The 60,948-nt window shown below is 43.0% G+C and overlaps 3 pseudogenes; 1 reads left to right on the plus strand and 2 right to left on the minus strand.

Moving 5' to 3' along the window:
- Positions 1-2,423: 2,423 nt before the first annotated feature.
- LOC123485444 lies at positions 2,424-5,995 on the minus strand (annotated as a pseudogene).
- A 27,759-nt stretch (positions 5,996-33,754) lies between these two features.
- On the minus strand, positions 33,755-36,070 carry LOC123485448 (annotated as a pseudogene).
- A 17,714-nt stretch (positions 36,071-53,784) lies between these two features.
- Positions 53,785-55,206, plus strand: LOC123485449 (annotated as a pseudogene).
- Positions 55,207-60,948: the final 5,742 nt, after the last annotated feature.

Consider the following 60,948-nt stretch of genomic DNA (forward strand, 5'->3'; position numbering starts at 1 on the left):
ATCCTGACACCACACGGCCAGGTCTCTGACCTCCTCCCTATAGGCTGTCTCATCGTTGTCTGTGATCAGGCCCACCACTGTTGTGTCGTCGGCAAACTTAATGATGGTGTTGGAGTCGTGCCTCGCCATGCAGTCATGGGTGAACAGGGAGTCCAGGAGGGGACTGAGCACGCACCCGAGGGGCCCCAGTGTTGAGGATCAGCGTGGCAGATGTATTGTTGCCTACCCTTACCACCTGGGGGGCAGCCCGTCAGGAAGTCCAGGATCCAGTTGCAGAGGGAGGTGTTTAGTCCCAGGGTCCTTAACTTAGTGATGAGCTTTGAGGGCACTATGGTGTTGAACGCTGAGCTGTAGTCAATAAATAGCATTCTCACGTAGGGTGTTCCTCTTCTGTGACAAGAGACAGCTCTAGGAAGAATATTGGTGGTTCCAAACTTCTTCCATTTAAGAATAATGGAGGCCACTGGGTTCTTGAGAACCTTCAATGCTGCAAAAATGTTTTGGTACTCTTCCACAGATCTGTGCCTCGACACAATCCTGTCTCAGAGCTCTACGGACAATTCCTTCGACCTCGTGGCTTGGTTTTTGCTCTAACATGCACTGTGGGACCTATATAGACAGGTGTGTGCCTTTCCAAATCATTACCACAGGTGGACTCCAATCAATGTGTAGTAACATCTGAAGGATGATCAATGGAAACAGGATGCACCCGAGCTAAACTTTGAGTCTCATTGCAAAGGGTCTGAATATTTATGTAAATAAGGTCTTTCTGCTTCCTATTTTTAGTACATTTGCAAAAATATCAAAAAACCTGTTTTCGCTTTGTCATTATGGGGTATTATGTGTAGATTGATAAGAAAACAAATATATATTATCCATTTTATAATAAGGCTGTAACGTAACATAATGTGTAAAAAGTGAAGGGGTCTGAACAAACCGAAGACACTAAGTGCTACAAAGCTTTTGGGAAATCCACAGTGATATTTTGTAGTATGTATTTGTGAATAAAACAGATGAAACTGTGGATAGAACATGAGCTATAATCAAAGGATGACAAGAGTTTATAGTTTTGATGGGAATATATATTTAATTTTTTGAAGGACTTTCTTTTTATGTATGAAAGAAGAATCATCATTAGACTGAAAACAATGTATTCACAAAAAATCTAATATTTTCTGATACATTTTCAGTGTAAATGTAATGTAAAATGTTGTCTTTATACTATATACCAGGGATCTCAACCCAGTTCCTGGAGCGCTACCGTCCTGTAGGTTCACACTCCAACCCTGTTCCTGGAGCGCTACCGTCCTGTAGGGTTCACACTCCAACCCTGTTCCTGGAGCGCTACCGTCCTGTAGTTTTCACTCCAACCCTAAACTAGCACACCTCATTCTAATAATTAGCTGGTTGATAAGCTGAACCAGGTTAGTTACAACTGGGGTTGGAGTGAAAACCTACAGGAGGGTAGCTCTCCAGGAACAGGGTTGGAGTGAAAACCTACAGGAGGGTAGCTCTCCAGGAACAGGGTTGGAGTGAAAACCTACAGGAGGGTAGCTCTCCAGGAACAGGGTTGGAGTTAAAACCTCAAGGAGGGTGGCTCTCCAGGAACAGGGTTGGAGTTAAAACCTACAGGAGGGTAGCTCTCCAGGAACAGGGTTGGAGTGAAAACCTACAGGAGGGTAGCTCTCCAGGAACAGGGTTGGAGTGAAAACCTACAGGAGGGTAGCTCTCCAGGAACAGGGTTGGAGTTAAAACCTACAGGAGGGTAGCTCTCCAGGAACAGGGTTGGAGTGAAAACCTACAGGAGGGTAGCTCTCCAGGAACAGGGTTGGAGTGAAAACCTACAGGAGGGTAGCTGTCCAGGAACAGGGTTGGAGTTAAAACCTACAGGAGGGTAGCTCTCCAGGAACAGGGTTGGAGTTAAAACCTACAGGAGGGTAGCTCTCCAGGAACAGGGTTGGAGTTAAAACCTACAGGAGGGTAGCTCTCCAGGAACAGGGTTGGAGTTAAAACCTACAGGAGGGTAGCTCTCCAGGAACAGGGTTGGAGTTAAAACCTACAGGAGGGTTGCTGTCCAGGAACAGGGTTGGAGTTAAAACCTACAGGAGGGTAGCTCTCCAGGAACAGGGTTGGAGTTAAAACCTACAGGAGGGTAGCTGTCCAGGAACAGGGTTGGAGACCCCTGTTATATACTATAGCTTTAATCATGGTATAGCTTATGTAAAAACATAAATAATACTAATGTATGCAGACAAGATTTTCATAAAGCGGTAGGCCTATTTCTGTATTAGGCTCTAAGTTGAATTGGAGTGTAGGTCGTTTAGACATTTTCAGAATGATTGGGGAAGTAATAGCTACTAACATTGTATTTCACAGTAAATTACTGTTGGGGATTGTTGACTGGCTACTTTCCTGCCAGATGTTTACCACATCCCATCAACTACCCCACCAACTGCCCCAGCAATTACCTCACCAACTGCCCCACCAACTGCCCCACCAACTGCCCCACCAACTACCCCACCAACAATTAAACCTGCTACAATACCACTTATAATAATTGTCTTCCTCTTGCTCCTCTCCTTCTCGATCCTCTCCTTCTCCCTTGTCTCCTTCTCGACCCTCTCCATCTCGACCCTGTCCCTCTCCCTCCTCTCCCTCTCGACCCTCAACTTCTCGACCCTCTCCCTCCACTCCATATTGACCCTCTCCCTTGTCTCCTTCTGGATCCTCTCCCTCTCCCTCTGGAGCCACTCCTTCTCCTTCTGGATCCTCTTCTCCTCCTCCCTCTGGAGCCACTCCTTCTCCTTCTGGATCCTCTCCTCCTCCTCCCTCTGTTTCCACTCCTCCACCTCTTTCTTAGCCCTGGCTACCTCCTCAAACATCTCATTGGTGTAGCAGGTTCCTCCATTCTCCTCCACCATTCTGTCTATCTTCTCCATCAGTTCTGTGACTTGAGATCTGTTCCCTCTGGCTTTATTGTTGAGGACATGGTACCTCCCCCCACACTGCTCTACCACTCTACTGAGGTCCTTGTTCCCACTAATCAGCTTCTCTACACCACGACCCTCTAACGCATCTCCATGGGTGAAGAGGATGATGGCGTGCTTTGCCAGTCCTGATCCAAACACACTCTCTAGAATGTCAATAGCTTGTTTCTCCTGCTCTGTGAACCTGTCATTCACTCTTAAAGCTATGAGGAAGGCATGAGGCCCTGGGCTACACTCATAGATGCTACTACCAATCTCCATTGCCACTTCTTCCACAGTAAGCTGTGTGTCAAACAGTCCTGGAGTGTCAACCACACTGACATCCCCTCCCATCTACTGCTGCCTGCTTCATTTCTGTTTTACGTGTTACTGAGGACAATTTCTGTTCAGAATGGAAACTTTTCCCACCAAGGATTGTGTTTCCTGTTGCACTCTTCCCAACACCGCTTTTTCCAAGCAGAACAATCCTTCTCTCTGGGAGATTCCTGATGGAGGAGCTCCTTGAAACTGTTGAATCTGTGTATAGAAAAACACATCACATTTGATTAACAGATACAGTAAAATGAATACCATCTCATCCCATATACAGGCAGTTATTGTATACACAGAATAATAATGATTTATGTCTGATGTTTAAATCTTTACGGTGATTGTGGAGTTCAGGTGTGATTTGTACCAACCGGGGAGCTCTCGTACGCCAAGCCAATTTACTAAAGCTTCAATCTGGGATTTGGAAAGCTGTTCAAAAGTCATTTCAATTCTTGATCTGCATTGATTCTTGAATAATATCACTTATAAGTGCATCATAAGCTCATTATTACACAAAATGTCAGATTTCATGACTCCAATTTTAGCAAAATACAAGAATGTAAACAAACAAGTCTATAACTTCAACATATAAAACTATCTCTTGGATGTCATGGACTGTCAGTCATTGCATCTAAAGCACTGAGGTTAAATGTATCCAGCCCCATCCCAGCTGAATACCACATTAAGTGGTGGGGGGAACATTGTTGTTATCCCAGACTGTATAGCTTTAACCATAAGACCAGAGGGGTATGCTACCTAGCGGGAGAGAGGAGTTAGCAAGCTAACTTTGGTCAATTCTGAGTTCAACTTGGTATAACTGTTAAACTTAACGAGCACCCCTTTTTCCACGCCTATTGAACATTATTTTATTAAGTCACACTAAGGTTTCACTGCGTGTTATGTTTCAAATGCATCCTGTCATTACTAAATGTGTAGTGTCATGCATTTAAATATTACTACTTTTAACACAAAACATCTGATTAATACATATTTTAATACATCTTCCTCAAGTATTGTCTCAGTCATTGTCATGCAAAACAAAATAACTGGTCTTACAATTCTCAGACAAGGCTACCTATAATCAACTCTGCTACAGGAGGGAAATGAAAAGATTGTGTTTTTGTTATCAATGACATGACCTACTTAGCTCTCATCTAGAATATCTAGTTTACTATCATCAGTATTATACACTTCAAAACACTGTATTTCAATCATGGAAACATTTACAATTAGCCTACATTACATTTCCTGCTAATCCTTTATATAAACAGTTAGTTATACTTACTGAGACAGGTAGATGTCTTTTCCAGTAGTGATTTGACCTGCTCAGGATCACCACTCTTGTTGTTGAACACATGGTATCTTCCACCGTATTTTCTCAGCACTTCTGTGAGGTCATCTGAGTCAGCAATGAATTCTTCTATAGTCTGGTCTTCTAACTCATCTCCTCTGGTGAACAGGATCCAGGTTTGCTTCAAAAGACTCTCTCCTAGAAGATCTTCTACTTTACTGATGACCCTCTTCTCTTCTTCTGTTAATCTGTCTGTCTTCACCACCAGGAGAAACACACGGGGACCAGATGAGGTTAACTTGAGGACATTCTGGAATTTCTCCTGAATTTGCTCTTCGGATCGATCGGGGTCACAGAATCCTGGAGTGTCATACACGACAACATCTATTCCTTCAATGGTGACATTTTGTTTCTCAATATCAGCAGTCACTGATTTGGAACTCTTCTTTGAGAGAAAATCTTTGCGCCCCCAGGATGGTGTTTCCTGTGGCACTCTTCCCTGCTCCTGTTTTACCAAGTAACACCACCTGCAATGGTTGCACAGGTTTGGATGGGTGCACCATCTTTAAAGAAGTATCTTGTTATGGCCGAGCAGTGTGAAGCAGGAATCTAAATTCAAATACAAATGAAATAAATACTTACATTATTTTCTAAGATGCAAAATGCAGAAAAACAAGTAACAAACCAATGATACGAATACCATCACCTGGTTATGTACAAACTGGAATTAATCATTTACGCACAAAACATTTGATAAAAGGTAGTCTAGCAAAACGATAAACTGCCTGGAACATGCAGTGGTAGTTTTTTTTGTCTAACTGTTTGCAGATGGTAGGCAACAACCACCCCAATGGGCACAAACTTCAGTTCAACGTCTAGTTTTGATATATATTTGATGTCAAACATCGTCAATTCAATGTGAAATCAACAAAACTCTGAGCCATGTCATTGCATTTTGGTTAGAAGTTGATTTAAACAGACATCTCTCCTCCTCAAGTTTTATCATAAAACTATCAACCTACATGTAAAATGATTTAATTGAAATTACTACTGTTAATGATTGATACAAATATTTAGGCTACATATTCGTATTAAATCAGACAACACAATCTTAGCATAACACAATCACATGAACAATAGGCCTGTCTATTGACAATACGTCTTCCATGACGCAGTTATCATTTTAGAAATTCAGACCACTTAGGAAGCTAACACATTGTTCTTCATTTCGGCCATTATTCTCCGGAAGACAGTCCTAGGCTACTAATAATGTAGTAATCTAATAGATTGTCATAAATCAGTCGAATAAATAACAACTTACCTACTTTCGTATTACAAGTGTTCGCAAATGCTGTGGAGTTGAAATTGTTCAGCAACAACAGTTTCACTTTCAGTCTCGAGTGTTATTTTATCAGACACTTAAACCACTCCCCTAAATTCTCTAGACAGACCCTATGTAACAAACCCTATATAATCATATTCTTTTTTTCCTGCTGATAAACTCCCAACAAAACTCAGTTTATCAATAACATTTAAAGATTCATCATATAGGCCTTGCCAAAATCATTCATAAACGTAGCCTATGTGTTGAGGCCAGTAAACAATCAAAGGTGCATTGTCGACAAGCGCACTGTCGTCCATAGGCCACTGTCCGCACAGCAAAACCTGCAGATATCGGCTCAAGCATAAATTACCTTTAAAATGCATGCGCTCTTGTCGACGATGATCTCTCCCGGCCAGCATTCTCTTAGGGACAGTTCAAAATGTACACTACCATCAGAGCAGATAAATAATAATATTTTCAACATTTTGATGCCATATTTATAATTTTCCAACAACAGGTTTATGTGCCAATACACCACACAACCAATAAATAAAGCATACCGTCTTCAGGCGCTTCAATATAATGGTTTGCGTTTTCAACACCACAATAAATCTACTATTTGAATATCGACAAACAGAAAATAAATCTCTCCCTACCTTATTGAAGGCTTGACAATCTCCAAATGTCATTAAACTTTTTGGTGTTTTGTAACAGATGTCTCTTTCCATTCATCAAATGGATTGATTGATTGATTTGATTTGTTAGTAAAAAAAAAAGACATACACTGAGTGGACAAAACATTATGGACATCTTCTCTTTCCATGGTATAGACTGACCAGCTGAAAGCTATGATCCCTTATTGATGTCACCTGTTAAATCCACTTCAATCAGTGTAGATGAAGGGGGGGAGACAGGTTAAATAAGGATTGTTCAGCCTTGAGACATGGACTGTGTATATGTGACATTCAGAGGGTCAACGGGCAAGACAAAATATTTTAGTGCCTTTGAAGGGGGTATGGTAGTAAGTGCCAGACACACTGGTTTGTGTTGTCAAGAACTGCAACACTGCTGGGTTTTTCACCCTCAACAGTTTCCCTTGTGTTTCAAGAATGGCCCACCATCCAAAGGACATCCAACTTGACACAACTGTAGGAACCATTGGAGTCAACATGGGCCAGCATCCCTGTTGAACACTTTTGACACCTTGTAGAGTCCATGCCCTGAGGAAGGAAACTACTTGTTCTCACTTTATGATAGAACATTCAGATTTCTCTGCCTGACTGTTGTCACGTTCATTTACAGACGGGTCAGACCAAGGCACAGCGTGATATGCGTACATGTTTATTAAATATTAAACACAACAACAAACGAAATGAAACGTGAATTCCAAGGCAGCACAACACAACATACCTTAACTGGAACAAGATCCCACAACCCACTAGTGCCAATAGGCTGCCTAAGTATGGTCCCCAATCAGAGACAACGAGCGACAGCTGCCTCTGATTGGGAACCACACCGGCCAACATAAAAATAGACATACCAGATTCTACAACATAGAACTAACACAACAAGGAATACACACACCCTGACTCAACATATAAGCGTCCCCTGAGTCAGGACGTGACAACTGTGGCGCTCTTCACCTGAATTGTTAGGATTTTCTTGTGATCACAACAAAACTACTTATTTTATTAATATATAAATAATTAAATTGTGTCTTCTTTGAAAAGATGGGCCTGGCTGGGAATAGGACATTCAGTTTTCTGCCTGTGTGTTGCTGTTTACCGCTATTTTCAGGATTATTTTGTGACCAGAACAAAACTACTTATTTTATTCAACTAAAGATTGAAATAAATGGTGTCTCTTTAAAAAGATGGTCCTGACTGACATGGACTGTTTCCTCACCTTATTATCCTTGTGGTTATCCATGATTGTTGGTTATTTACCAGGTAACAACAAGTGAAAACGAAACAAGGACTGAAGCAATACACTCCTTATTTTACTGAACTAGAAATGTAATGGTGTCTCTTTGAAAAGATGTGCCTGGCTGACATGAAAAATACATGAAGGGGAAAAGATCCACAGACACAGAGGCTGATCATCTCTTTATTTACAATACTGGTTGCCATGGTTAACACAAATGCAGGACATTGAATGCTTCCTGAATTGACTCAGAAAAGTAAAGTACAGTACCCTACAGTATCACAGTGAGGTCAAACAGGTGTGTTTTAGTCAGATTATCCAGTGTCCACAGCAACACTATTGATTATTCTCTACTCCCAGTGTATGTGGTGTCCTATGGTCTCACCAGTCTCTACTCCCAGTGTATGTGGTGTCCTATGGTCTTAGTCTCACTAGTCTCTACTCCCAGTGTATGTGGTGTCCTATGGTCTTAGTCTCACTAGTCTCTACTCCCAGTGTATGTGGTGTCCTATAGTCTCACTAGTCTCTACTCCCAGTGTATGTGGTGTCCTATGGTCTTAGTCTCACTAGTCTCTACTCCCAGTGTATGTGGTGTCCTATTGTCTCACTAGTCTCTACTCCCAGTGTATGTGGTGTCCTATGGTCTTAGTCTCACTAGTCTCTACTCCCAGTGTATGTGGTGTCCTATGGTCTTAGTCTCACTAGTCTCTAATCCCAGTGTATGTGGTGTCCTATAGTCTCACTAATCTCTACTCCCAGTGTATGTGGTGTCCTATGGTCTTAGTCTCACTAGTCTCTACTCCCAGTGTATGTGGTGTCCTATAGTCTCACTAGTCTCTACTCCCAGTGTATGTGGTGTCCTATGGTCTTAGTCTCACTAGTCTCTCTACTCCCAGTGTATGTGGTGTCCTATGGTCTTAGTCTCACTAGTCTCTACTCCCAGTGTATGTGGTGTCCTATGGTCTCACTAGTCTCTACTCCCAGTGTATGTGGTGTCCTATGGTCTCACTAGTCTCTACTCCCAGTGTATGTAGTGTCCTATGGTCTTAGTCTCACTAGTCTCTACTCCCAGTGTATGTGGTGTCCTATGGTCTCACTAGTCTCTACTCCCAGTGTATGTGGTGTCCTATGGTCTTAGTCTCACTAGTCTCTACTCCCAGTGTATGTGGTGTCCTATGGTCTTAGTCTCACTAGTCTCTACTCCCAGTGTATGTGGTGTCCTATAGTCTCACTAGTCTCTACTCCCAGTGTATGTGGTGTCCTATGGTCTTAGTCTCACTAGTTTCTACTCCCAGTGTATGTGGTGTCCTATGGTCTTAGTCTCACTAGTCTCTACTCCCAGTGTATGTGGTGTCCTATGGTCTCACTAGTCTCTACTCCCAGTGTATGTGGTGTCCTATGGTCTCACTAGTCTCTACTCCCAGTGTATGTAGTGTCCTATGGTCTTAGTCTCACTAGTCTCTACTCCCAGTGTATGTGGTGTCCTATGGTCTCACTAGTCTCTACTCCCAGTGTATGTGGTGTCCTATGGTCTTAGTCTCACTAGTCTCTACTCCCAGTGTATGTGGTGTCCTATGGTCTTAGTCTCACTAGTCTCTACTCCCAGTGTATGTGGTGTCCTATAGTCTCACTAGTCTCTACTCCCAGTGTATGTGGTGTCCTATGGTCTTAGTCTCACTAGTCTCTACTCCCAGTGTATGTGGTGTCCTATGGTCTCACTAGTCTCTACTCCCAGTGTATGTGGTGTCCTATGGTCTTAGTCTCACTAGTCTCTACTCCCAGTGTATGTGGTGTCCTATGGTCTTAGTCTCACTAGTCTCTACTCCCAGTGTATGTGGTGTCCTATAGTCTCACTAGTCTCTTCTCCCAGTGTATGTGGTGTCCTATGGTCTCACTAGTCTCTACTCCCAGTGTATGTGGTGTCCTATGGTCTCACTAGTCTCTACTCCCAGTGTATGTGGTGTCCTATGGTCTTAGTCTCACTAGTCTCTACTCCCAGTGTATGTGGTGTCCTATGGTCTCACTAGTCTCTACTCCCAGTGTATGTGGTGTCCTATGGTCTTAGTCTCACTAGTCTCTACTCCCAGTGTATGTGTTGTCCTATGGTCTTAGTCTCACTAGTCTCTACTCCCAGTGTATGTGATGTCCTATGGTCTTAGTCTCACTAGTCTCTACTCCCAGTGTATGTGGTGTCCTATGGTCTTAGTCTCACTAGTCTCTACTCCCAGTGTATGTGGTGTCCTATGGTCATAGTCTCACTAGTCTCTACTCCCAGTGTATGTGGTGTCCTATGGTCTTAGTCTCACTAGTCTCTACTCCCAGTGTATGTGGTGTCCTATGGTCTCACTAGTCTCTACTCCCAGTGTATGTGGTGTCCTATGGTCTTAGTCTCACTAGTCTCTACTCCCAGTGTATGTGGTGTCCTATGGTCTCACTAGTCTCTACTCCCAGTGTATGTGGTGTCCTATGGTCTTAGTCTCACTAGTCTCTACTCCCAGTGTATGTGGTGTCCTATGGTCTTAGTCTCACTAGTCTCTATTCCCAGTGTATGTGGTGTCGTATGGTCTTAGTCTCACTTGTCTCTACTCCCAGTGTATGTGGTGTCCTATGGTCTTAGTCTCACTAGTCTCTACTCCCAGTGTATGTGATGTCCTATGGTCTTAGTCTCACTAGTCTCTACTCCCAGTGTATGTGGTGTCCTATGGTCTTAGTCTCACTAGTCTCTACTCCCAGTGTATGTGGTGTCCTATGGTCTTAGTCTCACTAGTCTCTACTCCCAGTGTATGTGGTGTCCTATGGTCTTAGTCTCACTAGTCTCTACTCCCAGTGTATGTGGTGTCCTATGGTCTCACTAGTCTCTACTCCCAGTGTATGTGGTGTCCTATGGTCTTAGTCTCACTAGTCTCTACTCCCAGTGTATGTGGTGTCCTATGGTCTTAGTCTCACTAGTCTCTACTCCCAGTGTATGTGGTGTCCTATAGTCTCACTAGTCTCTTCTCCCAGTGTATGTCGTGTCCTATGGTCTCACTAGTCTCTACTCCCAGTGTATGTGGTGTCCTATGGTCTTAGTCTCACTAGTCTCTACTCCCAGTGTATGTGGTGTCCTATGGTCTCACTAGTCTCTACTCCCAGTGTATGTGGTGTCCTATGGTCTTAGTCTCACTAGTCTCTACTCCCAGTGTATGTGGTGTCCTATAGTCTCACTAGTCTCTACTCCCAGTGTATGTGGTGTCCTATGGTCTTAGTCTCACTAGTCTCTACTCCCAGTGTATGTGGTGTCCTATGGTCTTAGTCTCACTAGTCTCTACTCCCAGTGTATGTGGTGTCCTATGGTCTTAGTCTCACTAGTCTCTAATCCCAGTGTATGTGGTGTCCTATAGTCTCACTAATCTCTACTCCCAGTGTATGTGGTGTCCTATGGTCTTAGTCTCACTAGTCTCTACTCCCAGTGTATGTGGTGTCCTATAGTCTCACTAGTCTCTACTCCCAGTGTATGTGGTGTCCTATGGTCTTAGTCTCACTAGTCTCTACTCCCAGTGTATGTGGTGTCCTATGGTCTTAGTCTCACTAGTCTCTACTCCCAGTGTATGTGGTGTCCTATGGTCTCACTAGTCTCTACTCCCAGTGTATGTGGTGTCCTATGGTCTCACTAGTCTCTACTCCCAGTGTATGTAGTGTCCTATGGTCTTAGTCTCACTAGTCTCTACTCCCAGTGTATGTGGTGTCCTATGGTCTCACTAGTCTCTACTCCCAGTGTATGTGGTGTCCTATGGTCTTAGTCTCACTAGTCTCTACTCCCAGTGTATGTGGTGTCCTATGGTCTTAGTCTCACTAGTCTCTACTCCCAGTGTATGTGGTGTCCTATAGTCTCACTAGTCTCTACTCCCAGTGTATGTGGTGTCCTATGGTCTTAGTCTCACTAGTCTCTACTCCCAGTGTATGTGGTGTCCTATTGTCTCACTAGTCTCTACTCCCAGTGTATGTGGTGTCCTATGGTCTTAGTCTCACTAGTCTCTACTCCCAGTGTATGTGGTGTCCTATGGTCTTAGTCTCACTAGTCTCTACTCCCAGTGTATGTGGTGTCCTATAGTCTCACTAGTCTCTACTCCCAGTGTATGTGGTGTCCTATGGTCTTAGTCTCACTAGTCTCTACTCCCAGTGTATGTGGTGTCCTATACTCTCACTAGTCTCTACTCCCAGTGTATGTGGTGTCCTATGGTCTTAGTCTCACTAGTCTCTACTCCAAGTGTATGTGGTGTCCTATGGTCTTAGTCTCACTAGTCTCTACTCCCAGTGTATGTGGTGTCCTATGGTCTTAGTCTCACTAGTCTCTACTCCCAGTGTATGTGGTGTCCTATGGTCTTAGTCTCACTAGTCTCTACTCCCCAGTGTATGTGGTGTCCTATGGTCTTAGTCTCACTAGTCTCTACTCCCAGTGTATGTGGTGTCCTATGGTCTCACTAGTCTCTACTCCCAGTGTATGTGGTGTCCTATGGTCTTAGTCTCACTAGTCTCTACTCCCAGTGTATGTGGTGTCCTATGGTCTTAGTCTCACTAGTCTCTACTCCCAGTGTATGTAGTGTCCTATGGTCTTAGTCTCACTAGTCTCTACTCCCCAGTGTATGTGGTGTCCTATGGTCTCACTAGTCTCTACTCCCAGTGTATGTGGTGTCCTATGGTCTTAGTCTCACTAGTCTCTACTCCCAGTGTATGTGGTGTCCTATGGTCTCACTAGTCTCTACTCCCAGTGTATGTGGTGTCCTATGGTCTTAGTCTCACTAGTCTCTACTCCCAGTGTATGTGGTGTCCTATGGTCTTAGTCTCACTAGTCTCTACTCCCAGTGTATGTGGTGTCCTATGGTCTTAGTCTCACTAGTCTCTACTCCCAGTGTATGTGGTATCCTATGGTCTCACTAGTCTCTACTCCCAGTGTATGTGGTGTCCTATGGTCTTAGTCTCACTAGTCTCTACTCCCAGTGTATGTAGTGTCCTATGGTCTTAGTCTCACTAGTCTCTACTCCCCAGTGTATGTGGTGTCCTATGGTCTTAGTCTCACTAGTCTCTACTCCCAGTGTATGTGGTGTCCTATGGTCTTAGTCTCACTAGTCTCTACTCCCAGTGTATGTGGTGTCCTATGGTCTTAGTCTCACTAGTCTCTACTCCCAGTGTATGTGGTGTCCTATGGTCTCACTAGTCTCTACTCCCAGTGTATGTGGTGTCCTATGGTCTTAGTCTCACTAGTCTCTACTCCCAGTGTATGTGGTGTTCTATGGTCTCACTAGTCTCTACTCCCAGTGTATGTGGTGTCCTATGGTCTTAGTCTCACTAGTCTCTACTCCCAGTGTACAGTGAGGGAAAAAAGTATTTGATCCCCTGCTGATTTTGTACGTTTGCCCACTGACAAAGAAATGATCAGTCTATAATTTTAATGGTAGGTTTATTTGAACAGTGAGAGACAGAATAACAACAAAAAAATCCAGATAAACGCATGTAAAAAATGTTATAAATTGATTTGCATTTTAATGAGGGAAATAAGTATTTGACCCCTCTGCAAAACATGACTTAGCACTTGGTGGAAAAACCCTTGTTGGCAATCACAGATGTCAGACGTTTCTTGTAGTTGGCTACCAGGTTTGCACACATCTCAGGAGGGATTTTGTCCCACTCCTCTTTGTAGATCTTCTCCAAGTCATTAAGGTTTCGAGGCTGACGTTTGGCAACTCGAACCTTCAGCTCCCCTCCACAGATTTTTCTATGGCATTAAGGTCTGGAGACTGTCTAGGCCACTCCAGGACCTTAATGTGCTTCTTCTTGAGCCACTCCTTTGTTGCCTTGGCCGTGTGCTTTGGGTCATTGTCATGCTGGAATACCCATCCAAGACCCATTTTCAATGCCCTGGCTGAGAGAAGGAGGTTCTCAACCAAGATTTGACGGTACATGGCCCCGTCCATCGTCCCTTTGATGTGGTAAAGTTGTCCTGTCCCCTTAGCAGAAAAACACCCCCAAAGCATAATGTTTCCACCTCCATGTTTGACGGTGGGGATGGTGTTCTTGGGGCCATAGACAGCATTCCTCCTCCTCCAAACACGGCAAGTTGAGTTTTTGCCAAACAGCTCCATTTTGGTCTCATCTGACCACAACACTTTCACCCAGTTCTCCTCTGAATCATTCAGATGTTCATTGGCAAACTTCAGACGGGCATGTATATGTGCTTTCTTGAGCAGGGAGACCTTGCGGCGCTGCAGGATTTCAGTCCTTAACGGCGTAGTGTGTTACCAATTGTTTTCTTGGTGACTATGGTCCCAGCTGCCTTGAAATCATTGACAAGATCCTCCCGTGTAGTTCTGGGCTGATTCCTCACCGTTCTCATGATCATTGCAACTCCACGAGGTGAGAACTTGCATGGAGCCCCAGGCAGAGGGAGATTGACAGTTATTTTGTGTTTCTTCCATTTGCGAATAATCGCACCAACTGTTGTCACCTCCTCACCAAGCTGCTTGGCGATGGTCTTGTAGCACATTCCAGCCTTGTGTAGGTCTACAATCTTGTCCCTGACATCATTGGAGAGCTCATTGGTCTTGGCCATGGTGGAGAGTTTGGAATCTGATTGATTGATTGCTTCTGTGGACAGGTGTCTTTTATACAGGTAACAAGCTGAGATTAGGAGCACTCCCTTTAAGAGTGTGCTCCTAATCTCAGCTCGATACCTGTATAAAAGACACCTGGGAGCCAGAAATCTTTCTGATTGAGAGGGGGTCAAATACTTATTTCCCTCATTAAAATACAAAACAATTTATAACATTTTGACATGCATTTTTCTGGATTGTGTTGTTGTTATTCTGTCTCTCACTGTTCAAATAAACCTACCATTAAAATTATAGACTGATAATTTCTTTGTCAGTGAGCAAACGTACAAAAATCAGCATGGGGTCAAATACTTTTTTCCCTCACTGTATGTGGTGTACTATGGTCTCACTAGTCTCTACTCCCAGTGTATGTGGTGTCCTATGGTCTTAGTCTCACTAGTCTCTACTCCCAGTGTATGTGGTGTCCTATGGTCTTAGTCTCACTAGTCTCTACTCCCAGTGTATGTGGTGTCCTATGATCTTGGTCTCACTAGTCTCTACTCCCAGTGTATGATGAGTTTCTGGTATTGAGAAGTTCAAGATGCAAGAATTTACTTAGACATTCTGTGGAGATTTTATACCAAGTATTTATTGGATCACGAGCTCGTGGGTTCATCTAACAAATGGACATAGCTCTGCCCTTTGTCACTTGAACTGCCCACACACACAAATCTCACAGCTTTTATACTCTTGGTTATCCTTCCTTTCACGTACATCTGGCCATCGTCAATGAGCACTCCCATTATTTTATGTTATTACTCTTTACCCCAAGTCATTATATCCTGTCCATCCATCATGCTATCCTAAACATCAGTAATCTCCTTTGACATAAGGAATGTAGACTCCATGGCTCAAAAACAATTATCAAGTAACTCTACCTCAATTATCAAGTAACTCTAAATTCTCAGTCATCTATCTTATGCGATATCAAACCTCTCAAACCTCTATAAACTCAGTCTGAGTAAAAGATAGACACATAATTAACTACTATATATTCATGCTAATAATCTATGTAGTCAAAACCTTATTTATATATAAGGAAAAATCCCACATAGACATCCCCCATCTTAAAATGACCCCTTTTTCCTGAGCCATGCAACCAAGAAAACATACATTAAAATAAATTGTGACCATCATGACATCTTCCCCACAAATACAAAGATCCATGACACTTTGTAAGTTACATGGATATTATAATCTGAACACATGAATATAAAAATAACAAACACGTCCGTCTTCATCATCCATGCGCCGTCAGAGGACCCCCAAGCTTATCACTGGTCACCTGGGGAGCTATCTGATCTACTGAGCTAGTCATCTGTCCACATGTCGAACCTGTAAGGCTTAAATTCCATTTTATACATTTCCAACTTAACATTCCCATTCCTCAATCAACATTATCAATGTACTCTAAACTGGAATAACATATAGATGAATAATTTATCCTTTCTCTCCTTGCATTTATATTGACTGATACATCTCTATTCATACTCCTAATACCTTCCTATATGTCTCTAATATCCCCATATAATCACATACGTTCCCTCTTTATCTACTATAATAGCATCCAATGCCATGTGATTATCACTTGCATAGTCTGATGAGTAACATCTCATACCCAATTGCTTAACAACCCATGATTGTTAAAATATACAATGTTCAACTCCTACTTTGTCCTCCTAATATACCTTAAATATGACATACACATTATAACACTCTATTATCGCTCCCTGTTAAATCAACACGTCCCTAAACTATTCCTGCTTTAATAATTCAACCAAATTCAGATCATATGAAAATATCATAACCCCATGATAATAACCAATTAAGTACTTGCCTAGCAACATAGATATGTACCACTCTAAACATCCATATCAATATCACCCAATACTTCAAATGTATATAATGACCAATATGCTAATACATTAACCCAATTAATCAACTTATTCATGACTTCATTCACACTCCTCACCTTAACTTCCATGTTTGAAACAGTATGATTCAACAATGTCCACTCAAAATAAATCATATAAGTGTATCCTAAGACATTACCATAATGTATCACTGCTTTAACCCATAATATCCATATAAAACATTTCTCAATTGAACAATCAATATCCTTCATTTTGAAAATAATTATACTAATACATACTAATGATTTACTTAAATCACTCATTAATCTTATAACTTATAACCAACCAAATTACTTAACTCAACCAAATTTAAAATGACAATTCTTATTGATTCACTTTATCCATATCAATGAAAATGAAAACCCTCAACTTAATCACCCATTACAACTGTCCGAATGTATACTTATATTATCATACATTATAAACATCCATAATTCAATTATGACTTTCCTCATCCTGATAATAAATACAGATCATTATCTCAATGCATTCTTAATACTATTAATTTAGCAGTGTATGTACCTACTACCCAAATTATCAAATGTGGATAAACCCAATTTTATTATCAGCACAGCTAAGCAACCCCTTTTTCTCCCCGGCATTTAAATCTTCTTGCGTCTCCTCCTTACGTTCTTCAGAGATCTTCACATTTCCAAAATGACTTTCCCATGACAATGTCACAACCACAATGTCTCATTCGAGTCACCACCAACTCCACAACCTCAATGTCTTCTCCATTTACCAACCATTATGCCCACATCATTAAAATGTTGCATTTAAACATATCTTTCTCCATTCTCACTCAATGGTGGACTCATTTCCCACTCCTTCGAGATAATAACATGAGAAAATTCCTTGATATATTTGATGGGTTGTTGTACACCAGTTGGATGTAGAAGTGGTATTTTACAAAAACGTCTTCAACGCCTCTGATATTCATCTTCAGCCGGTTCATAGTTTGTTACATTTATTTATTTAGGTTCACACCATGCTAGGCCAAATTATTCCTACTATGCATCAAGACAGCATCTGTACTTATCTCACTAGAAGACAAACATAACAGTTTAATTGATTTAATTTCTAAACCAATAAATCCATATAAACATTCACCTTATGACAAATTATTATGTTTTAACAATTATTCTTAATACCAATTTCTAATATACTTCCCAATTTCTATTATACAAACCCTTTAAATACATATAACCGAATGGAGTGACAACCAGTTGATTCCTGAAAATCTGGAAATCTGGAAATTATTGGAGGTCTATAGCTCTGTCCCTCCACTGAGGTAATCAGCCATAACCCATAGCTCATCAGTATGCTTATCAGTAACTGGAGTGAGATATAAAATAGTATACAAGGAGTTTTACTATGATTTAGGCAGTGCACTGCCGGACAAATTAAGTCTCGGCCCTGGGAAGGAACATTTTGCAGGCCCACGTTGCCCAGGGTTAAGAACATACATTGGAGATTAATAATATTACATTGTATTGTATTACACCCTCTAAACTTATTCCACTGATCACTTGGCCAAAATTAGTTTAATCTGTTGTTGTTAGTAACATTCATAAAAAAATTAAAGGTAAAAATAAAAACGTTGATTTTATTTGACATATTTTGATATCTTACCGCGGACCCCCTGCAGTACCTCCGTACACCCCACTTAGAGAACCCCTGATCTAAAGGACTGCCTCTCTGATATGCCTGGTTGGGCCCTCAAGATTGATAGATTTTCTCGGACGCCAGGCTTTATAATATACCCAGGTGAATCACATGAAAAGTGGTGAAGCAGTTTTTTACTTTTACACCCCCAAATTCTGGAGTGCCAGCCCTACCACGCAATATCAGGTAGGGAAAAACTGTTAACTCTTTTTAACACCAGATAATGACTCACCTTTTTAGTTTTTAATTATCTGGCTGCTTTTGTCTTCTTTTAATATCCTATTTCTATTATTGTGTTTGTACTCATTGGTATCATTCTGTGAGTTACTGTTTACCATGTTTCCTTTTAATCAGTTTGTATTATTTTATTATGAACAGCACCTTGAGTTGCGGTCTCTGTATGACATGTGCTGTCACGACTTCCTCCGAAGCTGCCTCCTCTCCTTGTTCCGGCAGGCTTCAGCGTTCGTTGTCACTGGCCTTCTAGCCACTGCCACTCCTCTTTTCATCATTCCATTTGTCTTGTCTTGTCAATTACACACACCTGGTTCATATTCCCCTCATTAGTATGTGTATAAGTGTTCCCTCTGCCCCCTTGTCCTTGTGGGTGATTGTTGCATGTGAGATGAGTGTAGCTCGGTGGAGCTACCTGTACTTTGTATTGCCGGGGTATATGTTCCCTGTGTGCCTGTATTTGTTCCAGTGCGCCTGTTTTGCCACTGGACTGTTGACGCTATCCAGCGTAACCGTGAACTAGGGAATAAACTCTGTGTTCTGTGATTTACCCTCCTGCGCCTGACTCTTCCAAATCACACTCTCACATGTGCTATATAATTAAAGTGTTCGTTATTATAATAAAATAAAACACTGAAATAAAATAAACAAATACATGAAAATACATTCATTATTTAATTAACTCATTCTACAATAAATTAGTTTAAAACATGAATATACCATTTCCTCCTGAGACTGGTATAAAAGTAAGCTATATGATCTCTGTTCATCTTAGGGAGGAGGGATACGAATGTTTAGTAAACTTGCTTTATACAGTGGGGAAAAAAGTATTTAGTCAGCCACCAATTGTGCAAGTTCTCCCACTTAAAAAGATGAGAGAGGCCTGTAATTTTCATCATAGGTACACGTCAACTATGACAGACAAATAGAGAATTTTTTTTCCAGAAAATCACATTGTAGGATTTTTAATGAATTTATTTGCAAATTATGGTGGAAAATAAGTATTTGGTCACCTACAAACAAGCAAGATTTCTGGCCCTCACAGACCTGTAACTTCTTCTTTAAGAGGCTCCTCTGTCCTCCACTCGTTACCTGTATTAATGGCACCTGTTTTAACTTGTTATCAGTATGAAAGACACCTGTCCACAACCTCAAACAGTCACACTCCAAACTCCACTATGGCCAAGACCAAAGAGCTGTCAAAGGACACCAGAAACAAAATTGTAGACCTGCACCAGGCTGGGAAGACTGAATCCGCAATAGGTAAGCAGCTTGGTTTGAAGAAATCAACTGTGGGAGCAATTATTAGGAAATGGAAGACATACAAGACCACTGATAATCTCCCCTCGATCTGGGGCTCCACGCAAGATCTCACCCCGTGGGGTCAAAATTATCACAAGAACGGTGAGCAAAAATCCCAGAACCACACGGGGGGACCTAGTGAATGACCTGCAGAGAGCTGGGACCAAAGTAACAAAGCCTACCATCAGTAACACACTACGCCGCCAGTGACTCAAATCCAGCAGTGCCAGATGTGTCCCCCTGCTTAAGCCAGTACATGTCCAGGCCCGTCTGAAGTTTGCTAGAGTGCATTTGGATGATCCAGAAGAGGATTGGGAGAATGTCATATGGTCAGATGAAACCAAAATATTACTTTTTGGTAAAAACTCAACTCATCGTGTTTGGCGGACAAAGAATGCTGAGTTGCATCCAAAGAACACCATACCTACTGTGAAGCATGGGGGTGGAAACATCATGCTTTGGGGCTGTTTTTCTGCAAAGGGACCAGGACGACTGATCCGTGTAAAGGAAAGAATGAATGGGGCCATGTATCGTGAGATTTTGAGTGAAAACCTCCTTCCATCAGCAAGGGCATTGAAGAGGAAACGTGGCTGGGTCTTTCAGCATGACAATGATCCCAAACACACCGCCCGGGCAACGAAGGAGTGGCTTCGTAAGAATCATTTCAAGGTCCTGGAGTGGCCTAGCCAGTCTCCAGATCTCAACCCCATAGAAAATCTTTGGAGGGAGTTGAAAGTCCGTGTTGCCCAGCGACAGCCCCAAAACATCACTGCTCTAGAGGAGATCTGCATGGAGGAATGGGCCAAAATACCAGCAACAGTGTGTGAAAACCTTGAGAAGACTTACAGAAAACATTTGACCTGTGTCATTGCCAACAAAGGGTATATAACAAAGTATTGAGAAACTTTTGTTATTGACCAAATACTTATTTTCCACCATAATTTGCAAATAAATTCATAAAAAATCCTACAATGTGATTTTCTGGAATTTTTTTTCCTCATTTTGTCTGTCATAGTTGACGTGTACCTATGATGAAAATTACAGGCCTCTCTCATCTTTTTAAGTGGGAGAACTTGCACAATTGGTGGCTGACTAAATACTTTTTTTCCCCACTGTATATACAGCTGCTGCAAGGCCTCGAAAGTGGGGTTGGAATGATTTCATCAATTCAGTAGCCTAAATTCAAAGAAGGAGGTGAACTGAAAAATCCTCTTTGAAAATAGATGACACTTGTCAATTATTTAATTGTAATTAGGGGTCCTTCTATTACGGTAATTTAACGTATATAGCGCAGGCCTATAATTGGCTACAACATGCGTCTTATAAAGCCTAACATAGGTCTAGTCCTATTGTAAATGACAGTCGACCTATGACTGCTATAAAATGCCTGCTAGACGAGTGCAACAGGAAGCCAACTGAGCATGAGACCCCACCTTATTATGTGCTGTGTGAAAGTGAAACTAAATAATAGGCTCCGACATTTTGTACAGGATAGAGACATTTTACTTTGACTGCAGCTCATATCCTCCATTGATGTCTGTAAATACAGAATCATCCAGGATCCTATTTGCATGTCCCAATTAACATGAATGTCTTATGGCACCAGGTTATAGGAAAACAGGCTAGTTTACTCTTTGTCCGGTGCCATATTTGACGTTAGAGCCGTCTTTGGATCAGCAGCGTGACAAGTATTCAGAACATGTTGCAGTAAATAATTATTTACTGAAATTACCGAACAAGTTGACAATCTTATGACCGGACAGTTTCATTATTTGGCAACTTGGTTGTGACAAAGAAATCGGAGTAACAGTCGTGACCACTTGTATTGGATTTAACGTCAGACAATGCAGTAAAATACATCAGAGCTGCCATCTTGTGTAAATAATAGAACACAACACAGAGTTAGAATTGGGTCAATCAGGAACAGCAGCTCAGATATTGGTATTCAAGGTGAATGTCCCCAGGTGTCTGCTCTACCTTCACAAACATAGAATATAATAGATCTGGAACTTCATTGTCCATCTAACAATTAAAATGGAAATGTTTATTTTTCAATTCCTAACCCTCCTTATCTGACACATGAGAGGCTGGTAGCAGTACAGTGTCAGCTGTAGACCAGCACCCCTGAAGCAGTTACAGTATGTGCCTTGCTCAAGGGCACAACAGCAATTGGCAGTACTTGGACTGGCAGCACTTGGCATTGGGATTCCTGGCAGCACTTGGCTTTGATGCACCTGTACTGACCTCGCCTTCTGGATGATAGCGGGGTGAACAGGCCGTGGCATGGGTGGTTGATGTCCTTGATTATCTTTTTGGCCTTCTTGTGACATCGGGTGCTGTAGGTGTCCTCGAGGGCTGTCACGGTTTCGGCCGAGGCGGCCCCTCCTCCTTGTTCGGGCAGGTTTCGGTGGTCGTCGTCTCCGGAGTACTAGCTGCCACCGTTCTATGTTTCATGTTTGATTGGTTTTGTCTGTTTGTCACACCTGTTTTGTGTTATGTCTCATTAAGCACCCTATTTAGTTCCTTGTTGTGAGTTTAGGTGTTGTGTGTAATTGTTCCCGTTGTCGTGTTGTTGCGCTACCCGTTTCGGTGCGCTATTTGTAGCTTTCCTCCTTGTTTATTTTAGGAGAGGATTTTCGTACATGTTTTGTGCGCTCGTTTGTTTACGCCTGTGTGCGCTTTTTCGCCTCCCGGGCTGTTTGGATTGTATTTTTGTGTGCTCTACTAAAAGTCTTTGTTGGACTTAACTTCTGCGTCCTGCGCCTGATTCCACACCACACCAATCTACAGCAACACTTGACAGAATTACACACCATCGCATGGAATCAGCAGGAGCACCCACCGACATCATGGAGGAGCGTCTCCGTGGTCAAGACGATCGGATTAACCAGATCGGGCACGCCCTGGACCGGGTGATGAACATTCTCCATCGATGGGAGACCAGCGAGGTACCCACACCTCCACCTACCGCACCATCACCATCGGTCAGCCCGCCCGTCCAACAACCGGAACCCAGTGGGATTCGGCTCTCGCTCCCGAGGGCGTACGACGGCACCGCTGCCGGGTGTCAGGGGTTCCTGTTACAGGTGGAACTCTACCTTGCCACCGTACACCCGGCGCCCTCGGGACACGAGAGCGTTTCCACCCTCATCTCCTGTCTCACCGGCAAGGCGTTGGAGTGGGCCAACGCCGAATGGGAGGAGAATAGACGCCGCCACTGTCACCTATGCGGAGTTCTCCCGCCGCTTCCGTGCGGTCTTCGACCATCCACCAGAAGGGAAGGCGGCGGGGAGCGTCTATTCTACCTCCGGCAGGGGATGAGGAGCGCTCAAGAGTTTGCGCTGGAGTTCGGACTCTAGCGGCAGATGCAGGGTGGAATGAGCGGGCCCTCATAGACCACTTTAGATCCAGCCTTCGGGAGGACGTCCGCAGAGAGTTAGCGTGCAGGGATACTACACTATCATTTGACCAGTTGGTGGACATGGCCATTCGGCTGGACACCCTGCTCGCGACCCGCGGGACGTCCCAGGTGGGGGTCGCCCATTCCACCCTCCAGCGCCTCCGAGCCGAGCCCGATGGAGCTCGGAGGTGCTGGCGCTAGAGGGGGGAAAGAAGGAGCCCGAGGGGGCGGTCTCCTGCACCAACTGTGGCCGCGGAGGGCACACCGCGGCTAGGTGCTGGGAGGGTCCCCTGGTGAGGGAACGGCAGGTCACACATTGGGGAGTCCTCCCAGGTGAGTAGGCGCCTACTTACCCAGAGCTTTCTGTCGTACACATAACTATACCTGTTTGTTTTCCACAGGTTGCACCTCGTTCCCAGCATAAGGCGCTAGTCGATTCAGGCGCAGCTGGGAATTTTGTAGATCGTAAATTCTGTGTTGAGTTAGGGATTCCCCTCCTTCCGGTTGATAAGCCTTTCCCTGTACATGCCCTAGATAGTCGTCCGTTGGGATCTGGGTTGATTAGGGAGGTCACGGCGCCACTTAGGATGAAGACGCAGGGGGGTCATGACGAGACGATTCAACTCTATCTGATCGACTCTCCCTGCGTATCCGGTGGTACTGGGGCTTCCCTGGTTGATTACCCATGATCCTACGATTTCGTGGCGAGAGAAGGCTCTTAAAGGGTGGTCTGCTCAGTGTGAGGGGCTATGTCTGGGTGTTTCCGTAGGGGCGACTTCGGTGGAGAGTCCGAACCAGATGCCAGCACTGCACATTCCGCCTGAGTATGAGGATTTGGCACTCGTGTTTAGTAAGACTAGAGCGGCACGGTTGCCGCCTCATAGACAGGGGGATTGTGCGATAGACCTCCAGGCAGGAGCTGCGCTCCCGCGGAGCCATGTGTATCCTTTGTCACAGGAGGAGAAAGGGGCAATGGAGACATACATTGCCGAGTCTCTGAGACAAGGATACATACGGTCCCTCCACTTCTCCCGCGTCCTCGAGCTTCTTTTTGTGAAGAAAAAAGGATGGAGGTTTGCGTCCGTGTATTGATTACCGCGGTCTCAATCAGGTGACTGTGAAATATAGTTATCCACTCCCGCTGATTGCGACCATGACGGAGTCCTTACACGGGGCACGGTTCTTCACAAAATTGGACCTCAGGAGCGCATATAACTTGGTGCGCATTAGGGAGGGCGATGAGTGGAAGACAGCATTTAGTACTACCTCCGGCCATTACGAGTATCTCGTCATGCCATATGGTTTAATGAATGCTCCATCAGTCTTCCAATCTTTTGTAGATGAGATTTTCCGGGACATGCAGGCGCAGGGAGTAGTGGTGTACATAGATGATATTCTAGTATACAGTTCTACTCGGGCCGAGCATGTAGCCCTGGTGCGCAGGGTATTGAGGAGATTGTTGGAGCATGACCTGTATGTCAAAGCCGGAAATGTCTGTTCTTTCAGGAGTCAGTCTCCTTTTTGGGTTATCAGTTGTCTGCGTCAGGGGTGAGAATGGAGGTTGACCGTGTGTCTACCGTGCGTAATTGGCAAACCCCAACTACGGTTAAAGAGGTGCAGCGGTTCTTGGGTTTTGCAAATTACTACCGGAGGTTTATCCGGGGTTTTGGACAGGTGGCAGCTCCCATAACGTCTCTTCTGAAGGGGGGTCCTGTGCGCTTGCGGTGGTCGGCTGAGGCGGACAGGGCTTTTGGGAGACTGAAGGACCTGTTTACCTCGGCTCCAGTGCTGGCGCACCCGGATCCCACTTTACCCTTCCAAGTAGAGGTAGACGCGTCTGAGGCCGGTATCGGGGCAGTTCTTTCACAACGGTCCGGCACACCACCTAAACTCCGCCCCTGTGCTTTTTATTCTAAGAAGCTCAGTCCGGCGGAGCGGAATTATGACGTAGGGGACAGGGAGCTGTTAGCCGTAGTACAGGCCCTAAAGGTGTGGAGGCATTGGCTTGAGGGGGCTCAACACCCTTTCCTCATTCTGACTGACCACCGTAACCTGGAATACATTCGGGCAGCTAGGAGACTGAATCCTCGCCAGGCTCAATGGACTATGTTTCTCGCACGGTTTGTGTTCAAGATCACTTACATCCCTGGGTCCCAGAACGGGAAGGCAGATGCCCTGTCTCGGCGGTATGACACGGAGGAGAGGTGCGTGGAACCCACTCCCATACTACCGGAGTCTTGTCTGGTTGCACCGGTGGTATGGGAGGTCGATGCGGAGATCGAGCGGGCATTACGCACCGACCCTAGCCCTCCACAGTGTCCGGTGGGTCGGACGTACGTCCCGCTCGAGGTCCGGGATCGGCTGATTTATTGGGCTCACACGTCACCCTCCTCTGGACATCCAGGTATTGGCCGGACAGTGCACTGCCTTAGTACAAAGTACTGGTGGCCAACGTTAGCCAGGGATGTGAGGATTTATGTCTCCTCCTGCTCAGTGTGTGCCCAGTGTAAGGCGCCCAGACACTTGCCCAGGGGTAAATTACAACCCCTGCCCGTTCCACAACGACCCTGGTCTCACCTCTCGGTGGATTTTGTTACCGACCTTCCCTCCTCACAAGGGAATACCACCATCCTGGTCGTTGTGGATCGGTTCTCGAAGGCCTGTCGTCTCCTTCCCATGCCGGGTCTTCCTACTGCCCTACAGACCGCTGAGGGCTCTATTTACTCACGTCTTCCGGCATTACGGGGTACCCGAGGATATAGTGTCTGATCGAGGCCCCCAGTTTACCTCCAGAGTCTGGAGAGCCTTTATGGAACGGTTGGGGGGTTTCGGTGAGCCTTACCTCGGGTTACCACCCGGAGAGTAATGGGCAGGTCGAACGAGTCAACCAGGATGTGGGTAGGTTTCTGAGGTCATATTGTCAGGGCCGGCCGGAGGAGTGGGCGAGATATGTGCCCTGGGCCGAGATGGCACAGAACTCTCTCCGCCACTCCTCCACTAAACTAACCCCTTTCCAGTGTGTGTTAGGGTACCAGCCGGTTCTGGCACCTTGGCATGAGAGCCAGATCGAGGCCCCTGCTGTGGATGAGTGGGTGCGGCGCTCGGAGGAGACGTGGAACGCTGCACACGTCCATCTGCAGCGAGCCATCCGTCGACAGAAGACGAGCGCCGACCTCCACCGCAGTGAGGGGCCAGTGTACGCACCTGGAGATCGAGTCTGGCTCTCAACCAGAAACCTGCCCCTCCGCCTGCCCTGCCGGAAGCTGGGTCGGCGGTTTGTGGGGCCTTTTAAAGTCCTGAGGAGATTGAACGAGGTGTGTTACGGTTACAACTGCCCATTGATTACAAGAATATTAACCCCTCGTTCCATGTGTCTCTCCTCAGGCCGGTGGTAGCTGGTCCACTCCAGGACTTTGAGATAGAAGAGACTCCTCCGCCCCCGTTGGACATCGAGGGGGCTCCGGCGTACACTGTTCGGACCATCCTGGATTCGAGACGCCGGATGGGGGGTCTCCAATATCTCGTGGAGTGGGAGGGTACGGCCCGGAGGAGCGGTGCTGGGTGCCGAGGAGGGACATTCTGGACCCGTCCCTTCTGACCGAATTCCATCGTGGTCATCCTACGCGCCCTGCTCCGCGTCCTCCTGGTCGTCCCCGAGGCCGGGGGCGGCGCACGGCTGGAGCCGCGCGTCAAGGGGGGTACTGTCACGGTTTCGGCCGAGCGGGCCCTCCTCCTTGTTCGGGTAGGTTTCGGCGGTCGTCGTCTCCGGAGTACTAGCTGCCACCGTTCTATGTTTCATGTTTACTTACTTACTTACTTTATTGTCCCCATGGGGAAATTTTGTTGCAGTGTCATATACACATTTAAAGTGGCGTTAAATACAAAACAAGATTGACAATACAACTTTCAATAACAGTCACGCACCAATAAAAGTAGGAAATAAGAAATAAAACATTTAAAACATTTAAAACAAAGACTAGCCTGCTGGCCTTACGGGGTCAATGGGAACATTTGCCCGAGCTATTTAAGAGGGATATCACACCTGGCACAAATGATTGTCTCGTTCTATTTTTCCTGCTGAGGGGTGCCCTATACCTACGCCCAGAGGGGAGTAATTCAAAGTCCAGGTACAGGGGGTGACTTGGGTCTAAAATGATTTTGTGAGCCTTACGGAGGGCCCTGACCTTAAAGATCTCATCCAGGCCTGTCTGTTTGACTCCAAGTACCTTACTTGCTGTGGTAATAATCCTTCTCAGCATGTTTCTCTGACTGACAGTGTTTGATTGGTTTTGTCTGTTTGTCACACCTGTTTTGTGTTATGTCTCATTAAGCACCCTATTTAGTTCCTTGTTGTGAGTTTAGGTGTTGTGTGTAATTGTTCCCGTTGTCGTGTTGTTGCGCTACCCGTTTCGGTGCGCTATTTGTAGCTTTCCTCCTTGTTTATTTTAGGAGAGGATTTTCGCACATGTTTTGTGCGCTCGTTTGTTTACGCCTGTGTGCGCTTTTCTCGCCTCCGGGCTGTTTGGATTGTATTTTTGTGTGCTCTACTAAAAGTCTTTGTTGGACTTAACTTCTGCGTCCTGCGCCTGATTCCACACCACACCAATCTACAGCAACACTTGACAAGGGCAGGTAGTTTGCCCCCGGTGATGTGTTGGGCAGACCGCACCACCCTCTGGAGAGCCCTGCGGTTGCGGGCGGTGCAGTTGCCATTCCAGGCGGTGATACAGCCCGACAGGATGCTCTCAATGGTGCATCTGTAAAAGTTTGTGAGGGTCTTAGGGGCCAAGACTAATTTATTCAGCCTCCTGTGGTTGAAGAGGCGCTGTTGCGCCTTCTTCACCACGCTGTCTGTGTGGGTGGACCATTTCAGATTGTCAGTGATATCTACGCCTTCTCCACTGCGGTCCCTTCGATGTGGAAAGGGGCGTGCGCCCTCTGCTGTTTCCTGAAGTCCACGATCAGCTCCTTCATTTTGTTGACATTGAGGGAGAGGTTATTTTCCTGGCACAACTACGCCAGGGCCCTCACCTCCTCCCTGTTGGCTGTCTCGTCATCGTTGGTAATCAGGCCTACTACTGTTGTGTCGTCTGCAAACTTGATGATTGAGTTGGAGAGGTGCGCAGTGCTTGACTTTGTTTGTTCCGGCACCTATTTGCTCAGATCTGGTACCTCTCGCGGCATTATTTATTAATCGTACTGTAGACATTATAATTAAAGCGATCAGCGTTAAATCAAGTTGCCTCCTCATTATTTCACCCGCCCCCCAGAAAGACCCTCATGTAAAAGCGCGGTGATCCTTCTTTGTAATCATCCTATCCTGCCACACTGATTCCAGACCTGCTCTCTTATTTGTACATAGTGGTTATGGGGAGGGCCGGTGGGGTAAGTAAATGATCTTGACACAGGTCTTGGTAGCAGTGGTCAGCTAGTGAAGAGGTCCCTACGTAATCACGTCACGTAGCCTAGGCTATTTGTCTCCCTGCTGAATTTGAATCGTGGGAAAGCTAAATAAAAAATGGATAAGGAAAGGCAATCGAGTTTGATTACATTTTTTAAGTAAAAATATCCAGAGAAAGATGGTGAATCGAACCCAGAACGAGACAGAGACCTGTCAGTGCCGGAAGAGAGGAGTGAGGGGCAAACTTCCATATTGCGATTCCTTAGTTAGTGGCGCTGCTAATCCCGCCAGTTCAGCATCACCACCGGCACCTCCACTAGCTAGTAGGCCTACTAGCAAGTCAGACTCAGCAGGAGAGGGAGACGGGAAGCTCGGGGAGCAAGGAGCAGGTGCAATTTGAGGTTCAAGAACAAGCAAACGTATAACCACTGGCTTCTCATGCAAAATTCAAAGTTGGGCTGTACAACATGCAAAAAGGTAGGGAGTTTGGGTCTAGAAACGACTGGAGGGATTAAACTAGAAAAGAGTGGGTGGAATGTACAGTAAATTAACATCCTACACATCAGATGTAAAAAAAACTTTTTTTTAAAAACTAAGAGTGAGGCAGAGCAAACACAAGTGAATGAATACATTTCTACAGAGGTTAATATCAAGTTAAAAGATCTACATGTCTAAGGTTGCTGAAGACAGTGACCTTCCTGAGGCATTTATCATGAATTCAGTCTCTGTGAGGCTCTGGGAAATGTCCCTTAAAAGATGCATTGTCAGTAGTACAGTGCACAGCTCTGCACCGCGTCTTTGAATGAATCCCGGCCAGTCTCTCATACAACATTGTGTCTTATACCAGAGGCTGGACCTCACTAACCACAAGAAGGTTACAGCACTGGTATCTGTTTATATATAAGAGCATTCTTCAACCCCCCTCTTTTTAGCAGGTCTCAGAAACGTTTAGGACAAAACATAAGATAAAAAACAAAAGAATGACACAAACTGAACTAAAAAGCACCCTGAGGAAAATTGTGATTCGAAATTGAGTTCAGAATCTAAAATAACACCTAGGTTTTTTACCTGGTGTTTTGTCTTTATTGCCCATGAATTAAAATGTGCAGCTAGATTCTCTATCTAGCTCCAACAATAAGTACCTCGGTCTTGTCTTGATTTAGCTGGAGGAAGTTGTGAGCCATCCAAGTATTTAAATCACTAATACAGTCTAATAATTTATCTGTGGAGCTAAAATCCTCTGGTAAAATAGAAATGTAAAGTTGTGAATCGTCTGCGTAGCAGTGAAAGTCAATGCTGTGCTTTCTGAAAACGCTGCCAAGAGGTAACATATATAAACTGAACAGTAACGGAACCAAAATCAAACCTGTGATAAGTATTTTCTCTGTTATGTTCCCCAAGGGTGACAAAAAACTCTCAACCGGTTAAATAGGTCCTAAGCCAATTTAGAACTGTCGAATGCAGCACTTAAATCTAAGAGTACAAGGACAGAGAGCTGCTTGGCTCTAAGATCATTTACCACTTTAACTATGGCTGGAATTGTTAAAAAATAGAGTTGGCACTTAAAAAATCATTTAGCTGTTTGAAAACCAATTTTTCCAGAATTTTGCTTAAGAATGGAAGGTTGGAGATTAGCCGAAAATTGCTAAGAGCTGAAGAATCTAGATTACTTTTCTTCAGAAGGGGTTTCACCATAGCAGTTTTCAGTGCAGTGGGGAAAGTGCCTGTGAACAGGGAGTGATTAAAAATAGCTTGTACTTCTTCAGATATGCAATAAAAAACTGTTTTGAAGATGGTTGTGGGGATAGGATCGAGAAGGCAGGTAGAAGGCTTAAGATGTTATATCACTTCACTCAAGAACCAGGAAAAATTAATCCATGGTGCCTTTGCATGGTAGGCTAGGGCACATATCATCAAACTTCTCATCAGGTCTTGCTTGATTGATACCCAGCCTAATGTTGGTTTTCTTATCTCTGAAATATGCTGCAAACTCATCACATTTAGATGTGGAGGAAATTGTTTGCAGGGGGTAGGATTTATCAGGCCATCAATGGTCAAGAAGAGCACTCTCGTTTTATTCTGATTAATAGAGATTATCAGAATAATATAATTATTAATATATAATTATTATTAATCTGATTGGCATTTCTAATTGCCTTGTTATATATGCCAAGTTGCCCCTGGGACATCTGCCTCGAGGTAGCCAATGGAATAACAACCAAATGATTAACGTTACAACCATGTTTTCTTACAGTCTCCAATCTATCAGAATGGTCGGAGTTAAAGGAACATAAATTAGGTAACTCACAATAACCATAGTGCCATTTCTGCCATTTCATTTTCTACAGGAGTTGATATGCTTTCCAAGTCCTCTGTTGCTTATTCTGACAGGGAGAACTGGAGCACTACCAGACCCTGTCCGCCAGTCTCTAAAACAGTTAGCAATGTTGCTGGAAATACTCCTGGAACCCCTGTGGTTAGGGTGAATCTGTTTCTTTTTAAAAGTCCTGGATGCTCCCACAGCATAACAACGTTTTCAGAAAAATTGATATTGCTGTTGTTGCAAAGTATCTTCAGGTACTCGTTCAGGGCAAAGAGTCGGCTGAAACATTCCAAACCCCGTTGGTAGCATATTAATATAATATTAATAACATTAATTGTACATATTCTTAACAAAGTAGTAACTATACCAACATTGGGATTTGCATAGGCTTTTAAGGAACTCTTAAACTTGTGTAAGCCTCATTAAAGCTTCAAAACTGTCAGTGTTCAACCTTAACATGTGATAACAACACAACAGAACAGATGAACTGGAATGATATTTATTCTCACGGGTGGCCAACAATAACTATCTGAAAGGCACACCCCTACCAAGCCACACCACCAATCCACCAATAACATAAATGGTAACCATGTCATTGGATTTAGGTTTCAAGTTGGGTGAAAAAAAGACAAACATCCCTGAAATACGTTTTCCATTTTGATTCAATGTCATCACATAGATTTTTTGTTGTTTAAATAACGTGGAAACAATGTTGATTCAACCAGTTTTTGCCCAGTTGGAACATTCTAAATGTTTGTGGCGGATGCAATCTCGGGGAACATCAGGGAAATAGAAATAGCAGTGAAACCCACTTTAGGTCCATTTTTTTCTTTACCCTGAATTTTAATTATGCTGCTCTATCGATCACTACATACATTCAGTTTGAAACTGTCATCCTAGAAGTTGTTTGTGTGACATCAAAATGAGGGGCGTTGTACAAAACAAATTAATCAGTGATTGTATCGTTAATGGGACCAATCAGAACGATCAGAATGTGTTGGCATTCTAGAAATTGTCTGGGAGAGAGTCAAATCCAGACTCATCGTAAAGAAGAAACATCAGTTGGACGGAGCGATGTAGATGGGAAGCCAGGCAAATGTTTAACTATGAGGTTGCACCAATTCAAAGTTGGCACATGCACCAGCACAACAGATAGTGACAGCAAAGTAAATCCAGAGTGCCAGAGACAGCCAAAGTTGTATTTTATGTATGCAAATGCATGCTGTGTGATGTTTTTTATTCTGGCTATTTTGTTACTATGTGCGACCGCGCCACACCAACACAACGGGGTAGGGGCCGGGTGGGCATTCCACCTCGGAGGCGGATCCGGCTCCGGGCGTGACCACCACTCTCTCTCTACCCCCCCGTAGCGCCCCTGGTCTGGTCCCGCTGGCCGGAGCTGGACTGGACACCGGTGGAGCGGATTGCTCTGGCTCCGGTGTGGAGCAGCTGACCGGTGCGGACCAGGCACCGGTGGAACAGGCACGGACCGTGCCAGACTGACGGCAGCGCACCACTGGCTTGGTGCGGGGAGCAGGAACGGGCCGGACCGGGCTGGCGACGCGCACCATAGGCTTGGTGCGGGGAGCAGGAACAGGCCGGACCGGGCTGGCGGCGCGCACCACTGGCTTGGTGCGAGGGGGCAGGAACAGGCCGGACCGGGCTGGCGGCGCGCACCACAGGCTTGGTGCGGGGAGCAGGAACAGGCCGGACCCGGGCTGGCGGCGCGCACCACAGGCTTGGTGCGAGGGGCAGGAACAGGCCGGACCGGGCTGGCGACGCGCACACAGGCTTGGTGCGAGGGACAGGAACAGGCCGGACCGGGCTGGCGACGCGCACCACAGGCTTGGTGCGGGGAGCAGGAACAGGCCGGACCGGGGTGGCGATGCGCACAACAGGCTTGGTGCGGGGAGCAGGAATAGGCCGGACCGGGCTGACGACGCGCACCACAGGCTTGGTGCGAGGGACAGGAACAGGCCGGGCTGGACTGTGGAGATGACTGGAGGTCTGGAGCGGAGAGCTGACACAACCCGTCCTGGCTGAATGCCTATTTCCACACAATCTGTGTGAGGCATCAGCACAGGATTTACAGGGCTGTGCACTCGTACTGGCACTACAGCACGTGGCACTGGCGCAGGATATCCGGGACCGAGGAGGGGTACTGGAGGCCACGAGCGTTGAGCCGGCACACTCCATCCTGGCTGCATGCCCACCTTAGCACGACACGTGCGTGGTGCTAGCACAGGACGTACAGGACTGTGCCGGAACACTCGCGGCACAGTACGTGGCTCCGCATAACACGGAACCTGCCCAGTCTCACGCTGCCTAGCCTGAGTACGGGGAGTTGGCTCTGCTCTACCTCTAGGCTCCGCCAACCACCCTTCCAGCCCCCCAAATCCGCCGATTCGTCCTGTAGCTCCCTCCAGCAGCCCTGTCGTCCACGGCGTGTGCCCCCCCAAAACATTTATTGGGGTTGCCTCTCGTGTGTCCGTCGTCGGCACGGTTGGCGCCGTTTCTCCTCTCCTGCCTGGGCATTTACTTTTGCCCATGGCCCTCTGCCCGCGAATATGTCCTCCCAAGACCACCATTCGCCCACCTGGGACATCGCCAACTTCTCCTCCTGGGCACGCTGCTTGGTCCTCTGGTGGTGGGATCTTCTGTCACGAACGTTGACAGATGAAGCGGACCAAGGCGCAGCGTGATAAGCGTACATTCTTTATTAAGTACACACACGAACCAAAACAACAAACGAAACGATACGTGAAGTCCTAGGTTATACACAAAACCTTACGGAACAAGATCCCACAAAATACTAGTGCCAAACAGGCTGCCTAAGTATGATCCCCAATCAGAGACAACGAGCTACAGCTGTCTCTGATTGGGAACCACCCTGGCCAACATAGATATAAACGATCTAGAACAAAAGCATAGAAAATGTAACAGAAACTCCACACCCTGGCTCAACATATCAGAGTCCCCCGAGCCAGGGCGTGACAGAGAGACAGAATAACAACAAAAAAATCCAGAAAAACGCATGTCAAAAATGTTATAAATTGATTTGCATTTTAATGAGGGATATAAGTATTTGACCCCTTCTCAATCAGAAAGATTTCTGGCTCCCAGGTGTCTTTTATACAGGTAATGAGCTGAGATTCTGTTTTATCGCCTAAGTAGTGGCAATTACAATAATTTAACCCATTCTAACCATACAATGGAGACTTCATTGTTGCGTTTTTGTTAAGTAGTCATGATTGTTTCAGTTTCCCTTTAAATGTGAAATTTGTTAGAGCTGTGACATCACCAGCAGCATAGCCTCTGAGTAATCCATTTCATAGCCAGAAAATGACAAAAAGATGATGTCAAGGATGACAGGGATAGATGGTTCAAAATGTTACTCAAAAATGAATATATCATATACATATAATTACATTGTATTGGTTGTTGTTCCCAGCTTGGGTTGTCAATACCAGCATAGTTCCTGATGGATTCAGCAAGTGGTTCAGTAGGGAGCACAAATTAAAGTGGGGAGAAATAAACACAACCATCACAATCACCAGCTGTTTCAGAGATGGAGATCCTGTAACGTTTTATAGACCTCTGTGGACATTCCTTTGTTATCTTGGGTTAACTCTGCTTCCTCCCTCACAGCCCTCAACTTCCTCTCATAATAACGCTTGTGTTCCGTGATTCGCCTGATTTTGTTTTGATGCAGGAGTTGTAGTTCTTCAAGTTTCTTTTCTTCCTCCTCCGTTGACTGCTTCAGTGCCTTAATTTTACTCTGTAGCTTCTTCATTTCCTCCTGGTATCTGGGAGGCAGTTGCTTCTCTTCTTCTTCTAGCTTCCGCAGTTCTTCTTCATACTGCTTCCTCAACTCTTCTTCTCTGGTACTTAGCTTTCTCTCCACGTCTTGGTATTTGTCGTTGGTGTAGTGGTCTTGACCGTTTACTGCCGCCATGTGGTCAATTTTCTCAAAGAAATCCAGAACTTGTCCCCTGTTTTCCATCTTGGTGTTGTCAAAAACATGGTACCTTCCACCACACTGCTCCATAAGTCTCTTGAGGTCCTTATGTCCTTCATTCAAATACTGCTTAATGCCACCTTCACCCAACTCATCCCCATGGGTGAAGAGGATCATGGTATACTTGTTAGCTTCTTCTCCAAATAACGCCCTGATTTTCTTTACTACGTTCTGTTTCTCCTTTGTGAAAGGCCCTACGTTCATGACCAATACGATTGCGTGTGGACCAGGTGACGTCATTTACTGATCTCTGTCTCTAAGTAACTGTCAGAGAGGCTTGTGTCAAATAATCCTGACCTGTCTCCCTGCCACCTCTTCTGTCTCCTTACAACACTCCTTAATTACAGAAGAGCTCGATCTATCATCTCTAAAAGCTCTCCTCCCCAGGATTGTGTTTCCTGAAGAGCTTTTTCCAGAGCCCGTCTTCCCCACCAGCACAATCCTGATCATGGACACTACAGGAGAGAGGTAAAGGAGAAAACATGAGTAATGTTACATCATGGTTGGCCCAGTAGTGGGTCTCCCGTAAGAAATGTAAATTGAGATTAATAATCGTTCCTCTTCCCGACTGGCTGCCAAATTGAAATGTGGATAGTCAACACAAAACAAATATGACTATTTAATTAAACTATTGGTAAATGTTCAAAAACAATTGTAATACTATTTTTCTACTTACTGTCCGGACCTTTTGGAGTTTCTTCTTCTACCCAGAGTCTGTCTGTCTGTGTCTTCATCCTTCCCCACTACAGAATGACACATTGAATACATCATATAAAAGACATACTGCAATATTAACAGATTATTAAATCCTCTTGTCAATCATACACTCATGTTCATGTGAATTTAGTTTGAAGAAAGTTTGAAGAATTTAGTTTTGAAAACATCACACTGAAAATTAGTTTAGCATATGCTACTTTCATAAAGTTACACACTTGAATTGATACTCCCTGGGTTTTGTAACAAATAACTTTAATCTGCAATGATGTGGTTATTCATTCCCACTGAGCTGTCTAACTAATAGAAAAACTGTACCCAAGATAGGGATGGAATATATTCATACTCCCAAGATGAAAAAACACTCATTGTTGTACTACTTCATGTTATTACGTTTTCAGAGCACCTCAAATGAAAGTGAAAGTAGAATGGCATGTGAGGACGCGATGTTATATAAGTAAACTGAGGTGCTCAAAAACACATTTAAATGTTCACAACAATAGTTAGTAACCAGGTATGTCTACTGTCTGCATCATTATATAAAGTCAACTTACAGGGTTTTGTTGTGCTTGATGAAGCCATTTGTCAGTGTTTCTTTTCGCTGTACCGTCTCATACGTTCACGATTACCTCCCCTCCAGTGGCGGCTGGCCGATAGAGGGCGCTAGGGCGCCGCCCCCTTAAATAAAATTATTTAAAAAAATAAAATAAAAAATAAATAAAAATAATAATAATAATAATAAAAACATCAGTATGTCAATATTTGTGTGTTTGAAATATGGAATGCACACAGTAATATGTGTAAGATATGATAGAAAATCATATTCGCAACCTTTCCTCTGCCTGTCAAACGCCTCGTCAGCTCTGGGCGATACAGAAAGTGCCCCGAGGAGGCGGGTCTACGTAGCAGTTAAGCCAATTGCTAATTTAAGATATGAATGTATGACATAAAATGTAGCCAATCAGCGATCTTAAATCGAATCCAAGGAGGGCGATTATTTTATCGCCCCAAGCTCGCCCTGATAAAATAAGGACCGGGCTCCAGTGGCGCCATTTTTACTAGACGACAATGGCGAGCGCAAAGCGTTACTCCTCCAAGACCCAACCCTAACTCGGTGAAATCTCTCCTCCAAGATCCGTTTGAGAGGAGAACTTTGTCAGAGAAAGTTCGGGTGAAAGAGCTGGGCCCAGATCAACCTGACCTCTCAATCAGACAGCAGGCTAGCGAGAAAGGGAAGCAGTATATGCGCGGCTTCTCCCGTAGCTGGTACACCAGGAAGGCTTGGCTAGCTGGGTGCACTGATGCTAATGCTTTATTTTGCTTTCCGTGCTTGCTTTTTAAAACGACGGGGTCAGATTCAGCATGGACAGGTACCGGAGTGAGGGATATGAAGCACCTGTCAGAGAAGGTAAAGAAACATGAGAACACCAGGGCACACATGGACAACTCTGTAAAGCTAGCTGTATTAGGAAGGGTGAACATTGCTACGCAGCTGGATGACGGCCACAGGATTGCGGTGAGGAAACACAATGAGGAGGTGGATAAAAACAGGCACATTCTATCCAAAATTATCGATTGTGTGAAGTTCTGTGGGGCTTTTGAGTTGGCCTTGCGTGGGCACGAGGAGACTGACTCCTCGGACAACCCTGGCATTTTCCGGGGCTTAGTGGATTTTGTTGCCTCCCTCGACAGTGTGCTGGAGGAGCACCTGAAGACAGCTACCGTTTTTAAGGGCACCTCAAAGACGATACAGAACGAGCTGTTGGACTGTATGCTGTCAGTGCTTAAGGATTACATCCTGGAGGAAGTAAAGAGTGCTGATTTTATCGCCATTCAAGCTGACGAGACGACTGACGTTTCCACCCACTGCCAGTTGGTGCTTGTGATACGCTACATCGATGCTAAAAGTAACATCCAAGAGCGTTTTTTCGAGTTCATTTTGATCGAGAACGCAACCGCCGACACCATCGCTACAGCGCTGCTGGAGAGGCTCAGCACCATACTCTCACATGGACAAAAGGCCAAACTTATTGCCCAGGCTTACGACGAGCAAGTGTGATGAGGGGAGCCACCGGCGGAGTGCAGCGTAAAGTAGTGGATGTGTACGAAAATGCGCACTACGTCCACTGCTATGCACATCAGCTGAACCTCATCATGCAGCAGGCTACTTCACGCATCCCCAGGATCGGCACTTTCTTTTCCGACCTTGCAGGATTTTCTGCTTTCTTCTCCAGGTCTCCCAAGCGAACCACCGTGCTTGACGAAGTGGTTGCGCATAGACTCCCAGAGCCTCTACAACACGGTGGAACTTCCACAGTCGCGCTGTAAACACTGTGTACGAGTACAGGGATGACCTCCTAACGTGTTTCCAGACCATCAGAGACGCTGGGAACTTTGATGCCCCGACTGTCAGAGAGGCGGGGGGCTTTGTGAGGATGCTCGAAGACGAGGCTTTCTGTTTTTTCCTGGCACTGTTCCACAAGATCATGCCAAATGTGGACATGCTTTTCAGCCAGCTGCAGAAGAGGAACATCGACCCTGTCTTCATTAAAGCACTTGTCCAGAGGTTCACAGACAGCATGCTAACAATCAGGTAAATAACTATATTTACTATTGGCTGATAAAGATGTTGTTAGAAAGATGAATAGTTCACTTACAACAGTTTAAAAGCCTAAATGTGTCTGGTCATCAAAGTGAGTGATTATCATAGAGCCGTCACAATTATATTTGTTTTAGTATTTTAAAAGGAAAGAGAAGACACAATCAGACGTTGATAATAATGCAGGAAAGTACTACACAGTTTGTAATAATTATTCAGGTGTCCACCAGGTCAATTTCTAGAAGAGGCCTAGTTGTTATTGAAGATTAACTTTATTGCTAAGTGCACAGCAGAACAAAATGATGTTGCATCCCTCTCACAAATGTAATAGAAAAAGGCTTTAAAACGTAATAACATCAGTTAATTATGTACATCACAGGTTAAAAGCAGTTACTAGACATAGTTTGTGTGTATATACACACTATCTGTCTGTCTGTCTGTCTGTCTGTCTGTCTATATATATATATATATATATACAGTGGGGAAAAAAAGTATTTAGTCAGCCACCAATTGTGCAAGTTCTCCCACTGATAAAGATGAGAGAGGCCTGTAATTTTCATCATAGGTACACGTCAACTATGACAGACAAATTGAGAAAAAAGAATCCAGAAAATCACATTGTAGGATTTTTAATGAATTTATTTGCAAATTATGGTGGAAAATAAGTATTTGGTCACCTACAAACAAGCAAGATTTCTGGCTCTCACAGACCTGTAACTTCTTCTTTAAGAGGCTCCTCTGTCCTCCACTCGTTACCTGTATTAATGGCACCTGTTTTAACTTGTTATCAGTATAAAAGACACCTGTCCACAACCTCAAACAGTCACACTCCAAACTCCACTATGGCCAAGACCAAAGAGCTGTCAAAGGACACCAGAAAATAAAATTGTAGACCTGCACCAGGCTGGGAAGACTGAATCTGCTATATGTAAGCAGCTTGATTTGAAGAAATCAACTGTAGGAGCAATTATTAGGAAATGGAAGACATACAAGACCACTGATAATCTCCCTCGATCTGGGGCTCCACGCAAGATCTCACCCCGTGGGGTCAAAATTATCACAAGAACGGTGAGCAAAAATCCCAGAACCACACGGGGGGACCTAGTGAATGACCTGCAGAGAGCTGGGACCAAAGTAACAAAGCCTACCATCAGTAACACACTACGCCGCCAGGGACTCAAATCCTGCAGTGCAAGACGTGTCCCCCTGCTTAAGCCAGTACATGTCCAGGCCCGTCTAAAGTTTGTTAGAGTGCATTTGGATGATCCAGAAGAGGATTGGGAGAATGTCATATGGTCAGATGAAACCAAAATATAACTTTTTGGTAAAAACTCAACTCGTCGTGTTTGGAGGACAAAGAATGCTGAGTTGCATCCAAAGAACACCATACCTACTGTGAAGCATGGAGGTGGAAACATCATGCTTTGGGGCTGTTTTTCTGCAAAGGGACCAGGACGACTGATCCGTGTAAAGGAAAGAATGAATGGGGCCATGTATCGTGAGATTTTGAGTGAAAACCTCCTTCCATCAGCAAGGGCATTGAAGATGAAATGTGGCTGGGTCTTTCAGCATGACAATGATCCCAAACACACCGCCCGGGCAACGAAGGAGTGGCTTCATAAGAAGCATTTCAAGGTCCTGGAGTGGCCTAGCCAGTCTCCAGATCTCAACCCCATAGAAAATCTTTGGAGGGAGTTGAATGTCCGTGTTGCCCAACGACTGCCCCAAAACATCACTGCTCTAGAGGAGATGGAGGAGATGGAGGAATGGGCCAAAATACCAGCAACAGTGTGTGAAAACCTTGTGAAGATTTACAGAAAACGTTTGACCTGTGTCATTGCCAACAAAGGGTATATAACAAAGTATTGAGAAACTTTTGTTATTGACCAAATACTTATTTTCCACCATAATTTGCAAATAAATTCATAAAAATCCTACAATGTGATTTTCTGGAATTTTTTTCTCATTTTGTCTTTCATAGTTGACGTGTACCTATGATGAAAATTACAGGCCTCTCTCATCTTTTTTAAGTGGGAGAACTTGCACAATTGGTGGCTGACTAAATACTTTTTTCCCCCACTGTAATATATATATATATATATATATATATATATATATATATATATATATATATATATATATATATATATATATATATAAAAGTCACTGGTTGTGTGTTGAGGGGGGAATTACAGTGAGTTAAGAAGTCTGATTGCAAGTTATCAAATTAAACTTTATTTTTTGGACCCAGGGCCTCAATTCCCCTCTTTGTGTGGGGACAGCGCATCTGACGAGCAGCAACAGCCCATCAAGCGACGGAGGATGCTGGGACCAGGAGAACAACAGAGGTTGGCTATAGAGGTAAGTTGTGATGTAATTGTCAGTGTTTCCCCCCTAGAACTTTTTTTCAGGCCTGGTAGTATGTAGCCAAAACCCTGAACAATCAGCACCTTGGTAATCATATACTTGAGTTGGACATAGGCATGTGTCAGTCAGGATCACTTGCATCAAAATAGCTTAATTGCAAATTAAAGCTGATGATGTATCTTTTACAGGTATGTGATACCATCCTGAGTCATGCCAAAGAGAGGTTCTCCTTCACCCAGCACCTCATCAGCGCAACACTATTGCACGGAGAGTTGTTCCCACAACACAGTGTGAAGTTCCCCGATACAGCGCTTGAAACAACCGTGGAGGCGTACCCCATGTTGAACAAGGCCAAGCTCAAAACCGAACTGTCCCTCATCTATGAGAACAGTGAGTTCAAGGCTTGTAGTGGTGCAGTGCCCCTGTACCAGTTCTTCATGGAGAACAACCTTCAGAGCACTTTCACAGAGACTGCCAGCCTCCTCAAGATCCTCATCACCACACCCATGACAACTGCTGAGTCAGAAAGGTGCTTCTCTACACTGAAAAGGATCAAGACCTTCCTGAGAAACAGCATGACACAGGATCGCCTGAACGCTCTGGCCATGCTCTCCATGGAGAAGAAACTTGTCAGGGACATTCCTGACTTTAATCAAAGGGGTCATTGAGAGGTTTGCCACTCAGAAGGACAGACGGGCAAAATTCCTGTACAAATAAGATGACAGACACACACACACAGAGCAGCTCTGGCCGCATGTTTCTTTGTATATAGTTGACCTTAGCATAAAAAATCCAGTTATATATGGTACTCTAGAAAGTCTTAATAGTGTCTTTGCTAATATTACTGTATATATGTTGTTTTGTATCAATTAATTGTTGCAGTTCTGGAGCACATTAACAATTAGTCACATTTAGTATGATCATAAAATACTGTATGCTATTCTTCCAGTCAAAGGTTTGAGTTCATCCACTTGATATCCATTTCTATATTATACATCCTTTTATACAGTGTAAGATTTCCTATAAACTTTATAATAATTTCATGTTATTGTCCACTTTCCACTCTGTTCTGACAGCATGCCTGTTGCGTTGCCTGTTTACTACCAATGGTGAAAAGTTCACTTTAAATGCAAATGAAAGGCTTGGGTTTGTGTAATATGTTTTTGTGTAAGAATGCCTCAACTTTTTAATATTGGCATTAAATAATTACTGAATGTTTCACTGAGCACTGCTGTCCTGCAGTTTGTGTTAAAATATATCGCGATGGTTACAGGAAAAAAAAAGTATGGCACAGCCCCACTGAGAATATTTTTCACCAGCCGCCACTGCTCCCCTCTGCTGTTCAGTCTAAGCCACTCCCATTTGGAGGGAGGAAGTAGAACTAGAGATGAAGGGGTTAGCATGAAATAGTCACCCTTCAATACATCCTAAACCAGGCCATAGTTATGCTGCCAAACCTTGTTGAAGATTGCAGCTATGAAGGTAGCCTTGATATAAAAAGTAGCTAACAACAGTAAAGTAAATGATTGACAGGGAACATACTTTATTAGTTTGTTCTTTACACAGTCTACTTAAATGGAAGGTACAAGGGAGTCTATATGGTACAGTATGACTCAATGTACACATAGGTTAATACAATGGTATATAAGCATTTCATCTGTGTAACATCTACATCAGATCATTAACATCAATCATTATGGTACCACATTAAACAAGTCGGATTTTTAAATAAAGCTAGTTATTTAGACATAAATACAATTCAGACTGAAATGCATGACACCAGTGCTGCAGGTTCAGTTTTAATTAATAATGGGGGGATTATATACAACTCTATCAACACATAGACAAACAACATTAACTAATAATGTATACATATGTTTTACAGTGTCAACACCTGCTAAATGGCTGCTGGTGTATAATGTGGTCCACATGGGTCTACATGGGAGAGAGAGAGGAAGAGGAGGGGTGGAGGGAGACAGAGGGAGGAAACGTTTTGTACAGCGATTACAGTCTGAATATCCACTGCTGTTTCACTGACAGAACAAAGGTTGTTATGAAGATCTCTACTGACATCTACTGGTTGAGAAACAGAAGGACAGAAGACTGCATAATATGTAATATGATGTTTTATTATTATTATTTTAAAGTGTGTGCTTAGGTGTGTATCTGTCAGCTGGTCGGCATCTCTAGGGTCAGTTAGCTGTATGTTATATATGCAATAAGAAGATTTCTCAGAAACAATTTACATATTTTGGAGGAATATTTAAGACTAGGATTGCATTTTGTACACAGTCCAGAATACAAGGTTCAAAATTGCTATTCAAGAAGAAGGGATTCATGGAAAAATACTAAATCACATTACAGCTGTGAGTATGAGATGAGATGTTCGTTTCCATACCTATCCATGTACTGCTGGTATGTTGAAGTCATATCACTGACACAAATCACCTTACATCCCAATTAGCGATTCTGCACCTCGCCTTCATTTGCAGAAGGTTGTTGGTTTGAATCCCGGTGCTGATGGGGAAAATACGAAAGTGATCTGGCAACTTGAGAGATGTTAGTGTCAGAATATTAGGTGCTGCCTATTGCTGTTGTGCCCTTGAGCAAGGCACATACTGTAACTGCTTCAGGGGTGCTGGTCTGCAGCTGACATTGTGCTGCTACCAGCCTCTCCTGTGTCATATAAGGAGGGTTAGGAATTGAAGAATATACATTACCATTTTTATTGTTAGATGGACAATAAAGTTCCAAATATATTGTATTCTATGTTTGTGAAGGTAGAGCAGACACCTGGAGACATTCACCTTGAATACCAATATCTGAGCTGGTGTTCCTGATTGACCCAATTCTAACTCTGTGTTGTGTTCTATTCTTTCCACAAGATAGCGGCAAGTAGCTTAGTGGTTAAGAGCGTTGTGCCAGTAACCGAAAGGTCGCTGGTTCTAATCCCTGAGGTGAAAAATCTGTCTGTGCCCTTGAGCAAGGCACTTAACCCTAATTGTTCATGTAAGGTGCTTTGGATAAGAGCGTCTGCTAAATTTCGTAAATGTAAGATGGCATCTCTGACGTGTTTTACTGCATTGTCTGAGGCGAACATATTAATGTCTGTGTGAGAACGAAGAACCTGTTTTTCTAATGTCCGAAACAGTATCATTATTAGTCCCACATACTTCACATATTTTATCTCCATCATTTATCTCCAGATCAGAACTCTGCCATTAACATCAAGATCACATCAGATGTTAGGGTAAATGGTGTCTCTCAGCAGTGGAGATAAATGATGCATACCTTGCATTCAACATCATTGGCTATCAGCCTGTTAGTACTGTTTGTCCTCTCTTGGGCCATAAATATATAAAATCATATAAACACTTTGATAGTGAGTACATAATAAACCACAAACGCATTAGGTGAGGACAAGGTTTCAATAACAATCATAGTCACAGGTTCACATGAGGTCATACATTTATATCTGATGTCTACATCTTTCTGTACAAGCTTACATTTCCACGTATCTCACTGTTGACATTCAACAAATGGGACAGGCATTTGAGAGAAGTGAGGCATATAAAGTACATTATTAAAGGTGTACATGACTGCAACAAGTTGTCCCTGCTAAGATGTGAAAAGGGTGGTATGCAGCTCATCATTTTCCGAATTCCATAAAGTGTTGTACATGCCGTCCAAAATGACAAACTTGTTTTTATAGAGTAATGAACCTGGATAGATATGATTCTTGGCATTGTTAAGAACAGAAAAAACTGCAAAGTTTAGTTTAATGCATTTCAAGATCGTAAAATGCCCTGTTGTTTGAAATACTGGCCATTACCAGCTATGCAACATGACTGCAGTATTCAACACCCCTCTCACATGCAGACCAAATCATTACTTTTGGTAATAGGGGACCAGCACCAACAGTTCTTGGTCTATAAACAGAGTATGTGTGGAAGGAGTGTTTTGATGTTATAGACAGATTAAGAATGAGATGGTAGACTGTAGAAAAGTGAACACCAAAGACAGGGTGGCAGGTAGACTAGCGGTTAGAGCGTTGGGCCAGCAACCTGAGCTGTCAAGGTGAAACATCTGTCCATGTGTCCTTGACCAAGGCCCTTGACCCTAATTTGACCCTGTAAAACAACGCATTTCACTGCACCTCTCTGGTGTATGTGACAATAAAACATATTTTTTTGTTGGTAACACTTCCTATGAATAGCCTTTTCATAATGCATTATAAGCTAATTTATTAACTCCTTATGAGCTATGCATAAAACATTGTAATGCACAGTTTATGCACTAATAACTGCTCACAAACATTTAGCAGTTCATTGAGCATTATAACCAAGACTGTAAAATGCCATATGAAGCTAAATGTTATACTGGCCAATATGAAATAGAGAATGATATGTACTCATCAAGGGGTAATCTCTATGTACTCTCCTCACACACACGTATCTCTGTCTTGTACACCCTCTTAACACCATTTTCCAAAAGGGTATTTTAATACAGAATGACGTCATTATGAAGAGGTTATTCATAGGAAGATGCATACCAATCTACTATCCATGTTCTAACCGACTGCCCAATCAGAGCTCCTCCCATTTAGAAGACAGGAAGTGTAGCAGTAGTTTAGAAGTGCATCACAGGGAAATAACAGCTTTTTTCTAGTCTTTGAATTGTTTTCTTAACGCCATCACACCAACTCCTCCCAACAACCCTGATAATCCTCCTAACACCACTCCTCCTGGACCAGCTAACCTTCCTGTCAATCCACCAACTGCTGCTGCTCCTATGAAACCCATTGCTATTCCAACTGATTTCCAAGTCTGGATCTCAGTGGCTATAGTAGACCTTCCAACCCGTCTTAAAATCTGTCCCCAGGCTTTGCCTATAAGTGTGTATGATCCAGCTCCCATTGCCTCAGCTAACACCCCTATCAGAGAACCCCTTATGAACTCTGTTACATTCACAGGGCCTTTGCTCCACACACAATTGCCTCCCATGGCCACTGCAACTAAAGCACTGATCAGATAGAAATGCTTTGGTTTCACATATAAAATGGACACAATCGCTGCCCCGCACTGTGCTTTTTTCTCTTGAGATTCTCTCTCTCTCTCTCCGTACTCTATCCTCTGTCTCTCTTCTCTTGCCATGTTTTCCATTTCACTCTGTCTTTTAACTTCCTCGTCCTCTATCTCTCTCCGTACTCTATCCTCTATCTCTCTCCGTACTCTATCCTCTGTCTCTCTTCTCACCTTCTCTATCCATCTCTGGTGTTCTTCTCTTTTCCTCTCTTCCTCCCTGCGACTCTACTCTTCCATCAACTCAATCTCTTCTCTAGTCTTTCTTTCTGCCTCCTGCAGCATGTCAGGTGTGTAACAGCTACCTTCATTCACATTCATCATGATGAGAATCTTTTCCAGCAGCCCAGTCACCTGCTTTCTATTGGCTCTGTCTTTGTTGTTAAGGACATGATATCTCCAACCACGCTGTTCAATGAGCTTAGACAACTTAACATTTTTCTCTACTAGTTCCTCTATTGTTCTGTTGTTCAGCTCGTCTCCATGAGTAAAGACAATGATAGTGTATCTTGAAGCTACTTCACCAAAACATTTCTCAAATACAGCGACTACATCTGTCTCCTGCTCAGTGAAAGTATCAAGAGTTAGAACAAAGATAAATGCATGGGGTCCAGGGTTAGACAGATAAATACATCTCTCTATCTCTGAACTCAGACCCTCCTGTGTGTGTGTTGCATTGAAGAAGTCTGGAGTGTCAACCACACTGACTCTATTCCCTCCAATCAGAACAGTTCTCTCTTGACATTTCATGGTAACTGAGGAAAAGTCCAAAGCTGAGTGAAACACTTCCTGACCCAGAATGGTGTTTCCTGTTGCACTCTTCCCCACTCCAGTTTTGCCGAGCAGCACAATCCTGACATCACGAGGATGAGGTGCCATAGTGAATCCAGGTCTGTCCATTATCGATTGTCGTAGGCTACTAACCACCAGTCCTGTTAATCATAGACAACAATGTGTCAAACTAATGTCTCTGTGAAAGTCAGAATAGGGTGCATTTGCACCTGTTTGTTCAATAGCGATTAAGACAATAAAAACTAAGTTAAAACATTACATGAATTATAGTGTAACGGGGCCTAATCTTTGTCTTTATTAACATAACTGTTATAGCATATTCATTCTTAATTTGACTTCTTGTTTTACCATTTTGCGTTAACACAAATGTGGCCCATAGCGTTTATTATAACTATTTGGCTTGAAGTCGTAATATTATGTTACAAACTCAGATGGCGCCGTTGGCTAAAATAATTACATGATCAAGATTCTGGCCATTCTATTATACCTAAAGTTTGACATATAAACTAAAGACATAAGTCTTTAAGCTAAGCTTGATACAATTTGAAATGTAACTTTTTACTTACAGGGTGTCAAAGTCGCGTCAATTCAAATCTGGTATTAGGAACAAAAGAGGTCAACACGACTTCTAAGATATACTAGTTATTTTAATTAATGCAAAAACCTTCAATGGTAAATATGATGTTTCGTATATACGGGCTCTCTGAGATACCTCGCAGGGCACCCCAGAGAACTAAAACATTGTTTCAGATTCAATACTCAAATACTCTGACAGAGGGAGTTTCCCACCTCTCTGCTGGCCAATCAGAGTAAAGGACTGAGTGTGGTTTAAACTTTACTCAGCCAATCCGTTGATGCATCTCTGTTACCAGGCATATGTCCATATCATAACAACCTGTCATAGTGAGAAGAGCCAGCTCCCTTAGACATCATTCCTACGTCCAAGGAAGGTTCACAGATTACAAAGAACCAGTATAGTCTAGCATTTGGAGACACAAATCCTTATCTCCCTTTACCCCCTAAAACAGCTCTTCACATCAATCACAGCCTGCCAGGTGTCACAGCCTACATTAGCCCAGTCAAGAATGCATTCTTTCTAAGTTAGTCATCCCATCAATTTAGGAGAATAATAAATCCCCAATAAGGGTATAGAAAGTAAAGTCCGATAGAGTTTAATAAGTGTGAGTGCGTCGTCTGTCTTCAAGAAACAACTAAACACTTTAGCTGCGGTCGACAGATGTTCAATCCAGTACAAGTGGTCACGACTGTTACTCCGTTTTCTTCGTCATAACCAAGTTGCCAAATAATGAAACTGTCCGGTCATAAGATTGTCAACTTGTTCGGTAATTTCAGTAAATAAATATTTACAGCAACATGTTCTGAATACTTGTCATGCTGTTGATTCCAAAGACGGCTCGAACGTCGAATATGCCACCTGACAAAGAATAAACTAGACTATATTCCTCTAACCAGGTGCCATAAGACATTCATGTAAATTGGTACATGCAAATAGGATCCTGTATCGATTCTGTATTTACAGACATCAATGGAGGATATGAGCTGCAGTCAAAGTAAAATGTCTCTATCCTGTACAAAATGTCGGAGCCTATTATTTAGTTTCACTTTCTCACAGCACATAATAAGGTGGGGTCTCATGCTCAGTTGGCTTCCTGTTGCACTCGTCTAGCATGCATTTTATAGCAGTCATAGGTCGACTGTCATTTACAATAGGACTAGACCTATGTTAGGCTTTATAAGATGAATGTTGTAGCCAATTATAGGCATGCGCTATATACGTTAAATTACCATAATAGAAGGACCCCTAATTACAATTAAATAATTGACAAGTGTCATCTATTTTCAAAGAGGATTTTTCAGTTCACCTCCTTCTTTGAATTTAGGCTACTGAATTGATGAAATCATTCCAACCCCACTTTCGAGGCCTTGCAGCAGCTGTATATACAGTGGGGGAAAAAAGTATTTAGTCAGCCACCAATTGTGCAAGTTCTCCCACTTAAAAAGATGAGAGAGGCCTGTAATTTTCATCATAGGTACACGTCAACTATGACAGACAAAATGAGGGAAAAAAATCCAGAAAATCAACATTGTAGGATTTTTAATGAATTGATTTGCAAATTATGGTGGAAAATAAGTATTTGGTCAATAACAAAAGTTTCTCAATACTTTGTTATATACCCTTTGTTGGCAATGACACAGGTCAAATGTTTTCTGTAAGTCTTCACAAGGTTTTCACACACTGTTGCTGGTATTTTTGGCCCATTCCTCCATGCAGATCTCCTCTAGAGCAGTGATGTTTTGGGGCTGTCGCTGGGCAACACGGACTTTCAACTCCCTCCAAAGATTTTCTATGGGGTTGAGATCTGGAGACTGGCTAGGCCACTCCAGGACCTTGAAATGATTCTTACGAAGCCACTCCTTCGTTGCCCGGGCGGTGTGTTTGGGATCATTGTCATGCTGAAAGACCCAGCCACGTTTCCTCTTCAATGCCCTTGCTAATGGAAGGAGGTTTTCACTCAAAATCTCACGATACATGGCCCCATTCATTCTTTCCTTTACACGGATCAGTCGTCCTGGTCCCTTTGCAGAAAAACAGCCCCAAAGCATGATGTTTCCACCCCCATGCTTCACAGTAGGTATGGTGTTCTTTGGATGCAACTCAGCATTCTTTGTCCTCCAAACACGATGAGTTGAGTTTTTACCAAAAAGTAATATTTTGGTTTCATCTGACCATATGACATTCTCCCAATCCTCTTCTGGATCATCCAAATGCACTCTAGCAAACTTCAGACGGGCCTGGACATGTACTGGCTTAAGCAGGGGGACACATCTGGCACTGCTGGATTTGAGTCACTGGCGGCGTAGTGTGTTACTGATGGTAGGCTTTGTTACTTTGGTCCCAGCTCTCTGCAGGTCATTCACTAGGTCCCCCCGTGTGGTTCTGGGATTTTTGCTCACCGTTCTTGTGATAATTTTGACCCCACGGGGTGAGATCTTGCGTGGAGCCCCAGATCGAGGGGAGATTATCAGTGGTCTTGTATGTCTTCCATTTCCTAATAATTGCTCCCACAGTTGATTTCTTCAAACCAAGCTGCTTACCTATTGCGGATTCAGTCTTCCCAGCCTGGTGCATGTCTACAATTTTGTTTCTGGTGTCCTTTGACAGCTCTTTGGTCTTGGCCATAGTGGAGTTTGGAGTGTGACTGTTTGAGGTTGTGGACAGGTGTCTTTCATGCTGATAACAAGTTAAAACAGGTGCCATTAATACAGGTAACGAGTGGAGGACAGAGGAGCCTCTTAAAGAAGAAGTTACAGGTCTGTGAGGGCCAGAAATCTTGCTTGTTTGTAGGTGACCAAATACTTATTTTCCACCATAATTTGCAAATAAATTCATTAAAAATCCTACAATGTGATTTTCTGGAAAAAAAATTCTCTATTTGTCTGTCATAGTTGACGTGTACCTATGATGAAAATTACAGGCCTCTCTCATCTTTTTAAGTGGGAGAACTTGCACAATTGGTGGCTGACTAAATACTTTTTTCCCCACTGTATAAAGCAAGTTTACTAAACATTCGTATCCCTCCTCCCTAAGATGAACAGAGATCATATAGCTTACTTTTATACCAGTCTCAGGAGGAAATGGTATATTCATGTTTTTAAACTAATTTATTGTAGAATGAGTTAATTAAATAATGAATGTATTTTCATGTATTTGTTTATTTTATTTCAGTGTTTTATTTTATTATAATAACAGAACACTTTAATTATATAGCACATGTGAGAGTGTGATTTGGAAGAGTCAGGCGCAGGAGGGTAAATCACAGAACACAGAGTTTATTCCCTAGTTCACGGTTACGCTGGATAGCGTCAACAGTCCAGTGCGCAAAACTCTTATCTCCCTCACTAACTTTAAGCATCAGTTGTCAGAGCACCTTACCGATCACTGCACCTGTACACAGCCCATCTGAAATTAGCCTACCCAACTACCTCATCCCTATATTGTTATTTATTTTGCTCTTTTGCACCCCAATATCTCTATTTGCACATCATCTCTTGCACATCTAGCATTCCAGTGTTAATACTAATTGTAATTATTTTGCACTATAGCCTATTTATTGCCTTACCTCCATAACTTGCTACATTTGCACACACTGTATATATATTTTCTGTTGTATTTTTTTGACTTTATGTTTTTTTACCCCATATGTAACTCTGTGTTGTTGTTTTTATTGCACTACTTTGCTTTATCTTGGCCAGGTCGCAGTTGTAAATGAGAACTTGTTCTCAACTGGCTTACCTGGTTAAATAAAGGTGAAATAAATAAATAAATAAAATATTCCTCTAACCAGGTGCCATAAGACATTCATGTTATTTGGTACATGCAAATAGGATCCTGTATCGATTCTGTATTTACAGACATCAATGGAGGATATGAGCTGCAGTCAAAGTAAAATGTCTCTATCCTGTACAAAATGTCGGAGCCTATTTTTTAGTTTCACTTTCACAGAGCACATAATAAGGTGGGGTCTCATCCTCAGTTGGCTTCCTGTTGCACTCGTCTAGCAGGCATTTTATAGCAGTCATAGATCGACTGTCATTTACAATAGGACTAGACCTATGTTAGGCTTTATAAGATGAATGTTGTAGCCAATTATAGGCATGCGCTATATATGTTAAATTACCATAATGGACTAAGAACCCCTAAATACAATTAAAGAATTGACAACTGTCATCTATTTTCAAAGAGGATTTTTCAGTTCAAAATTCACATTCTTCTTTGAATTTAGGCTACTGAATTGATGAAATCATTCCACCCCACTTTCTCGAGGCCTTGCAGCAGCTGTATATATAAAACAAGTTTACTAAACATCCGTATCCCTCCTCCCTAAGATGAACAGAGATCATAAAGCTTACTTTTATACCAGTCTCAGGAGGAAATGGTACATTCATGTTTTAAACAAATTTATCATAGAATGATTTAATTAAATAATGTACAGTGGGGGAAAAAAAAGTATTTAGTCAGCCACCAATTGTACAAGTTCTCCCACTTAAAAAGATGAGAGAGGCCTGTAATTTTCATCATAGGTACACGTCAACTATGACAGACGAAATTAGAAAAAAAATCAAGAAAATCACATTGTAGGATTTTTTATGAATTTATTTGCAAATTATGGTGGAAAATATGTATTTGGTCAATAACAAAAGTTTTTCAATACTTTGTTATATACCCTTTGTTGGCAATGACACAGGTCAAAAGTTTTCTGTAAGTCTTCACAAGGTTTTCACACACTGTTGCTGGTATTTTGGCCCATTCCTCCATGCAGATCTCCTCTAGAGCAGTGATGTTTTGGGGCTGTCGCTGGGCAACACGGACTTTCAACTCCCTCCAAAGATTTTCTATGGGGTTGAGATCTGGAGACTGGCTAGGCCACTACAGGACCTTGAAATGATTATTACGAAGCCACTCCTTCGTTGCCCGGGCGGTGTGTTTGGGATCATTGTCATGCTGAAAGACCCAGCCACGTTTCCTCTTCAATGCCCTTGCTGATGGAAGGAGGTTTTCACTCAAAATCTCACGATACATGGCCCCATTCATTCTTTCCTTTACATGGATCAGTCGTCCTGGCCCCTTTGCATAGAAACAGCCCCAAAGCATGATGTTTCTACCCCCAATGCTTCACAGTAGGTATGGTGTTCTTTGGATGCAACTCAGCATTCTTTGTCCTCCAAACACGACGAGTTGAGTTTTTACCAAAAAGTTATATTTTGGTTTCATCTGACCATATGACATTCACCCAATCCTCTTCTGGATCATCCAAATGCAGCAAACTTCAGACGGGCCTGGACATGTACTGGCTTAAGCAGGGGGACACATCTGGCACTGCAGGATTTGAGTCCCTGGCGGCGTAGTGTGTTACTGATGGTAGGCTTTGTTACTTTGGTCCCAGCTCTCTGCAGGTCATTCACTAGGTCCCCCCGTGTGGTTCTGGGATTTTTACTCACCGTTCTTGTGATCATTTTGACCCCAGGGGTGAGATCTTGCGTGGAGCCCCAGATCGAGGGAGATTATCAGTGGTCTTGTATGTCTTCCATTTCCTAATAATTGCTCCCACAGTTGATTTATTCAAACCAAGCTGCTTACCTATTGCAGATTCAGTCTTCCCAGCCTGGTGCAGGTCTACAATTTTGTTTCTGGTGTCCTTTGACAGCTCTTTGGTCTTGGCCATAGTGGAGTTTGGAGTGTGACTGTTTGAGGTTGTGGACAGGTGTCTTTTATACTGATAACAAGTTCAAACAGGTGCCATTAATACAGGTAACGAGTGGAGGACAGAGGAGCCTCTTAAAGAAGAAGTTACAGGTCTGTGAGAGCCAGAAATCTTGCTTGTTTGTAGGTGACCAAATACTTATTTTCAACCATAATTTGCAATTAAATTCATAAAAAATCCTACAATGTGATTTTCTGGATTTTTTTCTCTCTCAATTTGTCTGTCATAGTTGACGTGTACCTATGATGAAAATTACAGGCCTCTCTCATCTTTTTAAGTGGGAGAACCTGCACAATTGGTGGCTGACTAAATACTTTTTTCCCCCACTGTATTTTCATGCATTTGTTTATTTTATTTCAGTGTTTTATTTTATTATAATAACCAATACTTTATTTATATAGCACATGTCATACAGAGACCTTAACTCAAGGTGCTGTTCATAATAAAATAATAATACAAATTGATTAAAAGTGAACATGGTAAACAATACATCACAGAATGACACCAATGAGGACAAACACAATAATAGAAATAGGATATTAAAAGAAGACAAAAGCAGCCAGATAATTAACAGCTAAAAAGGTGAGTCATTATCTGGTGTTAAAAAGAGTTAACAGTTTTTCCCTCCCTGATATTGCATGGTAGGGCTGGGCACTCCAGAATTTGGGGGTGTAAAAGCTAAAAACTGCATCACCACTTTTCATGCTATATTTTAAAGTTATTTGTTACAAAACCTAGGCAGTATCACCGCAAGTGAGTCACTTTATGGGAAGTAGCACATGCAAAACTAATTTCCAGTGTGATGTTTTTTATATATTTTAAACTTTCAAGGTTTTAAATTCACATGAACATAAGTGTATAACAGACAAGATAATTGAAAAATGTGTTAATATTGCAGTATGAATTTTATATGATGTATTCAATGTGTCATTCTGTAGTGGAGAAGGATGAAGACACAGACAGACAGACTCTGGGTAGAAGAAGAAACTCCAAAAGGTCCGGACAGTAAGTAGAAAAATAGTATTATAATTGTTTTTGAACATTTACCAATAGTTTAATTAAATAGTCATATTTGTTTTGCGTTGACTATCCACATTTCAATTTGGCAGCCAGTCGGGAAGAGGAACGATTATTAATCTCAATTTACATTTCTTACGGGAGACCCACTACTGGGCCAACCATGATGTAACATTACTCATGTTTTCTCCTTTACTTCTCTCCTGTAGTGTCCATGACCAGGATTGTACTGGTGGGGAAGACAGGCGCTGGAAAAAGCTCTTCAGGAAACACAATCCTGGGGAGGAGAGCTTTTAGAGATGATAGATCGAGCTCTTCTGTAACTAAGGAGTGTTGTAAGGAGACAGAAGAGATGGCAGGGAGGCAGGTCTGGCTAGTGGACACACCAGGATTATTTGACACAAGCCTCTCTGACAGTTACTTAGAGACAGAGATCAGTAAATGTATCAACATGACGTCACCTGGTCCACACGCAATCGTATTGGTCATGAACGTAGGGCCTTTCACAAAGGAGGAACAGAACGTAGTTAAGAAAATCAGGGCGTTATTTGGAGAAGAAGCTAACAAGTATACCATGATCCTCTTCACCCATGGGGATGAGTTGGGTGAAGGTGGCATTAAGCAGTATGTGAATGAAGGACAGAAGGACCTCAAGAGACTTATGGAGCAGTGTGGTGGAAGGTACCATGTTTTTGACAACACCAAGATGGAAAACAGGGGACAAGTTCTGGATTTCTTTGAGAAAATTGACCACATGGCGGCAGTAAACGGTCAAGACCACTACACCAACGACAAATACCAAGACGTGGAGAGAAAGCTAAGTACCAGAGAAGAAGAGTTGAGGAAGCAGTATGAAGAAGAACTGCGGAAGCTAGAAGAAGAAGAGAAGCAACTGCCTCCCAGATACCAGGAGGAAATGAAGAAGCTACAGAGTAAAATTAAGGCACTGAAGCAGTCAACGGAGGAGGAAGAAAAGAAACTTGAAGAACTACAACTCCTGTATCAAAACAAAATCTGGCAAATCACGGAACACAAGCGTTATTATGAGAGGAAGTTGAGGGCTGAGGGAGGAAGCAGAGTTAACCCAAGATAACAAAGGAATGTCCACAGAGGTCTATAAAACGTTACAGGATCTCCATCTCTGAAACAGCTGGTGATTGTGATGGTTGTGTTTATTTCTCCCCACTTTAATTTGTGCTCTCTACTGAACCACTTGCTGAATCCATCAGGAACCATGCTGGTATTGACAACCCAAGCTGGGAACAACAACCAATACAATGTAATTATATGTATATGATATATTCATATTTGAGTAACATTTTGAACCATCTATCCCTGTCATCCTTGACATCATCTTTTTGTCATTTTCTGGCTATGAAATGGATTACTCAGAGGCTATGCTGCTGGTGATGTCACAGCTCTAACAAATTTCACATTTCACATTTAAAGGGAAACTGAAACAATCATGACTACTTAACAAAAACGCAACAATGAAGTCTCCATTGTATGGTTAGAATGGGTTAAATTATTGTAATTGCCACTACTTAGGCGATAAAACAGAATCTCAGCTCATTACCTGTATAAAAGACACCTGGGAGCCAGAAATCTTTCTGATTGAGAAGGGGTCAAATACTTATATCCCTCATTAAAATGCAAATCAATTTATAACATTTTTGACATGCGTTTTTCTGGATTTTTTTGTTGTTATTCTGTCTCTCACTGTTCAAATAAACCTACCATTAAAATTAAAGACTGATCATTTCTTTGTCAGTGGGCAAACGTACAAAATCAGCAGGGGATCAAATACTTTTTTCCCTCACTGTATTTTATAGAAAACAAATAAAAAAACTCAGCACTCGTTACAAATGTATTTAGAAAAACAAAATGGTTTTCTGTCAAAAGGAATCCCTTTTAAGTTGTTTTCAATTTACCCTTTGTGTTTAAGTGGTAAATTACTAACAATGTATAGCCTCCTAACATAATGGACTGTCAGGCCGGGATTCAATCAAAATGCGCATTGTCCACAAGAGCAGTGCACTGTATAATATAATATAATATGCCATTTAGCAGACGCTTTTATCCAAAGCGACTTACAGTCATGTGTGCATAGATTTTTACGTGTGGGTGGTGCCGGGGATCAAACCCACTACCCTGGCGTTACAAGCACCATGCTCTACCAATTGAGCTACAGAGGACCACCACTGTCAACAATGCACCTTTAAAAGTCAATGTCACGGTTGTCAAGCATAGATTACCTTTATAAATCAAGTGCAGTGTGCTTGTCAATCCAACCTTTGATTGAATCCTGGCCTTAGTCCTTGCATCCATTGGTCCATCAATTCATTTAATTTCTCCAGCCCCATCCGCCAGCTTCATAGTAAACCATGTGGGGCTCCCATTTGGCTGAAACACAAATCTGGACTGAAGCTTTTAGGCTTTACTTGTATGGAAATGCTGGTCAGAGGCTGCTGAAAGTAACAAAATAGCCAGAATAAAAAACATCACATAGCATACATTTGCATACATAAAATACAACTTCGGCTGTCTCTGGCACTCTGGCTTTACTTTGCTGTCACTATATGTTGTGCTGGGGCATGTGCCAACTTTGAATTTGTGCAACCTCATAGTAAAACATTTGCCTGGCTTCCCATCTACATCGCTCCGGCCAACTGATGTTTCTTCTCTACGATGAGTCTGGATTTGACTCTCTCCCACACAATTTCTAGAATGCCAACACATTCTGATCGTTCTGATTGGTCCCATAAACGATACAATCACTGATTAATTTGTTTTGTACAACGCCCCTCATTTTGAAGTCACACAAACAACTTCTAGGATGACAGTTTCAAACTGAATGTATGTAGTGATCGATAGAGCAGCATAATTAAAATTCAGGGTAAAGAAAAAAATTGACCTAAAGTGGGTTTCACTGCTATTTCTATTTCCCTGATGTTCCCCGAGATTGCATCCGCCACAAACATTTAGAATGTTCCAACTGGGCAAAAACTGTTTGAATCAACATTGTTTCCACGTTATTTCAACAACAAAAAATCTATGTGATGACATTGAATCAAAATGGAAAACGTATTGGATTTGCAAAAAGTCATCAACGTAAGGACATTTCAGGGATGTTTGTCTTTTTTTCACCCAACTTGAAACCTAAATCCAATGACATGGTTACCATTTATGTTGATTGGTGGATTGGTGGTGTGGCTTGGTAGGGGTGTGCCTTTCAGATAGTTATTGTTGGCCACCCGTGAGAATAAATATCATTCCAGTTCATCTGTTCTGTTGTGTTGTTATCACATGTTAAGGTTGAACACTGACAGTATTGTAGCTTTAATGAGGCTTACACAAGTTTAAGAGTTCCTTAAAAGCCTATGCAAATCCCAATGTTGGTATAGTTACTACTTTGTTAACAATATGTACAATTCATGTTATTAATATTATATTAATATGCTACCAAAGGGGTTCGGAATGTTTCAGCCCGAGTCTTTGCCTGAACGAGTACCTGAAGAAACTTTGCAATGACAGCAATGTCTCTTTTTCTGAAAACGTTGATATGCTGTGGGAGCAACCAGGACTTTTTAAAATAAACAGATTCACCCTAACCACAGGGGTTCCAGGAGTATTTCCAGCAACATAACCCTGTATAGGCCACCAAAGCACTGCCCCACTTTCTTTATTGATTTATCTGAACTATTGTCTATTGTCCTTGAGAACTATGATAAAATCATTGTGTTGGGCGATTTTAATATTCATGTTGACAAAGAGACTGACTTCAAGCCATTGAATTTATGAATCTTTTGAGCTCTATGGACTTTATCCAACATGTTACTGGGCCCACCCATAACTGCGGCCATATGCTGAACCTGGTTATTACCAAGGGACTTTCTATTGGCATTGTTGATGTTGCTTTATCTGATCACCACTGTGTATCTTTTACTACCTTGTTGCCCATAGCACAGGTTAATACGAAACACATTATTAAGAAACACTATCTTACCTCTGAAGTTGCTACAGATTGTATTAAGTGTATGAACAATACTCAACCACCTATTCTGCCTTCCTCTGATGATTTAGTTGATAACTTTAATAGCAAATTAGGGGCAACCATTGATGCCATAGCACCAGTAAAGTTGAAAAAGGCCACATCCAGAGAGCCCATTGGATGAGTGAGGAAACTAATAAATTCAAGAGAAATTGCAGAAAGGCACAATGGAAGTGGAGAAAGTCAATGTGAAGGTCCATTATGATATTCTGAGAGAGCAACTTGGCATATATAACAAGGCAATTAGAAATGCCAATCAGAATAATAATAATTATATATTAATCATTATTATTGTGATGGAAGGAGTCAGGCGCAGGAGGGTAATCACCAAATACAGAGTTTATTCCTTCGTTACACAAAATACGCTGGAAAGTCGTGACAATTATTCTGATAATCACTGTTAATCAGAATAATACGAGAGTGCTCTTCTTGACCGTTTTTTGTCACCCTTGGGGAACATATCTTATAGAAAATACTTATCACATGTGGGATTTCACAAGGTTTGATTTTGGTTCCGTTACTGTTCAGTTTATATATGTTACCTCTTGGCAGCATTATCAGAAAGCACAGCATTGATTTTTCACTGCTTCGCAGACAATACACAACTTTACATTTCTGTTTTACCAGAGAATTTTAGCTCCACAGATAAATTATTAGACTGTATTAGTGATTTAAATACATGCATGGCTCACAACTTCCTCCAGCTAAATCAAGACAAGACCGAGGTACTTATTGTTGAGCCAAAGCACAGAGAGAGAATCTAGCCGCACATTTTAATTCATGGGCAATAAAGATAAAACACCAGGTAAAAAACCTAGGTGTTATTTTAGATTCTGAACTCAATTTCGAATCACACATTAGGAGTGTGACCAAAATAGCTTTTTACCACCTGAGGAACATTGCCAAGGTGCGGGTGTTTCTCTCTCAGGCTGATACAGAGAGACTCATCCATGCTTTTATTACAAGCAGGCTTGACTACTGTGATGCTCTCCTCTCTGGTCTACCCAAGAACGCCATTGGGCAACTGCAAAACATAGAGAATGCTGCAGCACGGGTACTGCCCAAGACCAGACAGAAAGCACACATTACACCGGTTTTAAGGTCTCTGCACTCCTGTGAGTTTTAGAATTTATTGTAAGATTATTCTATTGGTTTTTAAATCAATCCACAATTGTGCACCCCAATACATGTCAAACATGCTTTTAAGTTATGTACCCAGTAGGTCCCTCAGGTCCTCTGGCACTGGCATTTTAACTATTCCAATGCCTAGGACCAAGAGGCATTGAGAGGCAGCCTTTAGTTACTATGCCCCCAGACTCTGGAATAGCCAGAGAACCTGAGGGGGGCCGAAACTGTGGACATACAGTGGGGAGAACAAGTATTTGATACACTGCCGATTTTGCAGGTTTTCCTACTTACAAAGCATGTAGAGGTCTGTAATTTTTTATCATAGGTACACTTCAACTGTGAGAGACGGAATCCAGAAAATCACATTGTATGATTTTTAAGTAATTAATTTGCATTTTATTGCAATACATAAGTATTTGATACATCAGAAAAGCAGAACTTAATATTTGGTACAGAAACCTTTGTTTGCAATTACAGAGATCATACGTTTCCTGTAGGTCTTGACCAGGTTTGCACACACTGCAGCAGGGATTTTGGCCCACTCCTCCATACAGACCTTCTCCAGATCCTTCAGGTTTCGGGGCTGTCGCTGGGCAATACGGACTTTCAGCTCCCTCCAAATATTTTCTATTGGGTTCAGGTCTGGAGGCTGGCTAGGCCACTCCAGGACCTTGAGATGCTTCTTACGGAGCCACTCCTTAGTTGCCCTGGCTGTGTGTTTCGGGTCGTTGTCATGCTGGAAGACCCAGCCACGACCCATCTTCAATGCTCTTACTGAGGGAAGGAGGTTGTTGGCCAAGATCTCGCGATACATGGCCCCTTCCATCCTCCCCCTCAAAGACGGTGCAGTCGTCCTGTCCCCTTTGCAGAAAAGCATCCCCCAAAGAATGATTTTTCCACCTCCATGCTTCACAGTTGGGATGGTGTTCTTGGGGTTGTACTCATCCTTCTTCTTCCTCCAAATACGGCGAGTGGAGTTTTGACCAAAAAGCTATATTTTTGTCTCATCAGACCACATGACCTTCTCCAATTCCTCCTCTGGATCATCCAGATGGTCATTGGCAAACTTCAGACGGGCCTGGACATGCGCTGGCTTGAGCAGGGGACCTTGCGTGCGCTGCAGGATTTTAATCCATGACGGCGTAGTGTGTTATTAATGGTTTTCTTTGAGACTGTGGTCCCAGCTCTCTTCAGGTCATTGACCAGGTCCTGCCGTGTAGTTCTGGGCTGATCCCTCACCTTCCTCATGATCATTGATGCCCCACGAGGTGAGATCTTGCACCCCCAGACCGAGGGGTGATTGACCGTCATCTTGAACTTCTCTTCCATTTTCTAATAATTGCGCCCAACAGTTGTTGCCTTCTCACCAAGCTGCTTGCCTATTGTCCTGTAGCCCATCCCAGCCTTGTGCAGGTCTACAATTTTATCCCTGATGTCCTTACACAGCTCTCTGGTCTTGGCCATTGTGGAGAGGTTGGAGTCTGTTTGATTGAGTGTGTGGACAGGTGTCTTTTATACAGGTAACAAGTTCAAACAGGTGCAGTTAAGCACAGGTAATGAGTGGAGAACAGGAGGGCTTCTTAAAGAAAAAACTAACAGGACTGTGAGAGCCGGAATTCTTACTGTCAAATACTTATGTCATGCAATAAAATGCAAATTAATTACATAAAAATCATACAATGTGATTTTCTGGATTTTGTTTTAGATTCCGTCTCTCACAGTTGAAGTGTACCTATGATAAAAATTACAGACCTCTACATGCTTTGTAAGTAGGAAAACCTGCAAAATCGGCAGTGTATCAAATACTTGTTCTCCCCACTGTATTTAAAAGAGATCTTAAAACACATCTTTTTAGTAGTTCAGTTTGTGTCATTCTTTTGTTTGTTATCTTATGTTTGTTGTCTAGTAAATATTTCAGCTTTTATTTTCATTGTTTTTATTTGTTTAATTCCTGTAAAGTACATTGCGTTGCATTCCATGTCTGAAATGTGCTGTATACATAAAGCTTGATTTGATTTGATAACACAATTAAGAAATATATGTAAAATATATGATTGTAACAATTCATACACAACCTAAGGCCAGGATTCCATCAAATCGTGCTGCTCAAAAAAATAAAGGGAACACTTAAACAACACAATGTAACTCCAAGTCGATCACACTTCTGTGAAATCAAACTGTCCACTTAGGAAGCAACAC

Source organism: Coregonus clupeaformis, unplaced genomic scaffold (genome assembly GCF_020615455.1).
Source record: "Coregonus clupeaformis isolate EN_2021a unplaced genomic scaffold, ASM2061545v1 scaf0693, whole genome shotgun sequence".
Classification (NCBI taxonomy): domain Eukaryota; kingdom Metazoa; phylum Chordata; class Actinopteri; order Salmoniformes; family Salmonidae; genus Coregonus; species Coregonus clupeaformis.